This window comes from Humulus lupulus, chromosome 2 (assembly GCF_963169125.1).
Source record: "Humulus lupulus chromosome 2, drHumLupu1.1, whole genome shotgun sequence".
In the NCBI taxonomy this organism is placed as follows: domain Eukaryota; kingdom Viridiplantae; phylum Streptophyta; class Magnoliopsida; order Rosales; family Cannabaceae; genus Humulus; species Humulus lupulus.
The window spans coordinates 223266067-223338155 of NC_084794.1; the positions used below are offsets into that span (position 1 = coordinate 223266067).

Sequence of the window (72089 nt, forward strand, 5' to 3'; positions counted from 1 at the left end):
ATCCCAAAGATACAAGTTTAAAGATCATTTACAAAAGTTATGAGACTCAGATACAATAACCAACCATACTAAGGAAAAACAATCGGTTACTTAATCCCTGTCCTGGTCCACTCCTCGATCGTGGTGATCGAACAGCTAGGTATGTACATTTCACCTAGGAGCTCTCCACCTCAGGCTTGTTCCAGCTTGCCCTTGCCTTTACCTGCACCACGTAGCACCCGTGAGCCAAGGCCCAGCAAGAAAACACAACAACAACAGAGCATAAGCATTTAGCAGTCAAGTCAATATCTCACATTGCATTACATAGCCTCAGTCAAATAACCATTCAATATAGTCAAGTATTCCACATACTAAGCATATCAATTCATAGCATGCACAGTTTATAAACGATAACCAGGGCTAGCGCTCTCAGGCTGCTCCCTCCGTTATCCCAGTGTTCATGGCTCCCAGTGGCCAAATTGCGCTCTGTGCGCTAATAGTATGTACGACACTCTTAGGCCGCTTTTACATGTCCCATGGCGTGATACCAACATTGACACGATACAATTCTTGGGAGCACTTAGTCCCATCACAATCATATAACCGGGTGCATTTTTCTTACCTTTCAATTCACAAGCTTTGATCCCTTGACTCCTTGAGCACGATCCCCCTCGAGCCCTAGCGCTCACCTAAGCACAATCACGGCCAAAGTCATCATCAACCCTCAAGTTCAAAACCTAGACGCGGGGCCAATCCCGAGCCCCCGGGAAGTCCTAGTTCCACCAAACAAGGTGGTGGAACCAAACCCCAAACCTTAGGTCCAAAACCCTTGCAAATAACCCTAAAATCCCCTTCAGAAGGCAGGGTAGCGCTACAACGCTCTTGAGAGGGCGCTACAGTGCTATAGACAGAAGCCAAATTCCCCTCAACACTATGGCCTAGCGCTACAGCGCCCAAAGGCTAGCGCTGTAGCGCTAGTCACAGACAGCCCAGCACCAAAATTTCACTTCTGCGATTTTCTCGAACTAACCTCAACCAAACCTCTTCCAACTCTTACCCAAACTTAAAAACAACCTCATGAACACACTCCACTCATCCCAAGCACCCCAAACACCTAAAACCCAAGCACATGCATCCACAAACTCGGAATTCACCATAGCCACTCCTAAGCTCTGAAACCCAATAAAAAAACCAGCTGAACATCAGAGTTAGAGCTTAGAGTTCATACCTTTGATAGGATTTCGCCCACAAGCTATCCCTAGGCTTCCTTGGCTTGCTACTCCTCAGCCTTAAGCCTGAATTCCCCAAAGTTCCATTCAATTCAACTTAAATACCACAACTCAAAAACCAGAAACAGAAATGGATGAACTCTAGAATCTTACCTCAAGTGTTAATGAAACCCTGCCAAAACTCTGCCAATTCCTTAGTCTTAGGTCAAGATCCTTGATGTCTAGTTACCCCAGCTATCCTCTGAGCTTTACTCCAAAAAGTCCTCAAGAAACAGATGAAGAAAGCCTGAACCGACTCAGAGAAACTCTCTCTGTTTTTCCCTCTTTCTTTTCCCTTCCTTTTCCTTCTTTTTCAGACTTCTTTGATATTCTACAAATTCTACTAACATAAAGCCTTAGTATAATCTAACTTCTGTAAAGCAAATGACCACTATGCCCTCCCTACTAATTCTAACCCTTTAGTACACTTAAGGGCATTTTAGTCATTTCACCCAATTCCTGCTAATTCCTCGAGTGTCCTTATTATTTCCCGCTCAGTTCCCGATACCTAATTAATCTCCAATAATATTCCCCAACGTCAAAATAAACTCCAGTATATTCGCTAAATTCCCATTTATACCCCTGAGCTCACCCCGAGCCGAGTATAAATCCCCGCTATGACTTTTCCGCTACTTTGCTCACTAGGATCGTCTCGAGTCATAGATCACAGGTATATCCACATAATAATGTGGTCTTGACAATTATCACATATATCAAAGCAGTTATGCCCATAATGGCCAAAATTACGATTATGCCCTTCTAACCTACTCAAGGCCTACATGCATACTAACACACATAGTCATGCATCTCAAATACTCAAGTAGTCATATAACATGTTTTAAATCATAATCATGCATCTAAATCATTAAAACCACACATAATTCCCATTATGCCCTCCAGGCACACTAATCAAGGCCCTTAAGCCTTATTAGCGAATTTGGGTCATTACAACCGTGGCCCACGTTAGTGATGACGGTAAGTGCCTCTGTTTTTCGATCACTCTAGGCGGTCCCGCCGAGGAGTGGTGGAAGAGACTTAAGTCGGGATCCATCCAATCCTGGTCAGGGCGGCAGTTGGCGTTTCACAAGCAGTTCGTGGCCGCCATGAGGATGGATATGCAAATCAGCACCCTCACCAATATTAAACAGCTCCCCACGGAGACACTGAGGGCCTACATCCAACGTTTCACTGAAGAAGCCTCCAAGACTAAGGTGGACGATGGGCAGCGCCTGGTGGCATTACAGTCCGGGATCCGGGCTGGGTCCCCTCTCTGCGATGACATGCAGCGTTGCAAGGCGGCCACCTTGGAAGAATTCATAAGGAGGGCCCAAGGATTTATCAACTAGGTAGAGGCTCAGATCCAGGCTTTTGGATGGCCTCCTGCACCACAGCCCGGTGCCCAGGCGTTCCCGGGGTACGGGGTGCAGTTCCCGGCGCAGTCCTACGTCACGCCCCCAATCACCTCGGGATCGGCCGTTACGCTCGGGATTACGTACACCCCTACGGTGTATGGTCCTTCCTCTTCAGGGTATGCCCCGGTCCAGTCCACCCCCTTTTCCAGATATGGAGCCGCGCCAGCGGGTCACAGCGCTGCCCCCGTCGAGGCCCAGCAGTCGTAGGCAGGAGTAACGGAGGTGAGTGTAAACCCCTCCCGGGGGAAGAGGTCCGACAAAGGCCAAAATCGGTCTGAACCGACTAAGAAAGGAAAAACAGGCTACGAGCCCCAATATTAAGAATACACCAATCTAGTGGACACCAGGGAGAACATTGTCCTGGCCACAGAAAGGACAGTTCACTACAGGAAGCCTAGCCCCATGTTCAAAGGGGGGAGAAATCCGAGGGATACCAACAAACGGTGCGCTTACCATAAGGATGTGGGCCACACGACTGAAGAGTGCCGGCAGCTCAAGGATGAGATCGAGAATCTGATCAAGCTGGGGCATCTCCACCAGTGAGTCAAGATGCCCGTGGGAGTCCCGGGCCTGTCAGCAGGTCTCGGACAACTTACGGTCTAGGGTGCGCCCAGAGTGTATCCGCCTCAGGGAGGGTATGCACAGGGTTCGGCGGCGCAAACCCCTCAGGGGGCCCCCGTCGCACAAACACCCGACCCTGGAATGCCTTATCCATCCGGGGCAGCACCCCTTCGCGTGGACGGACATGTGGCCACCATCTCGGGCGGACCTCACCTGGGAGGGCCGTCCAGGAATGATCAAAAGAGCTACCTAAGCAAGCTCGACCACGGTCAGTAGGTGTGCGCTCTGGTCCAGCCCTCGGCTTAGCGCCCAAAATTGATGAACCTCCCTATCACCTTCACGGAGGACGATGCTCGTAACGTCCATTTCCCGCACCATGACCTGCTGGTCATAGACGCGCAGATCGCCAACAAGCTGGTGTCCCGGGTGCTGGTAGACGACGGGAGCTTCATCAACATCTTGTTCAAGCCCGCCTTCACCGCGATCGGCTTGACCGAAGCGGATCTGGTATCGTGCCCAACCTAGATCTACGGCTTTAACAGAGACGCATTACTCCCCATGGGAAAGATCCAGTTGCCCATAACATCGGGGAGTGAGTTGCAGCACTCGTTCAAGTTCTGCACCTTCGTAGTGGTGGATTTCCCCACTGCTTACAATGTCATTTTCTGCCGGCCCGCATTAGTCGAGTTCAGGGCTATCACCTCCATCAGTCATCTTTGCATGAAGTTCCCTTGCGACAACGGAGGGGTGGAGACAGTCCGGGGAGATCAGAAGAGCTACCGGATGTGCTACCACGTGTACTACCGACCAATATACATGGTCCGGGACGAACCCTTCGAGGACTTCATCGACCCGGTTCCTCCCCCCTGCTGAGAGAGTGATCCGGGAAGAAGATGAGCTAGACCCGAGGATAGGAGAAGACCGCGCCTTGGAGCCCATGGACGAGATTGAGGAGGTGTACATTAGTGAAAAATCTGCCGATCCAGCTAGGGCCATCCAAGTCGGGAAAAATCTGCAGGCAGAGGTCCGGGCCGCCATAATTTCCCAAGTTAAGGATAACCAAGATATTCTGTCCTGGTCTCACTCAGATATGACGGGGATCGACCGCAACATCATCTGCCACACATTGAATATTGACCCGAACGCGACCCTAGTCCGTCAGAAATGAAGGCCCTTGGGAACGGAGAGGGCCGAGGCCCTCAAGCTGGAGGTAGAGAAGCTTTCATCAATCAACTTCATACGCGAGGCCATATACCTCGTGTGGCTGGCCAACCCCGTTCTGGTGCCGAAACCGAACGGAACGTGGAGAACGTGCATCGATTTCACGGATCTCAACAAGGCTTGTTCGAAGGATTGTTTCCTGCTCCCCCGGATTGACCAAATGGTGGATGCAACATCCGAGTACGAGATCTTAAGCTTCATGGACGCTTACTCTGGCTACAATTAGATTTCCATGCATGTGGCTAATCAGGAACACACCAGTTTCCAAACCGACAAGGGAATATACTGCTACGTCGTCATGCCCTTCGGGCTGAAAAATGCCGGGGCAACCTATCGAAGGCTTGTCAATCGAATGTTCTGGGCCCAGCTGGGGCGAAACATGGAAGTCTATATCGATGATATGCTGGTCAAGTCCAAGACATCCAGGAAGCATTCTGAAGACCCGGTCGAAGCTTTCGCAGTCATTCGGAAGGACAGAATGAAGCTGAATCCCAAGAAATGCACTTTCGGCGTGGCCTCCGGGAAGTTCCTGGGCTTCATAGTGAGCTTCTGGGGAATAGAAGCCAATCCAGATAAGATCAAGGCACTGGTTGATATGCCCTCTCCCTAGAAGCATAAGGACGTGCAAAGTCTGACCGGGTGGATAACCGCCTTAAGCCGTTTCGTCTCCAAAGCCACAGACAAGTGCATCCCGTTCTTCAATGTCTTTCGAGGAAGCCAACGGTTCGAATGGTCAGTCGAATGCGAAGAAGCTTTTCGAAAGCTGAAAGAGCACCTAGCCCAAGCGCTGATCCTGGCAAAGCCGGTTGACGAGGAGCCTCTGTACCTCTATTTGGCAGTGACTGGGCACGCGATCAGCGCCGCATTGGTAAGGGAGGAAGAAAGGACCCAACTCCCGGTATACTACGTGAGTAAATGATTATTGGGCACTGAGTCTCGATATCCACTAATCGAAAAGCTGACTTTCTACCTGCTGATGGCGTCCTGAAAACTCCGGCCTTACTTCCAGGCCCACGCCATAAAAGTCCTGACCAACCACCCCCTGCGGCAAGTGTTGCAGAAGCCCAAGTCATCGGGAAGACTCCTAAAGTGGGCCATGGAACTAAGTCAGTTCGATATAGCCTACATTCCTAGGGTCTCCATCAAGGGGCAAGCCCTAGCCGACTTCATCGTGGAGTGTTCCGGGATATCCCAGGGGGATGATTCCGCGACCCTCGCAGCGCCCGTGTCGAAGGTGTTCGTGGATGGGGCCTCGAATGAGAATGGGGTCGGGGTCGGGATCATCTTGGTATCACCCCAGGGACACTAGTTGCAAAACGCCCTACGTTTCCAGTTCAAGGCATCAAACAACGAAGCTGAGCACGAAGCCGTGCTGGCCGGGCTGCGCCTGGCCCGGGAAGTAGGGGCCACGAACTTGGAGATCTACAGCGATTCCCAGCTGGTCGTCAGGAAAGTCTTGGGGGAATATCAAACCAAAGGAGAGAGAATGGCATCTTATGTGACTCAGATGAGAGAGATGCTGCAAGCGTTCAATAAGCACTCCATCCGCCAGATCCCCAGAGAGCAAAATGTGTTCGCGGACACACTAGCAAAGCTGGCCACTAACGCCGAAGCAGAGCTGGCCGGACTAGTCCCTGTTAACCATCTCCCCATCCCAAGCATCCGCGCCTCTGCGGTCAACGCCATTGACCACTTCACGTTCTGGATGGGACCTCTTATCCGCTATCTGACAACCGGTGAGGTGCCAGCAGACAGGGCCGCGTCCAGGAAGCTTCAGTACCGGGTCCACAGATATGTCGTGATGGACGAAAAAGCTCTATCGCCGGGGGTTGTCCATGCCTTACCTCAGGTGTGTGTCCGAGACAGAACTAAGCACCATCATGCACGAAGGCTTCTGCGGAGATCATACAGCCGGACCCAGTCGGTCCAAAAAGATCTTGCGCTAAGGATATTTCTGGTCGACCATGAAGAAAGACTGTATTGACTACGTCTGCAAGTGCGAACAGTGCCAAAGATACGCGAAGGTCCTGCGGGCCCCACTGACAGAGATAACCTTAATGACTAGCCCCTGGCCTTTCGCAGTGTGGGGGATCAATCTGGTAGGATCGTTCCCGACCGGGAAAGGAGGAGTGAAATATGCCATCGTGGCCGTCGACTACTACACCAAGTGGGTTGAGGCGGAGCCCATGAACACGATCACTTCGAAGAAGGCCCTGGATTTTGTAGTCAACAATATAGTGTGTCGATACGGCCTCCCCTACAAAATTGTATCCGATAACGGGAAGCAGTTCGACAACATCCACTTCACAGATTTTTGTGAGAGACATGGCATCGTCAAAAGCTTCTCCGTGGTCTCCATGCCCCAAGCAAACGGGCAGGCGGAATCCGTCAACAAAATCTTGAAAGGGACGCTAAAGAAAAAACTCCAAGCCTGTAAGAGAAAATGGCCCGATGAGCTGCCCCGCGTGCTGTGGGCTTACCGGACCACCGAGAGGACATCCACCGGGCACACTCCTTACTCCATGGTCTATGGATGCGAAGCCGTCATCCCCATCAAAACGACCATTCCGTCTCACTGAAGAGACACGTATGATCCCACCAAGAACTAAGCTTTACTCCAGGAATCACTAGATCTCATCGAGGAGATCCGGAAGGAGTCGCAAGTGCAGCTGAAGATGTACCAAGGCAAGATCATGCGACATTTCAACTCAAAAGTAAAAAGCCGAAGGTTCGAAACCGGCGACTTAGTCCTGCGAAGAGTCTTCCCTGCTACTCAAGATCCGGGAGTAGGGGTTCTGGGCCCGAATTGGGAAGGGTCGTACAAGATCCAACATGAAATGTGCCTCGGTACGTACCGCTTAAAGTGGCTCGATGGCTCGGAAGTCCCAAGAGCCTAGAACGCGGAACATCTTCGTAAATACTATCAGTAGTCAGGAGAACGTGTTCCAATTTTGTATTTTCATTTTAAATAATGTACGCCTCAGGGCTATCCCTTGAATAATAAAAATGGCGTGTGCAAAACGCCATAAAGAAATGTTATCAATCAATGAAAATTTTAGTCAAGTGACCCCAGACCAGTCTCCGCTCACTTGTGGGGGGTATCTCAAGTATGAGCAAATACCAGGCGGGGCACAAGCATCACGCTAGTCCTGCCCCGAACCGACAAGGTCCGGGGGATACAAATCCCATGGGACCAAGCCTCAGGCTGGTCCTGCCCCGGACGAACGATGTCCGGAGGTATAAATTAAGAGGACCAAGCCTTAGGCTGGTCCCGCCCTGAACGAATGACGTTCGGGGGTATAAATAAAGAGGGCCAAGCCTCAGGCTGGTCCCGCCCCGGACGAACGATGTCCGGGGGTATAAATTAAAAGAGGACCAAGCCTCAGGCTGGTCTCGCCCTGGACGAACGATGTCTGGGGGTATAAATAAAGAGGACCAAGCCTCAGGCTGGTCCCGCCCCTGACGAACGATGTCTAGGGGTATAATGCGTCCGGTATGTCCTAGGGCAAGGTCGTGGTCCGCAACTTGTAGAGTAAGGGAACCAAGTTTCGCGGTAAACTATCTGAACCCCATTGGCCCAGGCCATCAGGTTTTTGAAGTTAAAAATTATGCTGGTAGGACTGAGACAATTTGACAAGCTAAAGTCAGAATTAGTCTAGTCCAGGTCGTTGGAACCGAGACCAAACCCTCAGAATCAGTCATGCGCGGTGATAAAAAAAAGAGGACCAAGCCTCAGGCTGGTCCCGCCCCGGACAAACGATGTCCGGGGGTATAAATAAAGATGACCAAGCCTCAGGCTAGTCTCGCCCCGGACGAACGATGTCCATGGGTATAAATTAAAAGAGGACCAAGCCTCAGGCTGGTCCCGCCCCAGACGAACGATGTCCAGGGGTATAAATAAAGAGGACCAAGCCTCAGGCTGGTCCCGCCCCGGACGAACGATGTCCGAGGGTATAAATTAAAAGAGGACCAAGCCTCAAGTTGGTCCCGCCCCAGACGAACGATGTCCGGGGGTATAAACTAAAAGAGGACCAAGCCTCAGGCTGGCCCCGCCCCAGATGAACGATGTGTGGGGGTATAAATAAAGAGGACCAAGCCTCAGGCTGGTCCCGCCCTAGACGAACGATGTACGAGGGTATAAATTAAAAGAGGACTAAGCCTCAGGCTGGTCCCGCCCCGGACGAACGATGTCCGGGTGTATAAATTAAAAGAGGACAAAGCCCTAGGCTGGTCCCGCCCCAGACTAACGATGTCCGGGGGTATAAATTAAAAGAGGACCAAGCCTCAGGCTGGCCCCGCCCCGGACGAACGTTGTCCGGGGGTATAAATAAAGAGGACCAAGCCTCAGGTTGGTCCCGCCCCGGACGAACGATGTCCGGGGGTATAAATTAAAAGAGGACCAAGCCTCAGGCTGGTCCCACCCCGGACGAACGATGTCCGGGGGTATAAATTAAAAGAGGACCAAGCCTCAGGCTGGCCCCGCCCCGGACGAACGATGTCCGGGGGTATAAATTAAAAGAGGACCAAGCCTCAGGCTGGCCCCGGCCCGGACGAACGATGACCGGGGGTATAAATTAAAAGAGGACCAAGCCTCAGGCTGGCCCTGCCCTGGACGAACGATGTTCGGGGGTATAAATAAAGTGGACCAAGCCTTAGGCTGGTCCCACCCCAGACGAACGATGTCCGGGGGTATAAATAAAGAGGACCAAGCCTCAGGCTTGTCCCGCCCCTAACGAACGATCTCCGGGGGTATAATGTGTCCGGTATACCCCAGTGCAAGGCCGTGGTCCGTGACATGTAGAGTAAGGGAACCAGGTTTCGCGATAAACTATCTGAACCCCGTTGGCCCAGGCCATCAGGTTTTTGAAGTTAAAAATTAGGCGGGTAGGACTGAGACAATTTGAGAAGCTAAAGTAAGAATTAGTATAGTCCAGGACGTTGTAACCGGGACCAAACCCTCAGAATCTGTCATGCGCGGTGATAAAAAAAAATAATAAATTTTTTTCTAAGATATAAGAGATATAACATAAACCAGACTAGGCAATACAAATTGTCTTGGACGCGTACGCGTCCAAAAAAGTTATTACAAAATTATAAAAAAGAAAGAAAAAAGAGGCGAGGTGAAGATTCGGGCCTAGACTTCATCCTCCAGAAGTTCCGCGTCTTCCTTCTCCTTGGCCTCGAATTCAGCCCTCCTCGAGTCCGGGTCGGGAAAGATCAGGAGGTTCATGCTTTTATCCTTGCGCCAAGCCATGTAGATGGCCTCCTCAAAGGTGACGTGCAGCAAGTCTTCCTCCCGCTCCTTTTCGCGGCGGGCCTCCTCATGCGCCATCATCTCCTCACGAAGAGAGCCGTCTAGCTCGTGGACCCGGGTCTCCAAGCTTTGGATCTTCTCCCTGTCCCAGACAGACTGAGCCACCGCCGCCTCCAGAAGGGCTGCCTTCTCGTTAGCCTCAGTTTCTTTTCGGGACAAGACCTCTTCAAGCCCGGCCTTGACTCGGTCGAACTCTGCGCGGTCTGTGTTGGCCTGAGCAACCGCTTTGCTCAAGGTCTCCCAAGCCTGGGCCATCTCCCTGGCCAGGGCCTCCTTGGCGGTCTCCCTTTGATTCATGGCCGCCTCCAGCTCCAGCTGGAGCGTCTCCATCTTCATGGCCACCTTGGCTACCAGGTCAGCATTCCGGTTGGACAGCAGAGCGTCCTGGAACAAAGCAAAGTTAGAAGAATCCTTACAAAAAAATAAAAAGGGGGAAGAAAAAGCACCAATCAAACTTACAGCGATGGCTTGATGGCGGAGGGCCTGGGAGATGAACATGTCTGGGTTGGTGATGGTGGCATACCGTTTGAGTTAGAGGTTGGACATGGTGTTCCCCACCTGGTCCAACAAGTCCGCCGCAAAAGGGGTCGTGTCCTGCCCTAGCTTAGGGCGAAAGCCCGTCTCGGCGGCTGGCCGATCCATGATTGGCTGGGGGACGCTGAAAGCCACCGGGCGCTCAGCGAACTCAACCTGACGATGAATCTTCAGGGCCTTGTACGTCTTATCTCTCCTTTCCCGGCCACTCTCCCAGGTCTGGGAAATGAGCCGGGACTGCAGCCTCCACCTCCATGATGTGCTCTAGGGCCAGCTGCTCCCTTATGATGGCATTCTTCTCGCACTGAATTCCTTGAAGGCTCGGGACAACGATAGTCTGGTGGGTTGCGAGCATCCCGACTAGTCGGAGGTTGTCCGTATTGACGTAGCCCCCTACATCCAAGTCTTCTGCGCTCAACCCGGAGTAAAACCTCCTCCGGTCCAAGATGGATTGGGTGAGAGGAGTCTGGGCAAAAGATCCTGCCACCCGAAGTAACACGATGAGAAACAAAAAAAAAAAGAAGAGGAAAAGAAAAAGAAAAACCGACCAGCTAAGGGTCGGGGAAGCACTTACCCACTCGCTGGAAGTCCAGCAGCAGCATGGGGTTCTTCTCCACGAGGAACCCGGACATCATGAACCAGTAATGCCAGAAGTCCGGGGGATGCTTCCAGGAGCTTCTGGGAGAGGGGTAGCTACTTCGCGACTTCAGCCTATAGAAGCCGTCCAAGGTCTTATCCTTGGCATTGACTTGCGATTCCATGTTGTAGAAGTACAAGATTTCCGCGGGGGTCGGCTCCGCGATCTCCTTCGCGACACAGAAGACACGCCATCCCACAAGCATTCGGTAGGCTTGAGGCAGAAGCTAGAAGGGTGCGATTCCCATGTATGTTAGGAACCACACAAAGTAGTCATGAAGCGGGAGTGTGGCACCCGCACTGATGTGGCCAGCGCTCCAGGCCCCGAACCCTTCCACAGAAGTATGCGCCCGCTCCTCTATCCTGGCCAGGCAGTTGTGGAAGAGTCCGGGAGTGGACTCTATGCCCAGGTGTATCTCCAGGATGTACATCATCCGGTAGTTTCGGAACAGATTCGGCACCGTATCCATCTCCCATCTGTTGCCTTTGGGGGTTCGGGACCTGAGGAGGGCAAAGGGGGCCCTGTTGACTTCCTCCTCCGAATGAAGGGTGACACCCGACGTCATGGCTGATGATCTGGGAGCAAAGAAAAGAAACCAAGCAGTCAATATCGAAACCCAAGAAATTCGGTTAAGGTACAGGGGGCCTCCTACGGACTGCTTGGAGTCCCCTCCGGATCAGGTCCGGGTTCACTAGAGAACCACGAGACCCAGAGCAACCCGGACCAGGCGGCCTTCCTAGCACTATTCCTAAGCGTATGCTAGTTCTAGCAGCCTAAGCATATGAACAAAAAGACAGCCTACGTTCATGTATTTACCAAGAAGAAAGACAGAAATACTTACTTTGAATAGCTGCCCGTGAAAGATGGTGGTTGTCCGACGATAAGGACGACAGAATCTCGTTCTTGAACTGGTGAAGGCAGTTCAATGACTCGTCGATAGGACAGGCCCAGGACGTGCACTCAGGCGGAGGTGCAAACACTGGGACTGTTGGAAAAAGGCAACGGCGCAGAGTGAGCAGGCGGTGAAAGATGTCGTCAGCGAGATCGGACATAAACAGATCCTCAGTTCTTAAAATGGCTTGAGAGTGTAAAAGTTTCAAATGAATGTCTGAGGAGTATTTATAGAGACCCAAATCCTGGTCTCTGATCCAGCAGATAGAAAATCCCCCATCGGACGGTCCAAGATCGTGCAGGGGCATTAATGAGCACTCGAGAGCTGGATCCTCACCATTTCAATCCAACATCCCAGGAGAGGGGAATTTCAAAGGTTGCTCCATCCTACGGTCCACCTCAGCATAGAAGCATTAATGAAGGCCCCCCATGCAGATGGGATGCTTCGGAATCCATGCTGACGCACTAGCCTAGGCCTAGCGACCCTTGAGGTGGTTTGGTGACCTTTTGAGGTCAAGTGCCATCGTTGCAGCAGTCGCTTGGCGACACGTGTATCCCTCACCACGAAACGGGACTTCAGTAAATGGACTCGGACATTGGTAAATGGTCCGGACTCCGCGTGCGCCCAGCGTCACTGCCCCTTGGCACAGACCCACGATTCTAAGCAGGAACTAGGAAGGCAACCGTGGAGTATCCGAGAGCAAGGAAAGCCTCCACCTCGCAGACCCAGGAGAAGGCTTGGGGGGTAAATGTTGTCCCCATTTCCTGCCTTGGGCCCGGGACGGTGGTCTAGGCCCACTATCTGGGCAATTGGGTTTGGACCCAGCCCAGGCCCGCTTGGCAGGGAATGACCGGGAACGACGACCCAAGTGTGGGTCCAGACCTAGATGGTGTCCAGGAAAGATGATCCAGGACGATCATTCGGGAGACGTATAGCTATTTGAGGTTACGGTCGTAGTGTACGCAAACGGTCCCAGAGCCTGGTAAACGATCTGGGCCTACGGTAAACGAAGAGGGACAGAGGTAAATGAACCTAGGTCAAGTCCTCCAGGTTGGCAGAAAAAGGCATCTGTTACCCTTAAGCCACCCCATGACTCTTGGGGGTTGTCCCCACTTTTCACCTGCGGAAAAGGCCACCTCGGGATTGCACGCCGTTGGTTCAGACCTGCGCTGCTACTACACTGACTGATTTTGTCCCCTGAATCTGCCTCGTAACTCGGAATGCCCAGACCAAAAGCCCCATTTTGTCGGGTGAAATATAGGCCTTGGGCTGCCCCAGTGGGCTTTGATCATTCGTATTCTTTTGTATTTTTATCCTTTGTATTGGGCTTCCGACAGAAAAGCCAAGGGTATTTATATCCTTGTTGGGCCTAGGTCAGCCCGGACCAAGCCCAGTGCTCCTGTGAGCCTATAAATACAGGTGACAGAGCACTGGAGAAAGGACTTCTCTTTGGCTTGTATACAGTTACTCTGTTAAAACATAGAGAGAAACTCCACTGTAAAAGACTTTCCAAGTTCTAATACAACTATCTCGTGGACTAAGGCTCATTAACGCCCTAACCACATAAAAATCTTGTTTATATCTTCTAAATTCCATATCGTTAATCTCGCTTACTTTTTATTAATATAGTTTCCGAAAATCTTGGTAAACAGTTATAATATGTTATGTTATGTTTTTTTTGTATGTTATCTAGGGCTCATAGTTGCTTAGCTAGCAAGCCCTAGTGTTTATCATTTTCATGGTTTAGAGTTATGGTTTACCCTACCTCAGATATTAGACAGGGGACCTAGATGGGTTATCATATACTACCATGTGATCTAACCTACCTCAGATATTAGACAGGGGACCTAGATGGTTTATCGCATGCCATGTTAACGAGTTAATGGCCATTAATATTATAGTTCTATATGATATACGTTTTTATAGTCATATGTTTTGTAGTATATGTTTATGATATAGTCTCATGTTTATGATTTATGTTGTATGTTGTTAGTAGATTTTCCTTGCTGGGCATTATGCTCATTCCTTTATTTTTTAGTGTAATGCAGGAAACTAGATACGGAGGCGGAAGGATTCTTGGAAGCTTGGCATGTGTGTTGAGGATGAACAGATTGAGTGGACTACGTGTCAATCGAGGATGACGTTTATTTTAGTCTTTTAAATTATGTTCTTGATGTAATTCCGCAACCAGTATTTAAAGTTTATGTTTTATGTTTTATCAAACAATGTTTTATGTTTTAAACAATGGGTACCCATACCACATTTTACATTTATTTTTGAGTTTTAATAAAGATATGATTATTTCTTATGAATGTTTCTTCAAAGTAGTAGCTATGTCTAGTAGTTTTAATGGTCCAAGGTCTTAGAAATAGTTGGGTCATTACAGGCTAAGAGATATCATGATGGAGATACTAAGAAGTAACGTCCCAAAATTTATAATAAGGCTTAGTGCCTTGGTTAGCGTGCCGGGAGGGCGCGTGGAGTAATTATGTGATAGTTAAGCGAATAAATATGTGATTATGTGGATTATATGAGTTATATTATGACATGTTAGTTTATGCAAGTATATGTGTATTAAATATGATTAAAGGTCTGCTTTTGTTGAAATATGCATTTTCGTAATTTTGACTCGTTGAGGGTGTAATTGTGATTTTATATGTTATGTGTTTGAGACCACATTATTATGTGGATATATTTGAGATATTTGGCCTGAGTCGGTCATTTTGAGCAAATTAGCGGAAAAGTCACAACGGTGACTAATACCCAGCTTGGGGTGAGCCTAGGGGTATTGTAATGCCCCAAATTTCCTAATAAGGTTTAGGACCTTGATTAGGAGGCTGGGAGGGCCATAATTGATTTATTATAGTATTTAATGAATATATGCATGTTTACGTGAATTATATTATTATGTGATGGTGAATGCATGCATATGGGTTCATATGTTAATTATGAGGGTAATTTGGTAATTTGGCCACTGTGGGTGTAATTGTATATTTTGGGTGCATGGTTGTGATTAATTAGTATAGCCACATTATAAGGTGGATTGGTTCGAGCTGTCGACATGAGACGATCATGAGATGTAAGTGTTCGGTTTAGTCATAACGGGTTTAAGTTCGGGGCTCGGGGTGAGTCTCGGGGTGAATTTAATGATTAGAGCATTACCGAAAATTAAAGGGTAATGGGATATGATTTATTGGTATTTGGGAATATTGAGAATAGCGGGAATTGGAGAGCGTTAATTATGATTAACAGGTTAAGCGAGAAGTACCAATTTTACCCCTAGAATAGCTTGAGAAGCTTTAGATGGCTCAAGGGTAATTTGGTCATTTTAGGGAGGATATATGTGACTTAAGTGGCTGTAGAAGGTGGTAGACTTAAACAGAACAAAACAGAGAATTTGCTTCCTCTTCCTTCCCGTGCATCACCTTCCTCTTGTTCTTTCATTGGGGTTTTGAGTTCTAAGTGGGGATTCAACCAAGGGAAACTTAAAGGCTGGGTTGGTGGCTTGATTCAGCTTGTAAGGGAGGTCCAAAACCGGTTTCAAGGTGAGTTTTAGTCTTTGATTTCAGGTGTTGCTCTGTTTTCGTTTAAGTTTTTAGCTCATGAATCTTGATGTGAGAAGTGAGAATCAAAGGGATTTTTTGTGTTGGTATGATTGGAATTTGATGAGGGTGAGCTATGGGTGTTATTTGGGGGTTTAATTGTATGTTTGGAGGAGGATTAGAGATGGTTTGAGGGGCTGGTTTGAGAGGAAGGAGCACAGGGGAAAAACTGGTTCGTTTAAGGGCGTGTTGCTGGTCTGGGCTGGGCGCTGCGGCGCAGCTGTGGTGCGCCGCGGCCCTTGGCATCTGGCAAAGGGAGAGCCCTCTCTGTTTGAGGGCGCGCCGCGGCGCAGCAGGGGAGGGCTGCAACCCTTAAGGCCAATTTTGCCAAAATGTGGTTTTTAGCTTGGGGATTCAAACCTTAGGCCTCGGGGTTGGACCTAGTACCCGGCTGGGTAGTATTTGATGTCTCGGGGCTGGGATTTGGTTTGGGAACCCTCAGTTATCATTTTTATTGATGATACCTTATATTTGGTTATGACTAGGTGACCGCTAAAGGACTAAAAGTTGATCGTTCTCAAGGGTCGTTCTTTTAATCGTTCTAGCTCGACATTGAGGTAAGAAAACTGCACCCTGTGTATATGAGACATGCATGGTTATTGTGATGCATGCCGGTTGATTACTATGTATGACATGCATGGTTTTATGATGCATGTTGGTTGATTATTATGTATGACATGCATGGTTATTATGATGCATGTTGGTTGATTAATGAGTATGACATGCGTGGTTATTATTGATGCATGTCGGTTGATTATTATGTATGACATGCATGGCTATTCTTGATGCATGTTGGTCGACTATTAAACGTGACATGCATGGCTGTTATTGGTGCATGTTGGATTGCTGGATATATTGCATATGATGCATGAGAGACATGTTATTAGGACATGCTTTGTACACTGGGTATGATATTGTTCAGAGCTTGAGCCTCTGTGGTTGTGCATGGTCCTAATTGTACTGGTATCTGTTTAGTAAGCATGCTAAATGCCTCGTTTGTGGATATGGAACATGTGATATGTGATTGGTGGCATGTCTTACTAGTGAAAGACACTGACTAGTCAGGGACCGACTCTAAAGTCAAGAATCACGCATTGAATGGCTCTATGGCATTAATGCTAGACCGACCCTAGGGTCGAAGAACTTATAAACACTTTCCTGGTCTACGACCAGATGACTATAGCCAAGGTATATGACCCCGGTGACTGTTTGTCACATGGCTAAGGGACGTTGTCCATAGTTTCGACTCTAGAGTCATGAGGAAGGTTATGTTGGTGACTAATCACCTTGCACCTGTCCTAATCAAACTTAAGAAAGAATCACTTATCGGTTAAGCCCTGGTGACCCTATCGTCACATGGCTAGAGGGAGCGATGCTCATTATTGTGACTTTTGGCTATTGTCACCTATTTGCTTGGACTGATAGTCCCGAATGGTTATTATGATCGTTGTTGGTATTATATCATGCTCTATTGTGTTTTCTTGCTGGCTTTGGTTCACGGGTGCTACGTGGTGCAGGTAAAGGCAAGAGGAAGCTAGACCATCCTTGAGTTGGAGAGCTTAGGTGATGACGTGTACATATGCAGCTGCTCATCCGCCACGGCCGAGGTTTAAAGTGGAACTAGGGTTGAACCCTGTTTTGCCGCTTAGAACGGCCTGTTGTACATATTTTTCTGTAATAGACTTTGAAATTATATTTTCGGGATCCCAAAGTATATATATAAAACGTTCTAGTGAAACGTTACATCTTAACCAAAATGTTTAATCCCTAAACCGCTAATCATACTTAGTTCACGATTTTGGCCAAATGACTCGATTAGCGAGTTTAGCACTGTTTACAAGGCACACCGTAACGGTCCCAGGAGTTGGGGCGTTACAGGTATTTTGGTAATTTAGTTAATTAACAGGAATTATTGGGGGTATGAGATGTATTTTGGGGGAAAATAGGCGTTTTAGGAAGATTAGTCGAGTTAATTAGAGATTTTAAGTGTAATTTGAGGTTTAGCGGGGAAGTTGTGTCAAATGACATTTTTGCCCTTGTGAGCTTTGGTGAAGGACTTAATAGGCAGGGGCATAATAGTCTTTTGCCCGAGTATTAGCTAAGAATTAGCCAAGTCTGAAGACAAAAACAACAATTCATGTTTCTCTTACTCTATCTCCCTTGGAAGTTTTCTCTTAGGATTTGAAGGGGAACTCTTGGACTCTAAGTCTAGAAGTGATCTTTGGTGGATTTTGTGGCTTGTTGTTAAGGACTAGGAATAGCAAAGCTAGGGAAATCCAATTGGGGAGCTCAAAATCTAAGAGGTAAATTCAGTTCTTTAAGCTTTTGAGTTTTTCTTTTTGTGTTTTTGAGAAGTCATTGGATTTTTTAGTATTAGTTGTGTTTTAATGAGTTTCCAAGGTTGTTTATGGTGTTCATGTACTGCTGAGACCATTTCTGTGGTCGAACTGGGTCAAAACCATGTTTTTGGACAGTTTTGAGGGATTTTTGATTTATGAAATTGCTAGTAATTCTAGGTTCGCTAGGTAGTGCCGCAACCCACAAGAGCTCAGTCGAGGAAGGGGTGCCTCGAACCGCCTTAGAGATGCTTGGTAGGTTTCGCCGTAGTGCAAGTGCAGGGGATTTGGGGTCGACGTTCTTTGCCAAGTTAGGCACCGTGGCTCGTTTGTGGGGCGCCACTGCTCAAATGGGAAAAAAAATTCAAAAATAAGATTTTGGGTTATGGGAACCCAAACCTAAGGGCTCGGGAACGGTTCCACTACTTGGTTGGGTGGAATCTGGGATTCCAAGGGATACGACTTAGTTTTGAAGCTCTTTATTAGTTCTAGTTCTTGATGGTATTCATCGTTGATGTTGTGACTAGGGTTCCACAAGGCTTAGGAAAGAGAATCACACTCGAGGTCACTTTGTCGTCAACACAGGACTTGAGGTAAGAAAACTTGCACATGCAACGAGTGTAGGGCTCGAGCCATTGATTATTGAACACGGGTATGACATTTTGTGAATCTGTTTAAAGTAAATGTTTGCTCTTTATCAGCATTTTTTTTTATAAACGTTTGTAATGATTTGTTGGTGCTTGTGATTGATCGGTTGGAAGGCCATTATCGGCCTTGAGGTTGTTATCGGCACTACATGCGTAATGTAGGCCGTTGTGGCAGGGCCAGGCTGTAGTGGTGGGACCATTACATGGATGTGGTGTGTACCTATTCAACATGAGTCGTTATACTTATTAAATATGGCTATGATTTATAAAGCATGTATTTGATAAGAATGTTTATCTGAATATCTGTCTTACTTGATTAAGTTTTATTGCCGGGCCTTGGCTCACGGGTGCTTTGTGGTGCATGTAAAGGCAAAGGATATCTGACTAGCCATGAGTTGGAGAGCTCTAGGGGTGGCGCATACATACTTGGCCTGCTCGGCCACCACGGTCGAGATACTTGTGAGGAACATGGGATATTAACTCAATTTTGTCGTTTATGTCGGCTAATTCTATAATTATGATAAATTTGTATTTTTGATTTAAAACCCTTGGGATCCCTTGTATTTACTTAACCAATTTTAAATGAGAAGTTTAAGTTTATTGATAAAACTTTTTAGTACCTAAACCACCGTTTAGTTTACAGTTTTGAGTCCAAATGACCCGCTTACTGAGTTAAGCATTGTTTTAAACACACGGTGTAACGATCCTGGATTATTAGGGTGTTACAACTTGGTATTAGAGTTGCCAAGGTTTATGCTTCCTAAAGATTGGCCGAATATGTACGCTCGCTGCTAAGGACAATCTTGACTCACGGTTCGGTGGGTAATGGGTTGATTACTTGTTTAGATGCTTAATTAAACTATATGTCTTATCTGCATGCTAGAATAGAGAGCATGATATACATACTATTAAAGCAGGGCTTAGTGATTGATGTCTGAATAATATGTACATGTGTTTAAGCATTATTGTTACATGTGAATGTTGTGGTGGTTTGTTTTCTTTTATTGTGGGACGATTTCTAGGTATGATCATCATCCCTAATGGGCCGAGTCATTTATTGTAGACATACTGGGTAGTTATGTGTCCATGGAAATCAATTGGATCAGGCAGTATTGATATCGAGGCTGAAAATGAAAATCAGGGCCAGATGCCTCCACCTGCCCCTTGGAATTGGCAACATATGCTTTCAGATATGCAAGTGAGACTGCAGAGACAGGAGGAAGAGACCAAGGGGTTGAGACAGCAGATTCTGCCAGGGAACACTACTTCGTTCGTCCCACCGATTGTGGCACCAGTTTTGGCTCAACCTGGGGTTAAGGACAGATAGGAACCACTAGTTCAGAGGCTCCAGTGACATTACCCTCCAGCTTTCGAGGGAGGTATAGATCCATTCAGAGCTGAGCAGGGGATGGGCATGGTCAGCTCCATCCTCAATGTTATGAGGATGGTAGGTAATGACAGGGTGGTTTGTGCCACATATATGTTACTGGATGATGCTCGAACTTGGTGGGAAGTGGTATCCCAGACCGAGAACGTCATTATGATGGGCTGTGAGAAATTTAGACAGTTGATCAATGAGAGATTTTACAATAACGCAGTTCAAGCTGCAAAGATGAACAGATTTATGAATCTAGTTCAGGGAAACATGACAATGAGAGAGTATGCCATTAAATTTGATGGATTGGACAAGTTTTCATTGGACTTGGTGCCGACTGATGTGGCTCAGAAATAGCGATTTATTTAGGGTAGCCTAGGGCATTGAAATTGCCCCAGTGTCTGAGGTTGTTACCTATGCTCAAACAATAGAGAATGCCCTTATTGTTGAGGGCGCAGAGGATGAGATACAGAGGAAAAGCACCGTAGGGCGCAACGCTCAGAGAATGGTACCACCGTGTACTGGATTGGGTAGGGGTGGAGGCCCCAGTGGTCAGAAAATAAAGGCTATAGACATATTTAGCACCCCTGGACCAGAGAGAGAGTTCTGAGGCGCTCAGAGTAGCCAGTGGGGCAAGGGTGAGAAGTGGAAGACTTACCCAAAGTGCATTCGGTGGAGGAGACACTATTTGAGAAAATGTTGTGCTAAGACATGTTTCTTATGTGGCGTGGTGGATCATCTCAAGAAGAAGTGCCCGCGCTTAAAAAGGAAGGGACCGAGGAAAACCGGTAATTCAGTTCGGTTTGAGTAGTTTCTTTAACTCAAACAGAGGCTGAGGCTAGTTCCTCCGTGGCAACATGTCAGATTTATAGCATTGACCCTTATTTTACATTATGAATTTACTTTGGCCTTAGGCATGTTATGGCTTATTTAGTAAGGTCAGAGATGAACCGAGTTGATTTCAGGTATGTATGTTGCAGAGCATGGGACATTGACGCCTATTGAGAATCGGTAGCCTCTAGGGATGGAATTAGACCATTACCAGTAAGGGTGAATAGTAGAGAGTGGTCTATGGATGTGATAGAATAAGTTGTGAAAGAGTTTGACGTGTTATTGGATATGGACTCCTTAGCCGCAGGGTGGTGCCTCCACACTCTGGGTCTAGTAGGGGCGGAGGCCCCAGTGATTTGAAGAGGAAGACTCCTGATACTCCAATCGCTCCTAGGTCTGATAGGGGAGGTCGGGGTACTCAGGGTGGTCGTCAGGGAGGCGGAGATTCATGGAGGACTTATCCAGAGTGCACAAGGTGCAGGAGACGCCATCCGGGTGAGTTTCAGGCTAAGGCCTGCTATGTGTGTGGGGTGGTGGGACACCTCAGGAAGGATTGCCCGACAGTGAAGAAGGGAGAGACAGGAAAGGTGGACAGCTTGACTTCAGCTCGAGTGTTCACCCTGACGCAGGCGGAGGCCGAGGCTGTCCCTCGGTAGTGACAGGTCAGCTTTCTAGTGCTGGCACTCCCTTTACTGTTTTGATTGATTCTGGTGCTACGCATTCATTTGTATCTGATAGGGTGATTGATAGACTATGTAGGCCTAGTGAGTATAGTGCTTCAGGGTTTGGGACTATATTGCCTACATGAGAGTTGGTAGTATCTAGGAGGTGGATTAGAGCACTGCCAGTGTTAGTTGATGGTAGGGAGTTATCAGTAGACTTGATTGAGTTGAGTATGGGGGACTTTGATATGATTCTAGGTATGGATTGGCTGGTTAGATATGGAGCTACCATTGACTGTAGGAAGAAGATGGTAACCTTTGAGCCAGAGGGCGAGGATCCCTTTGTTTTTGTGGGAGCGGTGCATGGACTCCGCGTACCCAGGATATCTGCATTGAGAGCCAGAGATTTGTTACAGGGTGGATGTATAGGCTTCTTGGCTAGTGTGGTGGATACAACCAAAGTTTCACCAGTTGGTCCGAAGGACACCAGATTGATTTGTGAGTTCTTGGATGTGTTTCCTGAGGAATTGCCTGGGTTGCCACCGCGTAGAGAGATTGAGTTTGTTATAGAGCTGGCACCAGGGACAGAGCCAGTGTCGAGGGTACCATATAGGATGGCACCAGCAGAACTGAAAGAGTTAAAGATACAGCTGCAGGAGCTTCTAGATCTGGGGTTTATCAGAACTAGCTATTCGCCATGGGGTGCTCCAGTTCTGTTCGTTAAGAAGAAGGACGGGACACTGAGGATGTGTATTGACTATCGAGAGTTGAACAAGTTAACAATAAAGAATAAGTATCCCCTACCAAGGATTGATGACTTGTTTGATCAGCTGCAGGGTAAGACGGTTTTCTCAAAGCTTGATCTTCGATCTGGTTATCACCAGCTGAGGATCAAGGATGAGGACATACCTAAGACAACCTTCCGGACACGGCGTGGGCATTATGAGTTCTTGGTCATGTCTTTTGGTTTGACCAATGCCCCAGCAGCCTTTATGGACTTAATGAACAGGGTGTTCAAAGATTTTCTAGATCAGTTTGTTATAGTTTTCATCGATGACATCCTGGTGTATTCTAGTTCAGAGGCAGAGCACGAGTTTCGTCTCCGACAGGTTCTTCAGAGGTTGAGAGAACACTAGTTGTATGCTAAGTTTAAGAAGTGTGAGTTCTGGTTACCTGAAGTGACATTCCTTGGACACATTGTAGGTGCAGATGGGATTAAGGTGGATCTGTCTAAGATATAGGCAGTTAGGGATTGGCCGAGGCCAGGAATGCCTCGGAGGTGCGGAGTTTTCTGGGATTAGCAGGGTACTACAGGCGATTTGTAGAGGGCTTCTCGAAGATAGCAGCACCCATGACAGAATTGACAAGAAAGAATTTGAAGTTTATCTGGTCAGACAAGTGTGAAGACAGCTTTCAGGAATTGAAGCGACGACTTATTACAGCGCCAGTGTTGAGTCTACCTTCGGGGGAAGGAAAGTTTGTTGTTTATTGCGATGCATTGAGGTTGGGCTTAGGCTGTGTGTTGATGCAGAATGAGAGGGTTATAGCTTATGCATCACGACAGCTGAAGGAGTATGAGTAGCGGTATCCTACCCATGACTTGGAGCTGGCAGCAGTGGTTTTTTCCTTGAAGATTTGGCGGCATTATCTATATGGGGAGAAATGCGAGGTATATACTGACCATAAGAGCCTGAAATATTTCTTTACACAGAAGGACCTGAATATGAGACAGAGGCGTTGGCTGGAGTTGGTAAAGGATTATGACTGTGATATTCTTTATCATCCAGGGAAAGCCAATGTGGTGGCTGATGCATTGAGCCGCAAAGGTCTAGGTCAGTTATATAGTGCTGTTCAGATCTCGAGGGAGTTGGCTAATGAGATGATTAGAGCAGGGATAGAGTTGGTGGTGGGTCAGTTGGCTAATATTACTCTACAGTCGACCCTGCTAGAACGGATCAGAGAGGGGCAGTTGACAGATGCTAAGTTACAAAGGGTTAGAGAGGATGTCTTAGCGGGAATAGCTAAGGATTATTTAGTTTCTGAGGTCGGTTTACTTCGGTATCAGGGACGGATTTGTGTTCCAACTGATGAGGGGATCAGACGAGAGATACTAGATGAGTCTCATACGATGCCGTACTCACTTCATCCGGGTACCACGAAGATGTATCAGGATCTACGGACTTTGTATTGGTGGCCCGAGATGAAGAGGGATGTGGTTGAGTACGTTGCCAGATGTTTGACCTATCAGCAGGTGAAGGCTGAACATCAGCGACCAGCAGGGTTGCTTCAGCCATTGGGTATTCCTGAATGGAAATGGGAGGACATTACTATTGATTTTGTAGGAGGTTTACCCAGGACAGTAGGACTTCATAACTCGGTGTGGGTGATAGTGGATAGATACATCAAGTCAGCCCATTTCCTTCCAGTGAGGTCGACATATACTGTGGATCAGTATGCTGAGCTGTATGTGAGGGAGATCGTACATCTCCATGGGGTTCCTAAGTCTATAGTGTCAGACTGGGATCCTATCCTCACTTCCATGTTTTGGGGTAGTTTACAGAAAGCTTTGGGAACTCAGTTGAAGTTCAGTACAGCCTTTCATCCTCATATTGATGGACAGTCTGAGAGGACAATCCAGGTGTTGGAGGATATGCTCAGAGCTTGTGTGATTGATTTTGAGGGTTCATGGAGTAAGTACCTTCCGTTGATTGAATTCTCGTACAACAATAGTTATCAGTCAACAATTGGAGTGGCTCCCTATGAGATGTTATATGGGAGGAAGTGTAGATCACCCATTCATTGGGATGAGATGGGTGAGAGGAGGTATTTGGGGCCGGATATGGTACAGAAGACAAGTGAGGCCATAGAGAAGATCCGGGCTAGGATGCTCGCATCTCAGAGTAGGCAGAAGAGCTACGTTGATCCTAAGCGTAGGGACGTGGAGTTCCAGGTTGGGGGCCACGTCTTTCTCAGAGTTTCACCATTGCGAGGGGTGAGGAGGTTTGGGAAGAAGGGCAAGCTGAGCCCTAGATTCATTGGACCATTTGAGATCCTGTAAAGGATTGGTCAGGTGGCTTACAGGTTAGCTTTTCCGCCATCATTGTCTGGAGTTCATGACGTGTTCCATGTCTCCATGCTTCGGAAGTATGTCTCAGATGTGACTCATGTTTTGAGGCATGAAGATTTGGAGTTACAGGAAGATTTGGCTTATGAAGAGCAACCAGTTCAGATCTTGGACCAGAAAGATAAAGTGTTGCGGAATAAGATGATTCCTCTGATTAAAGTGCTGTGGAGGAATAGTAAGGTCGAGGAGGCGACCTGGGAGCTTGAGACAGCTATACGGGATCAGTATCCGAAATTGTTCAGGTAAATTTTGAGGATGAAATTCTCATTAGGAGGGTATAGTTGTAACGACCCAAATTCACTAATTAGGCTTAAGGGCCTTAATTAGTGTGCCTGGAGGGCATAATGAGAATTATGTGTGATTTTAATGATTAAGATGCATGACTATGATTTAAAGCATGTTATATGACTATGTGTATTATGTTATGTGATAATTATGCTATGTGATTTGTACCGCGTGGGTGTGGTGGTATCAATGTGATGCACGTGCCGAGATGGTCCTAGAAAGTTAGATAATGGTAACTGGTGATTTGGTAACCTGTGTAATTGTTAGTAACCGTAAAGAGTAACAGGTTTTGTTGGAAAAGTGGTAGAATTGTAATGTTAGTAAAAAGACAGGTGTGCCCTTGAGGTTTAGTTAGGAAGGGATATTAGTGGAGGGATAAAGTGGTCATTTGGCAGTGAATAGATGAGCTTCAGCTGAGAGGAAAAGTTAGTCATGTATAACACTTAGGAAGTTGATTTATGCTGAAATTGGGAGGAAAATCTAGAAGAAAGGAGAAGAAGAGGGAAGCTGAAGTTGGGAGACCTAAGAAGAGAATTTTGATGATTCAAGGCAATTAAGCTAAGCCTAGGCCAAGATTTCTCAGAGGTAAGGGTCTATCTATGATTTGTTTAAGTTTCAAGTCTAGTTTTTGGAGGATAAGCATGAATTGAAGCAAGTTGGTGGCTTGTTTTGCATGAAAATTCAGCTGGTTTGTCAAGGAGAAATTCAGTTCAAAGCTTGGATTGGAGGAAGCTCAAGTTGAATTTCTGATTGAGGTAAGGGTATTAAACATGTTTGCAATCTTGTAGCTGTTATGATTTAAGAATCTAGAGGTCTAGTTGAGACTTTTCTCAAGTTTTGGTTTAAGTGTTTGAGTCTGAAATTTAAGTGTGAATTTTGTGAATGGTTGTATAACTGAGCTAGATTATGATGTTTATAGGTTGTTGTATGGTCTATCTGGGGTTTTGAATTGGTTTTGGGGCTTAGGTAGGAGTTTGGGGTGACTTGGAATGATTTGGGTTCGGGAAAAACGCAGGGGAAAAACCCAGATTTCTGGGCTCGCGAAGGAGCGTCGCGGCGCTGTTCTTGCGCGCCGCGGCGCAAGGCTGATTCTGGGCAGAGCAAGTTCTCTGACTTGCTCGGCGCCGTGGCCCTATAGGGTTGCGCCGCAGCGCTAGGCCAATTTCAGAACATAGGATTTTGCAATTTTGAGCCTTTGCTTCAGGGGTTCGGGGAATATCTTCGGTACATTGTTTTAAGGTTTTGGGGGTCCCGAGAGTGTGGGATTGGTTCCGGGAAGTATTTTTGGATTGATTAGTGACAAGGATGTTTCATTTGTGTTGTGACTAGGTCTTTGGAGAGGCTCGGGGTAGAGGACCGTGCTCGCGGCTTCGTGGCATCGGAAACTAGTAAATTGAAAGGTAAGAAAAGTGCACCCGGTTGTATAATTGAGATGGGACTAAGTGCTCCCGGGAATTGTATCGTGTCAATGTTGGTATTACACCATGGGACATGTAAAAGCAGTCTAAAAGTACCGTACATGATATTAGCGCACAGGGCGCGGATTGGCCACTGGTAGCCAAGGACAATGGGATAACGGAGGGAGCAGCCTGAGGGCGCTAGCCCTAGTTATCATTTGTGCACTGTAAATGATATGAATTGACATTCCTAGTATGTGGAATACTTGATTATATTGATTGATGATATGGTTGAGATTATGTAATGCAATGTGGGATTTTGACTTGTTTGCTAATTGCTTATGCTTTGTTGCTGTTGTGTTTTCTTGCTGGGCCTTGGCTCACGGGTGCTACGTGGTGCAGGTAAAGGCAAGGGCAAGCTGGACCAAGCCTGAGGCGGAGAGCTCCGAGGTGGAATGTACATAGCCAGCGGTTCGACCGCCACGTTCGAGGAGTGGACCAGGACAGGGATCACCTAACTGCTTATTTTGCCTTAGTATGGCCGGTTGTTGTACATAAACCTTGTGTCTTTTATAAACGGTCTTTGAACTTAATATTTTTGGGATCCCATGTAACAGATGATACTTTTTAATGAAAATGTGGCTTTTGAGACCAAAACGCTTTTAACCCTAGTTCCTTTATAGTTTCAATGGCACGATTTTATTTAAATGACTTGATTAGCAAGTCTGGCACTTTATAAACACATAGTGTAACGGTCTTGGCTATCCAGGGCGTTACATTTCTATGGTTGTCTGAATAAGGTGATGGTCAGGAATAAGCATTTATTGCCAAGGATTGACGATTTGTTTGACCGGTTGCAAAATAAGACAGTACTTCTAAGAACCGACCCTAGATTTGGTTATTACAAGTGGAGGATCAAGGAATGAAACCTTTCAAGAATTACCTTTCGTACCAAGTAGAATGTTGTGAATTTTCAGTGAAGGCTTTTGAACTGACCAACACTCTAGTGGCCCACGTGGCCCACGTGGATCCGAAATATAGAGAGTTCGAGGATGATTTGGACAATTTGTATTTGAATTTATTGAGAAAGTTTTGGCCTACTATCAATCAAAGATGGAACACGAGTGACATCTCCATTGATATTATAGAGGCTAAAGAAGCGTGGATCACAAGTAAGGTTCCGGAAGGGATGAGTTCTGATTTCTCCGAGTGATGCTCAAAGTTACATTATGGGAAAACAGTGGGATCATGCATGATTTAGCTAAGATAGAAGCAGTAAGGAGTTGGCCAAAGGAACACTCTAGAGGTCAGAAATACTGCTGGACTAGCGAAACACATCGACATTTACATGAAGCATCTTCAAGGACTAACATACCCTTGATTGAAGTAACATGAGGACCTGAGGTTTGTCTGAACAGACAGTTGCGAACAGGTTTCCAAAAGTTGAAATATAAGTTAATTATCATGCCATGGTATCAATATAAGCATGTGGGGGACTAATATACAAGGAAAACATAGTGAATACTGTCCTTGTTGTTTAAAAACGAGGAGTTCCTAGTGCGGCGCGTTAGGGACTAAGATGCTCCCGTGTGTAGACTGGAAAAGTGATTGCTTATGTTTCATGATGGTCAAAAGAATAAGAACATGGATAGGCTACACGGGACTTTGAGTGGGCAGTAGTGATAGTTGTGTTTAAGGTGAGGCAACAATAATTATGAGGAAAGAGGGTGAGCCATACACCAACATAAAAGTTTAAAGCGTTTTGTCACTCATAGGGATTTCAATATGAGATAAAGACGTTGTTGAGAGCTGGTGAAGGATTGACAGTGAAATCCTTTATTAAAAATATGTGAAATATTGGCAAAGAATTAGTGATTACTTTCACAATACAATAGTTTTGAATTTGAACGATGCCAATTCATTGATGCAGTGATAGTCAAGAATTTAACTCTCGGTGAATAAGTTTTTTGGGTACTATGCTAAACTTAATGGAAGACAATAAAATAGTATCAACGAGTAAGACATGGTATTATTATGTCATTAAAAATTTTGCATCTTTATATTTGTATTAATATCTTTTGTATGATTATATATTTTTTTTGTTAATTTGTTTACATTATTCATATTGTTCAAGAAAAAAATTTATACTAAAAATGTTAAGGTCCAACATATTACATTGTTGGCATGAATTAAAGAACATTCAAAATTGATGGCTAGTTGCTTGAAGAAGTCAAAATTTACAAATATCCATCTACTTCTTCTCCTTCCATCTCATCTTCTATACATTTAGAAGAAGATGATTTTGTAAATGATTCAAATGTCAACTTTGATTGACCAATAGGTAGAAATGCATCGAAGGGTTAGATAAAAAAAGACTGAAAAAAATCAAATGACTCCTGCTAATTTACTATGTAAGGAATTGTTTGAAGAAAAAAGAGAAATAGATTGCCAAAAAAAAAATGGAGCTCTATGAAAGAACATTTGCTCAAAAGTAAGAAATTATTGATTGATAAAAAGAAATGCATGAGCGAGAACAAGAAAGATTTATTCTTGATCAACAAAAATTTCAATTGAAAGAACAAAATGAAGAAGAGAGAATAGTGGCAGATGTACTACTATCATACTTGCATTTAAAGCACAATATTATGAAAGCCTCCAAATGAAGATCATTGACAAAAGATAAAAAATAGATCTAAATAGTTTATTCCATTCCTCTGAAATCATGTAGTATAATCATGTAATGCACTTATCTAGTTTATTCTATTTCTCTAAAATCACGTAGTACAATCAAGTAATGCACTTAGACCATCTCCAATGAGAAATGTAAATATTGTGCTATATTTGGCACAAAAAATCAATAAGTGACATATTTGACATAACTTTTACAACTATACTCAAATGCACAATTATAAAAGTTGCTGCAAAAATGAATCACCTATTAATGCTCATTTAATATTTATTTAAAATATGAAGAAAAAAAATATTTTTCATATTTTATTATTATCACACTAAAGAAATAAAAAAAGAAATAAAAAGTCTACATTTACATTTACATTTAATGGTGACATTAATAATAATAAAAATAAAATAACAAAAATGGCATAAAAGTGTAACGACCCAAAAATAATAACACTAATATTGTAGAAATTAAATCATTTATACCATTAAAAAGGTCTAAAAAATCCACATAAAAAAACTTTTAAATGTAATGTGTGCACACACTAAAAATATTTACATTAAAACTTAAGAGCATTGTGACAACCAAAATAGTTTAAACATAATAAAATAATCATTTCAAAAGATACAGACCCCCCAAAGGTCGAGCCACATGTACACTTTCGCAAGCAGACCCCGACGCTTACTATTCTACTTTTTCTTTGTTCTTACCTACAACATGAACAACTAGGTAAGTGATAACGCTTAGTAAATCAACCTGACAAACAAAACGATATAAAAAATAACAAGAATCAATGACCAAGTCATTGTCTGCACAACATATAACTTACACACTTAGGGTTCAGGATCAATCCGAGCCTTAATCAAACAATTCAAGAATGCATAAGCGTCCTAGTTGTATCTCAATACCTTGAGCAGAATCAGCGAAACATAAACCTTGCAGGAAATCCATAATAAAGCATAATAGAGTAGCACCAATAATAAAATTGACCCTAGAAGCCAATTCGTAAGTTGCCAAAAGTATCCCCTAGTATCTCAGCTTAAATAGTAGTGGAGACTCAAGTCTCTGCACTAATATCTAAATCATGAGTCCCTCTCGAGGGTAACCATCAGTTACCTAGGGCATTTATGCTAAATTTAAACAAAATGGGGTTGGTGGATCCACACCGGCTCATCGAGATTCCTAGGCTACTTGGCCTACTTACCTTTTGGCGAATTGTCACGGTAGCTAACTAAACCAATAAAATAACATTTCACAATGGAGCATAAGCACCCATAGGATCGTTTAGACTCCTAAGTTACCCAATATACTTATCTCCTGTCCAATTCTCACTAAGGCTGTGCAAAAAATCCAGAAAATCGAATAAACCGATCAAACCGACTAACCAAACACTGAAAAACCTCAACGCGAACCCATAATTCTAGATTCCATTTTCTGTAATTTCTCCAACCTAAGCTTGACAACATCCGACCCAAGACCCCAAAGGGTCACCAAACCCAGCTCCTGACTCAATTATAACAACACCTTGACCCCCAAGATGGTTATCCAAGTGCCCATGAGCTCACAAACAACCTCAAAGCTCTCAAAAGAAATGCCAAAAATCACACTTTGAGTTCTAAAAGTCATTCTCTAACCAAAACCATAAATCAAAAGCTCCAATTCATGATTCAAACCATAATAAGCCTTTAAATTAGTTTATAAACCAATTCCTAACCTCAAATCAATCTTTAAAGAATACTAAAAGCACAAAAAACGAAAATGAAAATTCAAAACCAATTTATTCTTAAGAACACCAAGAATACATCAAGAACTCAAGAGGAGGTTGAGAAATTTTTACCTCAACTGCCCAAATTTGAAAATCCAAGGAAGAAAATGGCAAAACCAACCGCAATCTCCACTTCCCCAGCCTTTTACTCTCCCTACCAAGTCTCCAAATCCAAGTACAAGAGCTTGCTTCTATAGTTCAAGGAAATTCCAAAACAGAGAGAGAGGAGAAAACGTGTAATGTCCTAGAGTGTTCAGCTGCTGCCTCTCTTGACTCAATCTAATAACCCAAAATACCATTTTGCCCTTACCCAAGCCAATGCCCCTTTAACCAAACCAATGCCATTTTGGTCTTTTGCCACCATTTCCCACTAATCCTCAATTAACATCATATTCTTCCCAATTAATTACGATATCCCAAAATAATCACCAAATGGATTCCCATTACCCGATAAATCCCAGTAAGGTACTAAATTACTAAAATACCCCTAGGCTTACCTCGAGCCGGGAATTTTGCTCCGTTGTGACTAAACTGCTACTTTGCTCGCTAGGATCGCCTCGTGCCGAACAACCCAAATATATCTACACAATAATATGTCTCAATCAATATGCGTATATATATACACACACACACATACACAAATATGCCCTCAATGGGCCAAAATTACGAAAATATCATTCTAATAAGAAACGGGCCCACATGCATGCTTAATATACCTAAACATGCAAACATAGTCATATTATAATATAACTCATATAATAATTCAATTATTGCCTTCCTGATCCCCTAATCAATGCACTAAGTCTTATTACCGAAACTGGGACATTACATTAGGGTTATAACACCCAATTTTTCCCCGAAATCCGATAATCTACAAAAGTCAACTTAAATTTATGGAATTAGGTCTGATATCAAGTTTCAAGTTAGTTTATAGTTGAATTCTAATGCCAAAATACCCATCAAACAATCCCAAAGCCTTCTAATGTCAAAAATTCATCAAAATCCCAAATTGCACCAAGAACATGTGTAGAATTGAAGAACACTAGGCAAAGAAGATCATACCCCTCTAAATCTGAATTCCTAGCTGGTTATGGTGACTTCAATAGCTCTCAATCCCTCTTGAAGGGTTGAATCTCCTCAAAAATCCTCAAAAAGACAAGGCTTGATTTGGTTTGTATTTTGGACCCCATTTGGGACCGATTTTTAATAAACTTAAAGCACTTATTTTAATAAGCTATGGACCAAAAAGTGTTTGGTAAATTTAATATATTGGCTTATTAAAAAATTTAAACAAAAGCTCTAGCCAAAAACAAAATCTGGCCCGCACCAGCTTATTAAAATAAGGGTTATTTGCAGCAATAATGCCTATGTAGTTCATTTTGTAGCACTTAAATGCTTATGTAAAATTTTTGGCGACAATAATGCCTACCGTTAATGTTTTGTTGTAGCCGTTGGTCCCTGAGCCGTTAGGAGTATATATGATACACGTGGCACGACCCGATTGGGTTAAATTATTAAAATTTAAAACAAAACTCTATTTATTATTCTGGTTTCTAATTTAAAACAAAAAACAACTAACCTTAATTAATTAATATAACCAAAAAAACTGATTGTCTAAAACCAACTTGTAAAACTAATCTAAAACCAAAAAATCTCATAATTCCATACCCAGAAAAATCATCTAAGCTTTCCCCCCATGATCGAAGAGACGACCGACCCAGCACGGAAGAGACGACGGCACAATGCCGACCATTCGACAACCGGAGGAACAACCACCCGACTACGGTGAGTTCTTTTCTGTTGTACAAAGTTCTTTTACCCAAAGTTCTTTTCTGTTGATCGGGTTTCAAAAAGTCTCAAAATCCCATACCCAGAAAAACGGTGAAGCTTTCCCCCCGACCACACCCAGACGATCCACCCCCGACAGTAAAGCACATGAACCCACTAGAAGAAAAATTGTAATTACTTCGAATTGGGGCTTAGGGCATCTTTTGCATTGTGTTAATGGAGATTGGAAAAAATTTCCATTGTCGACCACCAAGGCCAGTGGTAGAAAGAATGGCTTGGACAAACAAAAATCCTGGGCAAAGATTCAGAACATGCAACAAGTATCGGGTAAGATTGGTCTCCATTTGTTTTTGTAATCTGATTCATTGAATAAATGGTTATAGGCATTCACTATAAATTTTGTATGTTTTGGTCAACTCAGATTCATGGTGGGTGTAATTTCTTTGAATGGATAGACCCTCCAATGTGCCATCGAGCAAAGGTGGTCATCCCTGGACTACTAAGAAAAATTGGTGACCTTGAAACTGAAATCACATCCCTAAGTACGACAACTGACATTGGAAGTCATCGACAATGCAGTGGTTCTTCAAATGGATTTGAGACACAATCTCACAACCTTCAAAATGTTGGAAGAGAAAGCTGTGAAAGTTGTGCTGAAAGCAGGGGTAGAGTAAATGATGGAGGTTGAATGCAGTGTTACTACTTTTTGAATACTATGTATTTTGCTGTAATTCTATTGGTTGTGGTTATTTGGGCTACTAAATCAAAGTAGAAGTTGTTGGTATTGTTAGTTTACTTTTGGGTAATCTTCATGTGCAGTATTGACAATCACAAATCTATTGCACCCTAGGCATTGATTTGTAATGAATTTTGTTGTAAAATGAAACCCCGAATCAATGTAATCTATCTTGGTCTATTTTGAATTCAATATTCTAGTTTATGTATTTTGTGAAATAAATATGATCAACATCTAGTTACATTCATTACCATAAGAGATAGGTACAAAAATATAGGCCTAAAAAGCCAAATGTATATGATCTGTACATGACCAATATCATGGAAAGCATGACCCTGTCATGACTCAAAAAACAGATATGATCAAAAGGTGATTTGTACATGACTCTAAAATGGTCAACATAACAGACACCAAAATACAAGATTCGACCACTAGTTCAAAATAAAATCAAAAGATGACACTCCTTCCAGTCAGACAGTATCGGGTTGAGCATTCTTTGCACAACTAGTTCCTCCTTTAGCATGTTGTTTCAGTCTTCTTTCCTTCCTTAAAAGTGTGGATTCAGTTGGTTTCTGCAGTGGTGGAAGACCTCGCTTTTTGACCACACGATTCTAAAATAGGTTGAACAAACAAATATTTAGCTCCAAATTCACAAAGCAATGATAAAGCAACTAATCAATGATAAAAATTATCTAGGAAGAGAAGAAAGCATAAAGTTTATACCTCAACCACCTTAGCAGATTTGCATGTTTCTCTCCTGTGGCCTGTTTTCAGACAATTGCTGCATGTTTTAACTTGTCCAGTTCTTCGAGCTTTCTTTAAAGAAGGTGGAGGTTCATCTGTCTCCCTTCTCCTAGCTTTCTTAGGTCTTCCAGGCAGCTTTGTCTCAGGTGGTTGATCAATTGGGTTGAGTCCTGTCTGAGGCCACATATCTGGACTAGGCATAGGATGCACACTCTGTTCATATGCTTTTTGCAATGATTCTTTTTTATAGAATCCGTGGACATAATCAAAGACATTACCTCCCATGAACCAGTTAGTAGCTAGTGCATGGCCACAAGGAAGCCCAGATAGTTGAAACCTCCTACATGTACAAGTTCTGAATTCCAAATCGACAACCAAGGCACTACCATTGCTGCATTGAACCTGAAACTGAAACTTGTCAGACCTAGTAACCAGACAATGCTTTGCAGCCTCTTTTTGCTTCTCAATTATCTTCAAAATTCTCTTCCCCACAGGTTGAGTCATCTTCTCCAACTCAGCTTTTTTGTTATAAAACCGAAACATCAACCAAAATCTAATTTTCTCTAGTAAAGTTATAATTGGCTTGTCGCAAGCATCAAGTATGGCTGCATTGAAACTCTAGCACAAATTATTCACCAAAATGTCACATTTTGGGTACTCTGAAATATGTGACTTACTCCATTATGTGGGGTTCTTCCCTGCCAGCCAATTGTAAGCACCATCCGAGACATCCTTGACTTCTTGCATTGCTCGAGCAAACTCAGCTTGTGTTGTAGTATTAGCTACTGCCCACTAAATTTTCTTAAGTAAAAGTCCAGGATATTCCTTTTTAAAGTTAGCATGAAGATGTCTAATACAATACCTCACCTCACACCCAATAAAGATGGCTCCCACTGCATTTTATAATCCTTTCTGATGATCACTCATCATTGTCATCTTGGTAGGACTCAAACTCCCAATATCAACCTTCAATAGCTCCAAGAACCAAGTCCAAACCTCAGTGTTTTCCTTTTCAGCAACACAGTATGCAATGGGAAACATGGAGTTATTACCGTCAATGCCTACTGCAGCCAATAAAGTGCCCCTAGAATAACCTTTTAAAAAGCAGCCATCAAGACCAATTAGAGGTCTACAACCCCCCAACCAGCCATCTCTACATGCCTTAAGACAAATATAAATACGCTGAAAGTGCCTTCTTCCATTAACCAAATAAGTTTTCAACTTCACAGTAGAGCCAGGATTGGTATCCAACAACCTTTTACCGTAGTAATCAAGAATGGTGTATTGTTCCTTGACAGACCCATCCAACATCTTCCTTGCTTTTGTCTTGGCCCTGTAAAATGTCCAGCTAGACACACGTGAGTACTTGGTCTTTGCAGTTATCTCCCTAAATGCATTGTATTCCATACTCGGATTTAGTCTAAATTGCTCCAAAAATTGCTTTGCAAGCCAAGTTGAGGTCAGCTGTTTATTGTCCAAAACAATGACACAACTATGCTTGTCAACAAGTGTTTTGACCCTCATTGTTTTGCCATCTATCTTGTTAACTATTGAAGCAAGCAACATCCACTCACAGTTTGCACCCTTGCACTTAACTCTAACTCTATTTGAATCATTGGCAATAAATACATATTCTCGATCACCTTCAATAAAGTACTCCCTTATTGCATTCCTTAAAATTGTAACAGTGGCAAATTCCATGCCAAGAACAAATTGGAAGTTTTGCATTTTGGTTTTCGGGTTGAATTCTATGGAATTTTTACCAGCATCAAACTCATCATCTGACTTCAATTAGTGTAAATCCTCCTCAGAACATATACCATCTGAGTCTCCATCAACAAGATTTTGAGTACAAAAATCTGAAACTGATCGCCACCACTTCCTAGGGTCAGACTGTGTACCCATCTCTATCTCAGCTTCAACATCTTGCTCAAACTCTTCCTCCTCCAATATGAAATCTTCATCACTTTGCTTTCCTTTCCCTTTTCTATCACGCTGAACTTTGTCTTGGCTCTCCTCAGCTGTATTTTCCCTCACATCAGCTTGCTTTCCTTTCCCTTTTCTGTCACGCTGAACTTTGTCTTGGCTCTCCTCAGCTGTATTTTCCCTCACATCAGCTTGCTTTCCTTTCCCTTTTTCTGTCACGCTGAACTTTGTCTTGGCTCTCCTCAGCTGTATTTTCCCTCACATCAGCTTGCTTTCCTTCCCTATTTCTGTCACTTTGAACCGGGTCTTGGTTCTCCTCAACTGTATCCTCCCTCACATCACCAATATCATCCTCTGAATCTGAAAGCACAACCACCTCTGGTATTTGGTTCTCCATATCACTTTCATAATCCATGTAGTCAAACTCTTCTTCATATTCCTCTTTATCAGGTTCATCAAAGGCAGCATCATGAAATTCCTCAGAATATTGATCAGCATCAAACTCTTCTTGTTCCCCATCAATGGTTGCATCAACAGGGATACCAACAAAATCTGTAGAGACATCACAATCATCTGGTAGTTCCTCTATAATACATCTTTTATGAATCTTATGAATGGTAAAATGGTAGCAGGGACATGTTTAACAGCTTATGAATCTTCCTTCCAATCTAAAGGTAGAACTGTTTCAGGAAAAACAAGATATATGTCAATCTTCGTAGCCCGATTCCTCTCAATATCCTCTATAATTCTTAGGATCTCCTTATCCCCTACCACCATGAAGCCCATATTAAGCACCTTTCTTATTGTTTTGTACATAAAACCCACTGGAAGTTTATGTCTTAAGTCCAAGGCCATTCCATCCAATTCCATCCTAGTGAAGTAATCAGTATCCACCTAATCAACATAATCAACTTTACCTCCTTCATATCTTCTATTGCTGAATGGAGTAAACCAGCTTCCCCCACGGTGTATTGCAATAGTGAAGATGTTAGTATGACCACCTGTCAATAGAAATAAAAAATGCAAAGTCAACACTTCACACACACACAAACCGAAACACAATATAGTTCACACACTTGAAGAGCAACATAGTCTACCACACGATTGAACCATGGACCACAACAACAAAGATTCCTTTCAATAAACAAAGTATATATTTCAATGGACCCCACTCTATCAATTGTATGCACATGCTTCCCAACAAAATTTTTACTGAAATTTAATAATACCACCTACCATAAATCAACAATATTCTCACCCCCAAAAAATTTGAAAATTGACACCCTTCCCCGCCCAAACTGCTCTATATATAGTATCATTATCATTCTCCCCAAAAAATAACTGCATGAACACTTTGAGAAATGAAACCCAATCAACAGAAAAGAACTTTGGGTAAAAGAACTTTGTACAACAGAAAAGAACTCACCGTAGTCGGGTGGTTGTTCCTCCGGTTTTCGAATGGTCGGCATTGTGTCGTCGTCTCTTCCGTGCTGGGTCGGTCGTCTCTTCGATCGTGGGGGGAAAGCTTAGATGATTTTTTTGGGTATGAAATTATGAAATTATGAGATTTTTTGGTTTTAGATTAGTTTTACAAGTTGGTTTTAGACAATCAGTTTTTTTTTGTTATATTAATTAATCAAGGTTAGTTTTTTTTTTTGTTTTAAATTAGAAACCAGAATAATAAATAGAGTTTTGTTTTAAATTTTAATAATTTAACCCAATCGGGTCATGCCACGTGTATCATATACACTCCTAACGGCTTAGGGACCAACGGCTGCAACAAAACATTAACGGTAGGCATTATTGTCGCCAATTTTTTTACATAAGCATTTAAGTGCTACAAAATTAACTACATAGGCATTATTTCCGCAAATAACCCTTAAAAAAATTAAACAAAAGCTCCAGTCAAAAACAAAATCTGGCCCGCACCAGCATTGGAATTTCAGCTTATACCAGAATCCGATTTTTTACTTTTAATGAAAGTTTTATAGGACAAATATACCCTTGTTACAATTACAAAATTACAATTTGATTAATTTTAAAACTCTTATATACTGAACGTCCTTCATTGGAGTTGTTCACTAGCCATCGCATCTATTCCACCACCCACCGTCGGCCGACTACTGTTTTTGACTTTCGCCTACAGTTCTGTCCGTCGCCACATTCGTCTGGAATTTACCATTTGTGTTTTATTTGAGGTATTGAAATGTTTATGTTCAGATCTAAGATAATATCGGTAATACCTTTGTACTGTATTGCCTTTTTCTTTCCTTTGTTCTCAGTTTCTTGTCTGAGATGTTTGTTCTTGAATGATGATTGTTAATATTTTGTTTGTAGCAAGTATATATTTGTTTGAGATTCATCTACTACACCAAATAACCCCTAGCATAACACAAGAATATAAAACTACTGAAAAAGTATTATTATATACATATATGTGGTAAAATAAAAAAATGGCGCTAATTTATTTTGGTGCCCGCCTATTCTTTTTTCCTAGCTAATTCTTTTTTCCCTTCTTCTTTTTTCCTTGCCCACCGTTCTCTTCTTCGCACCCATTCTTTTTTCCTAGCCCACCCATTCTTCTGCGCCTCTCCCTGCTTGAAATCTTCCTTTAAGCATCTCTACCATCCCGACTGCATTCTGCCCTGGCTCGCTCACCATAACTCCTGCCCCGTTTGTCGGTTCCGGTGACCAGCAGAGCAAGCCAAGCTGAACTCTTTTGGGTCCCCGGAAGGGGTTTTGAGGTTAGGTGACTTGATGATGGGGGATGAGGACTGGTTTGAGGACTGGTAGCGGTGGCGTTCAGGGCTCATTCTCTCCCAACCAGATTGCAGAGGTGGAGACAGAGACGGAGACGGAGAGAGACTCTTCGTCCAGTGTTTCTTTCGTTCAGGGCTCGAGGCCATGGAGATGAAATGGAAGAAGATGGAAGAAGAAGAAGAATATGAGGAACAACGAAAGAAGGCACGAAGAGTCTCAGAAACAACAGGTACTTTCTTCTTTTCTTTACTTTCTTGGAGTATTTTGGTTGAACTATGAGTTGACCCAAAAACTTTAAGCTCAGACTCAGAGATTAGAGTTTTTGACTGCTCGAAGTATGGCTAATGAGAATATCTCTGCAAGACAACCTGATTCTCAGGATGTCCGTGAGAACATTCAATATGCCGATGAAGGTGATGAGGTAGGTATCTTTTTCATCTTTCTTAATAACTATGGTAAACAAATAGAAGGAAAACTTAAATGGGCATTGTGGAAAATTTGTTTTGATTTTGATATTTTCACTTTAATTGTAAACATGTTTAATTTATTAAGTATGTTTGACAGTGGTTATTGTAAAATAAGTTGCATCAAATTGGTGGATTGTGTAAATGTGCATCTTTCGGTTCAAAAAATGGTTTGATGGTGCCCTTCAAACCATAATTTTGTTGGTTTGTTATGTTAATATTTATCTTACCCTTTTGTTGATTCTTTCCATTTATACACTTTTTATCTATTAAAAGTAAGAAAATAAACAATCTTGAAAAAAAATGCTTTTTTGCCTATATATATAAATGCTATATTGTTCAATGCTTTTGGGATTGATAAGGGTAATAATATTGTTATATTAAATATCATCATCTGGGGATGGAGGGAGCCAAAGCTAGTAGCAAGTTTACTAGGATTTGTGTCTTTTGTGGAAGCAACTCTGGTCACAGGAAAGTCTTTAGTGATGCTGCTCTTGAATTGGGAAACGAAATGGTTGGTTTTTGTTTCTTTTTCTTCACTTTCTTCAGTCATTATATGAATTTGTTTGTATACATCTCAAACAAGCACTGGTTTGTGATTTTGAATTTGATTGTTTCAATGGGTTCTTTTCCCTTTTCTTTTTTGGATAATGAACTGTTTTGTTGGCCTTTTTTCTTTCCTTTTGGGTAGTTCACACGCAGCTTTTTCATTAACCATGTTCTTACCCTTTTTGGTAATGACACTAATTCCTAGGGTCTGCTCTTTTCTGGTCAAGAACACTTTTTTCTTTCTACTCATCAATTGATTACTTTTACTTGTTTGTTTAAAGGGTTACCCTTTGGTTGTGGTGGATTGCAGGTGGAGAGGAAGATAAATTTGGTGTATGGTGGAGGAAGTGTTGGGTTGATAGGTTTGATATCCAGGACAGTGTATGCTGGAGATTGTCATGTTCTTGGGTAGAAACTTAAAAAAAAAAAGCCTCGACTAGTACATTATTGATTGTTCTTTTCATTTGATAATCTCTTATTGTGCTTAAACAAGCATGGTGTTTTTCAGTTTTCTATCAAATTTTGTCACTTTACAAAATTGGTTATATGTTTTTTTTCTTCCATGCAGGGCCATTCCTAAAGCTCTCATGCCTCATGAGGTACCTTTTGTTCTCTTTGTTCTTATACTTTTCTCCTCCTTGTTCACTTGGCTCTAAATCACCACAATTTCTCCTAGAAAGTCCTTGTGTCAAACATTTTTCACATTGAGAGGTTGGTTCTTTCTATATCATGATATACTTTTACACCTGTACTTCATTCTTGAATTAGACAGATCTGAAAGTTGGGTTTTGGCACATACAATAAATTACATTAAGAACTGTATATTGAAGTTGTTTTCAAACACAAAATTGCATTCAATGAGTTCTATCAATTGGTTTTTACTAACTGTTGTGGCTAAATTGGTAGATATCTGGTGAAACTATTGGAGAAGTAAAAACTGTTTTGGACATGCATGAGCGAAAAGCTACAATGGCTCGAGAAGCTGATGCGTTTATTGCTCTACCTGGTAATTACCTGGAAATAAATTTACTAATTTGGAAGCATGAGAAGACATCTTTAGAAATGCAGAAACTTTGAGCAATTTGAATATTTATGTTAAGACACATTTGAAACAAATAATTGTCCTTGTAGGAGGATATGGAACAATGGAGGAGTTGTTGGAGATGATAACATGGGCCCAGCTTGGGATTCACTAGAAACCGGTAACCTTTTCGCCACTGATCATTGAAATACCACAATCATCTAATGGCTAAAAAAACTTTTAATTAGGTACTACTCTATGCAGGTTGGTTTGCTAAATGTAGATGGGTATTACAATTCTTTGCTAGCACTATTTGACAATGGTGTTGAAGAGGGATTCATCAAGCCAGGTGCTCGGGATATCGTTGTCTCTGCTCCAACAGCCAAAGAACTCATGATAAAGATGGAGGTAGTTTTAGCTGTATAAAACTTTATTTTTGTTTGTTTTGATGACAAAAATGTTCCTTCTGTAAACAGAACAGAATGTCAAGGTTGTCTTCTGATGTTAAAATTTCTCTCTCATAATGTATGTGCTTTGCTGGCCTACTAACCATAAAAGACCACTCCTTTGCACTTCCCAAGAATAGTTTATCCAAATTTGATCAGAAAATTACTTTCCTTTTGCAATCAATTTAAGAATCATGTAAAATATGTGGTTAAAAACTTGACACAAGTAAAAATGAGCATGTGAGATGTGAATATTTTATCCTTTAGTTGTTGTTGTTATTGCAAAGCATGGAACATAGACAAGGTCACATGGCCTTATCTCTCACCCCTTTGGGCAATGTTCTTTTTATTTTTAGAGGAGTTATCGCTAAAATCTGACCGACATGCTCGATAAAGTTAAGCACAGTCTGGTGGTTGGAGTTTTTTGTGACAAATTTTGTGATAGTGAGATGATGCTCAACATGTTATCCTAGGATTCAATACATAAAAATACCCAAAATCTAATTCTTCACTGCAATTTTTTGCAGCAATATGCTCCTTCCCACGAACACATTGCATCTCACGAAAGCTGGCAGATGGAAGAACTTGGTGAGTATCAGAGCCAAGACAATTCAAGGTGATCGAAACTGTTATTTCCGGTAGATCATTCTCCTTTGTTTCTGATGTGATTCATCAACTCTTGAAATGTGTAAAAGAATCCATTTTTATGGGACTAGAAACTGTTCATTGCCATGATCTTGTTTGTTCTCTTTCTACAATTTAAGTCCTAGTAATAAAATTATCTCTGCTCTTTGAACACATATAATTTTTTTGATGTCAATTGTTCACACTATTACCACAGTCATATTTCATTGATGCCACTTCGTAAAGTACTAACCTACTGTGAAATAAAAAGGAGAAGATAATATTCTAGAACAAAATCCTCCAAGTGCTTGATAAGATGGTCCCACGATGTAGTGGCTTTATTGAAGTAGATATAGATGAGTTGAGAACAACTTAGACTTTTGGTTGACATCATTAAGGCACAATAAGCTCCAATTATTGATTAAAAAATTATATGATGAAATATGTCACACTAAAGTTTTTCCTATAAAGCTTTCAAATCTTTTCTTTTATGGTTTGGCAGGATTGCAGAATCTGGGAAATACTTGCTTTATGAACAGTGCCCTGCAATGTTTAGTTCACACGCCTCCTCTTGTTGAGTATTTCTTGCAAGATTACAAAGATGAGATCAATACTGAAAATCCTTTGGGAATGCATGTAGGCTTTAGTTCTTTTTTTTATCTTCTTTCTATTTTTTTTTATGGGGATAACTTGAATTTTAAGTAGGTCTGGTGCTTATACAATTTCTAAAGTATATTTTAGCTGTGCAGGGTGAGCTTGCAATCGCCTTTGGTGAGCTGTTGAGGAAATTATGTTCCTCAGGGCGAACTACAATTGCACCACGTGTTTTCAAGGGAAAATTAGCTCGATTTGCTCCCCAGTTCAGTGGCTATAACTAGCATGATTCTCAAGTTAGTATTGTATATTGAATAATAATCGCAAAGCTTTCAATACTGAATACTTCAATGTTTAATGTATTTTTATGTCCTGATTTTCTGTTTCCCTCTACCTCCGGCCTCCCCCGACCTCTGCTCTCACACTCTCTCTCCATATTTCTCGGCAACGGACAGTCCAGTAAATCCTGCCAGTACATGGGGTCCACTTATTTTCATTTTTGCTGTCTCTACAACAAAAGAGCCTTGGGATGATTACCACAGATTTCTTTCAGACAAGAAAGCGAATGAGAAAGAAGTTTGGGTTGTGAGGCAGGGCATAAAGAAACATGTATATGTTGGATAAACTTATACATGATCTTTATTTATTTTCATGTATATCTAATATTAAACAAATTAATACAAGATAGCCTAAAACATGTTTCTAAAATTGAATTCAAAGAGAAACAAATAATATAATACTTACAGCATACGCAGCAGAATTAAGAGTCCTTCCTTCAGTTTCTCTAACTCTTGTATCCTTTCTGTCGCAGAGTATTATCAAGAAACTGAACCGATCTTCTATTTTCTTCACGATCTTCCAATGTATCCTTAGAACCACCTAGACTAGTGTGGGCAATTCTCAACACATGAGATAGATATAGAGAGAAGAAGAAGAGAAAATAACAAAGTGGCTTAGAAAAGGACTTGTGTTTAGAGAGAATATAAAACTATCAAAAAATCTGACTTGTGACTTATTTGTGGTCTCTGAAATCTTCTCTCTAAGCACTCCTTTTATAGACTCAATTAGGCCATTTAATTTAATTAAAAAATCAATAAAATAACAGCCATTTAGAAGCCCTAGGTCGAAATTATCATGGGCTATAGGCCCGTGAAATTTCCCATTTGATTATAAGCCCATTGGACTTAAAATCAAGGCATGTATTATTTTCTATTGATTTAATTAATTAAATAATTATTTGAATCCTTCATCAAATTAATTATTTATAATTTGAACCTTGATTTAAATTTATTTATTAATTTAGATACCAATTTATCTTAATTAATAAATCTGCCATAATTTCTCTTTTCTTCTCAAAATTGCACAACTCTGTGAAACTATCCAAAATTGACCTGGTCAACTTTGATAATTCTAATTGATAATTAAATCAATTAATTGAGACTATCTAGATGATTTTATCCAAGGTACAATGGGGACCATGGGCCTATGAAATCAAGCTTCAATAAGTTATCATAAATCTAACAAATAAATTTACTAACTTATTAATTCCTCGTGACTCCACTATAGACTTGGAACTGCACTCTTGAATTCATAGAATGCTCTATAACAAATATAGATACGCTATTAATTATCCATTGTTACAACCATAATTGTCACTCAATCCTCTATAGACGGTCTACAATGAGATAGGACTAAAATACTGTTTTACCCCTCATTGTATTTTATCCTTAAAACACTTAGTTCCTTGTAAATGATATTTCAGTAAACTAATTTAATTACTGAAATGAGATCTCTATCATTTAACACCTTGAACCAAACTAAAAGGAAACCATCATTTCACTTCTTCATCAGAAGTTATAGATGTTCATATCTATGATTAACACTCCCACTCAATTATACTACCGAGTTCCCAAGATGTAAGTATGGGCTAGTCCGTAGGGTAAGCTGGTAACGAACAAGTCAAAGAACTCAAATAATACAATCAGTTAGAATACTAACCACTCAGAGTTGAGATTGAATTGACCTATGGTCAACTATATCATATGACTAGAATAGATAATAACGGTATGCTTAATTATCTTATCAACTGTCAATATCGGTCCTGTCCGATGTAACAAATACATCCGATCTTATCTACTTTACTAATGTTCTGGAAAGAACATAGCACTGTAATGTGTAAGTAGATCATATCGTAGATTGGCAAGTCAGTGTAAATCCGGTGCACTGACTAATCTTAGGACTAACTTATTTTTGAACATTTAATCATATTTATATTCCACTGTGATTACATCACTATAAATAAGATTAGCTATATGCTCAGGATTTAATAGAAGTTTATATTAAACAAATAATCATGAAAATAAAACATGTGAGCAAAGTGACTGACCAAGTTAAAAAATGATTTCTATTCTTTTATTGATAATAAAATGAGATTACAAAGAATTTGGGTTTTAATTAGGGCATAAAACCCCAACAGTATAGACATTTCTTTTCTTTACTCCTCTTTGGTTGCATTTCTTTTATTGTGACAAACTGACTGGTCGTATTCACTTGTAGGTTCAAGCACAGGATATTCATGTGGGTAATATAGTATGGCTCCGAGAGAATGATGAAGTACCATGTGATCTGGTTTTGATTGGGACATCTGATCCGCAAGGAATGTGCTATGTTGAGGTAAATATAAAATCCTTGACAAGTAACTGACCAAGTTTGGTGCAATAAGCAACACCCAGCCTTTATTTGTCATAGATAGTGAGGCTGCTTAAGTGTACCGATAAAATTTGGAATCCAACCAAAGTCTCTAGTAAGCCTGAGAAAGTTATTTCTGCAAAAAGGACCTTAGCTAGGTTATTGGTACCTAAACCTCTGCACTTTCGAGGTTTCTTTTCTCTGACATTGTTTGATGTTGCTTGCATGCTTAGAAGATTATTCATTTCTAAAGAAGCAAAAACTTTATAGTACATTAAATTTCCATTCATAATCATGCTTATATCATAGAATTATTGCAATGGCAGTGTTTCTTTTTCTGTAATCCTGTAACTATTTTCCTTTTGACCTTTACAATTGCTTGAACATGTCAAGAACTTGATAATGTAACTTCTTCCAGACATCTGCTCTAGATGGTGAAACTGATCTAAAGACCGGGTTTATTCTCTCAGCTTGCATGGGGATTGATCTAGAACTCTTGCACAAAATCAAGGTAAGCTTTCCATGAAAATTTCTATCGGGTTTTATTTCACTTTAATAAGTGATGATGCATTTCTCTCTCTCTTCAGGGTGTGATTGAGTGCCCTGTTCCTGACAAGGACATTAGAAGATTTGATGCAAATTTACGGTTGTTTCCTCCTTTTATTGATAACGATCTGTGCCCATTAACCATTATAAACACAATTCTTCAGTCATGTTACTTGAGAAATACCGAATGGGCATGTGGAGTAGCTATTTATATAGGCAAGTTTGTTTATTCTAGTTGTCAAGGACATATTTTAATGCATACCTCTCTGTTCATGCATGCACATATTTGTTTTGTTTTGAAGCAATAAGAAAAGGGAAGTTCTCATAAATGGTAAATGACCTTATGCAGTATATGAAAAAAATTATGAATAAAGTATGAAAATTTGTACTTTAATCATGACATCTACTGGTGAAGTCGACAACTTTCATATTAATTATCAACATCAATATGCCAAGGGAAATATCTTAGTACCTCCCAAACTTGCTACTGTATCTTAAGAAATAATAATTGATAAAACTTGTATTTCTGATTGATGGGAATAGCACAAATTTAAGTGAGTCATGCTTCTTCTTCTTCTTCTTCTTCTCTCTCTCTTTCTCTATCTATCTATCTATCTATCTATATATATATATGTCTCTCTTTAAAGGCTGTCATGTGGTTGATGGCTTCAGTGCCTACAAATTTTGTACCTTCTCTGCAATCTAACCAATTTTAGTTATGGAAGTTTCCAGAGGATTGATGCTGTAACGTTAGAATATCATAATATATGTGTATCTTAATGTTATTTCAACGAGTTTACATAGTGAATTATTCTTATTTTTATTAGGCAATGAAACCAAGTTGGGTAAGAGTAGGGGCATACCTGAACCAAAGCTTACAGCTATGGATGCTATGATTGACAAGTTGACTAGATATTTGTTTTTCAAATTGTCGTTGTTATGGTTCATTTAATCTCTTCCTTGATGCAACATCTGATCGTTGGTGACCTGAAAATTCTATTATAGAGAAGTCAAAGTCAAGGCCATTGTTGGCATTGCAGTTTTATATACTAATAGAAACTATTTTTACTTTTTTTTTATTACAGCTCATAGTTGCAGCAGGGATGGATCCGATTCTTGCTATAAAGTTCTTCCGGTACACGTACAGACCAAGTAAAATCAATACGCTTCAGCAGGCAGAACGTTTGGGTGGACCTATTCTGTCACTGGGCATCATTGAGCCCCAAGCAAGATCAATAGAGAAAGATGTTACTCCTTTGTCCATAAGCAGCTTGGGGATTTAAATTTGCGATTTTGTGAGGCCTTAACAGATGCAGGTTTAGTTGAATTAGCTCTTGGTTATGGGAATTCATTGAAAGCTCTTGGTATTGCTGCTTGTGCTAAGATAACTGATGTCTCACTGGAAGCAGTGGGCGTACATTGCAAGTCTCTTGAGACCCTTTCTTTATATCACTTGATCTGTAATGTTCTTGCTAGTAGAGAAATAACAGCTTTTAATCTTAGAAAATCTTAACTATATCACTTGATATGCAATGTTTCTGCTTTTAGAGGGTAAAAAATCAAATACTGTCTTTAGAAAACTCTTACCCATAATTCAATTTAATTTATCATTTTTTATTGATTAAGGACTGATTAGAACATCAATGATCAGCCATTCGATTATATAGTGGAACATATATTTCATAAAGTGTTTGTAGATTCCCCTAGTCTATCTTCATTGTTTTCATTCACACTTGTTTTGCATATAATTTGGTAGGCAAATGAGCTTCATAGCCATGGAAAGTACAATGATGCCTTGCAGAAGTACTGTCTTGTGAGTATATTTACTGTTACTTTGGCCTACTTGAAGAGAACTTTCTCTACTTTCAGTGTGAACTTTTGGTTTTTGAGTATGATTAGTACTTTTCATCTTTCAAATCATAGGCAAAAAAGAACCTAAAAGGCATTCCATCATCGAAAGGTCAATCACTATAGTTGGCATGCTCACTAAACTTGATGTCATGTTACTTGAAAACAAAGCAGTTTGATGAATGCATAAAAGAAGGTTCTGAGGTATTGAGTTGTTTTCCTTTGGCTTTCTATTATACTATATATAAGTCAACTGTGATTAATAATCAAGACATTTATAATAATAACACCAAAGCTAGAGGATTATTTGTCTCTAATATTGCTTTTGTATTTTCTCATTTTCAATCTATCAGTTCTGATCTTATAATAAAAAAATTGTTTCAGAAAATAATGCTTTTATGTTCAGAAGGTATATGCAGATATTAACAATTCATTAATGCTCTTTTTCTTTTTTAAGGTACTGTATCAGCTTGCATATATTATGATTCTTGAACCATTTTTTCCCTACATTAAGTCAATGTTGTAGATTGATGGTCATTGAGATTAATTGTCATTGGAAGCCTACTTTTTTATGTTAAATTTCTAAAACATTTACTATGAAATGTATTGTTATGAACTTATGGCGTATACTATGGTGGAAGTTCAGTACATTTCGAAGAGCTGTAACTAGTAGCCCATAATCTGGCTAAATGGGCAGGAAGAACAGGTGCCATGGAGAGCTGAACAATGAACATATCCCTACATGCATATTCCAAGACCACAAGGAGTTTGAGCAAGGTCAGTCTATGCCATTATCCATTTACATCTGGTGTGCTAGGGTCTTAAGTCTTTGTATTGTTGTTTATTTCTCTATTCTGTTAGCCTTTATATTATGTTAGTTTACTTTGTTTTTAGTGTAATTCCGAGGTTTAGGTCTTGGTGTAGTTTGTCTGTTCTAGTTCTTGTTGGCTGGTTCAGCTGTCTCTGTTGTGTTATTAATCTATTTGGTTGCTATGTTTGACACAAGTTACAACAAAAAAAAAGGATATCTAAACTCTACTATTGATCATGTGATTCTATTTTTTTTTCCTGTATCTCAGATACGAGAATTGTTAATTGAGTTATGATGAGTAGACTTTGTTTAATTGGGGTTTCTCATTGGCATTGGCTGTTGAAATTTTCCATGATGAAATTATATAAATGATACATGAAAAGGGTTTTGAGTGTTACATTTTTATTATTATGTTTTGCTTAAACTTGCTAGTTGAGTCTATGTATATGGAGTGATACCAAGGTAAGGACTGAGGTTTATATATGGTATACATGTTCTATTTTGCTTGAAAATTTAATAAAGCCAAATATGTCATGTGACTTATGGTTTTTATTTTTTCAAGCCATTTTTTTAGAATGATAAAACTAGTGCAGTACTATTATAGAGTGAGAAACAACATATATGACTGGGCCGTAGTGGTCATGAATTATCCTCTTTCATTTTTTAGATTTTTGTTTGTATGTTGACTGGGCTAAACCTTATATTAAAGATGCTAAAGAAGTTTCCAGGTGCATTTTTATTTTATTGTTTTTCTTTATGATTTTTTTGTATAAGAAGTCAAAGTATGATTCTGTTTTTATTCTTTAATTTTTTTGGGGATATATTGACAGAATTTAGAGTTCTAGAATCAATTCTTCCTCACATACTTTTTGATCATTAAGAATGATATATTTGTTATCTTGATACATTTCACAAGCCTTGTTTTAAGTTGCATGTTTTGTTGCTTTAGTCGTTGTTTTGTATGGTAGTACATCTTGCTATACCCTGCTATTTCGTCAAGTTTTGGAGTTATTACAAATTTAATTTAAACTTTATATGCTTACTGGTGGAAACTAGCTTAAGTCTTATGTTCTTAATAATAAAAGGACTTTTTTTTTACAATGTGCAGGTATATTGAGATGATTTATTTGGAGCAATTCTTGACAATATTTGTAGTTGAGGCCTTTAGAATGGAAGAATGTATTTCACTAATTTTTGTATACATTGTTTTGTATTTAGTGATAAAGGAATCTGAATTTGGCATAAATTACGTTGTAATATGATTTCTTAAGCCTAGTGTAGAGTCCAAGAACTTTACTTAGCTAAGTTAGATAGTAGTATAATAGTAATAATAGTGTTATCTTTATGACTGTGGATTTTTGGTTCAAACCGGGATTTATTTGGACACTCATAGTAGTACTTGTAGATTTTCTAAATTTAACCTATAGTTTAGGAATATTAATTTTAACCTAAGGTTTGATTAATATGACTGATATTGAGGATAATATTTATTATACTATAAGGTTTAGATAAGAACCAATAAGATAATATCACATGTTATGTATAAGTTTATTAATGATTAAGTATTTTGAGGATTAAATTTATTAAGTGTAAAATTTGAATACTCTAAGGTCAGTCAGCAGCTTTGAAAACGTTAAAGGGATTAGTCAAGGCTGCTTACTCAATTCAAATTAAGCTAAAATTGTGTAATTTCGTGTTTAAATATTCAGCGTATGCCGATATATCGCAGCTATAGGGGGCAATATATCGTAGTACGAAGATACGAAAAACACGAAACGATGCACGATTGCCTCAGGCATAATGGTCCAGGCGATATATCGCCTCCCTCAGCATATTTTGAAAGTTTTCAAAAACGTTTTCCATTCAAACCTTCAACCTCTTGATAAGTCCAGCACCTTTCTGAACGAGTCTTCAGCCTCTGCTGAACGATAATTCAAATTATTTTCACTTAAAAAGCCATTATTTTTATTCAAGTTAAATGAGATCTTTTCATTCCTAAACTCTATAAATAGGACCTAGTACCCAGCCATTTATTCATCTATTACTCTAAGTTCAGAGGCTGCAAGTTGCTAGGTGAGTGTGAGAGTGTAAACACTTGGGTTGGGAATTATAAGCTTGATCACTATAAGCTTATCAAACACTTGGGGAAGTAAGGTTTATTCACATTTCGGTTCAAGGTTTAGATTGATCATAGAAGTACTCAAGGTATCCCAAACTCTAGTCCATTTCTGTATTATATTCTTTAAAATTCTCATAGTCTTCTACTCATTCTAACCTTATTCTTATTCTTGGTTAGGAAATCCAAGTTCTTAAGCACAAGGTTTTTGGTAAGTATATTTTGATAGCATAGTTCCTTCTTCACTTTCATCACTTTTCTTCAATATACTCACCATATTATAAATGGTTTTATGGAGTGTTCCAAGGTCCCAAATCAGTTCTCATATCCCGGTTATTTTGGTAAGGAAAATAGGATAGGATTTGTGTTATATGCTTTTATATGTTATCTTATGATTTTATGTTATGTAATATGTTATGTTAAGTATGCTTGTAGACTTGGGCATATGACCTATACAACTAACAAGCCCCAAATAGATTATGGGCATATGACTTGCTTAGCTAGCAAGACCCCACTAATCTAATGGGCATATGACTTGCTTAGTTTATGGGACCCCAAGTAATAATGGCCATTATAGTATGTATGTGACATAAGTGTTATGGTATGTTTTTATGTTGCATTATGAATTTTTATGTATATGGCTATATGTTAGATTTTCTTTGCTGGGCATTAGGCTCACTCCTTTTTGTTTATATGTGCAGGAAAATAGTTCTAGTGGTGGGAAAGGTTCTTGGAAGCTTGGGGAATGTGTATTGAGGCGGAATGGATTCAAAGAGCCGAGAGTTTCGATTCGAGGATGTAGTTTTTGTTCTTATGGTTTTTATATGTATTTTTCCGCATTTTATTATGTAATCTCTTTTTAAATTATCATTATGTCATGTTTTGGTTTTAAAACAATGGGATCCCATATCCTAACTCAAACTTTATGTAAGTTTGACCTTTGTTTTTTCAAACTTTTAATAAAGGTATGATCTTATCACTTGTAAGTGTTATTAAGAATTAGTGTTTATGTATAGTTTTCGTTAATGGTCCAAAATTCTAGAGTAGTTAGGTCATTACACCTAGACTAGTAGACTAAATATTGTAATTACATTTGAGTAATTAATAAAAATCTATTTATGTTACCTTATTTGGCTTCAACTTTCATATTTGTTTTCCTAGTTTTGTGTAAGTAAAAAAAGATTATGCTTCTCTAAGCTAATATAACACATGTGTTATACTAAAGTGTAGTATAACACAAAAAATGTGTTATACTAAAGTGTAGTATAACACAAAAAAAGTGTTATACTAAAGTGTAGTATAACACAAAAAAAAATGTTATACTAAAGTGTAGTATAACACAAAAAAAAGTGTTATATAATCGACTATAAATAACATAATTCAACTCTTATCTATATATTAAAATAACACAGAAATTGTGTTATTGTTGACAGTACAATAACACATCTGTATAACACTGATAAAGTGTTATGTAAAGTACCCTGACCTACGATAACATAGTCGGTCTTAACATATCAGAAAGTGTTATCGTATGTTTTGATAACACATTTTTTGTGTTATTAAAAGCATTTTTTCTTGTAGTCTGAACGTGTTTCAGTAATGATTTTTTTAAAATCTTCTTCAAGAATAATATAATTGGATGGATGAGTGCTCTTTTTTTTTCTTTTTCTTTAATGTCCTAATCAAGAGTCAAATACCAATAACTCTTTGAGCGTTCAAGTAGAAAAGTACAGAGATTATGATTTCGCTATGTGTATATATCTAAGTGACTGTCACAAGGTTGTTTTAGCTTGAATTAAATGGTTAGTTGTTCACTCTAATACTTCGTTTGTTTGGCTGTAATATTTCTTTAATCATTTTAACTTGCTTTGTAATCATATTATATTCTTAGGCTTTAATTAGAAAGAGAACTGAACCATAAATTACATTATGAGAATACAACTTCATATTTGGAGTTTATGTCAAATGTGTGGGACCTTACTTGATTTTGATCCTTCACACACTTATATATATATATGTGTATTTATATATATGACTTGCAGCAATTTTGTAATCATACGTATATTTCTTTCAACATTCTTTATTATTAACATAGATATATATATAAAAAAAAAAAAGTAGTGGAATTCAAATAGTATTAACACAGATGTCAAAAATATTACTATCTTTGACATTTTGTTTTATGTCATCTTTTAATAATAATTGATGTTAACAATACACTCGTTTGTTTAGTATTGAACAACTATGTGTGTCAAGTTTCACTTTTGTTCAGCATATATACAACTTGAATTAAATCTTCAGATAAAAGAAAAAACTTAAATTAAATCGTTAGGAGTGAACTAGTGTATTACACAATTGTGGGTGAAATCATATTTATATGCAATATGCTCGGTTTAGATTAGAGAATCTTTGAGTTTCAATTTTGTTCAACATATATGCAACTTGATATTTGCATTTGTCTCTGATTTAGTTTGATGTTGTGTATGCCTTAGTTTTAGCTATACCTGGTTTTGCAATTTTTCTTGTTTAATTATTTTCTATGTTTTGGTTAGTCATAGTACTTAGGTTCATTTGGCATGCAAACTTGTTTATTTTATACGCAATTGATTTCAACAATAACATGAATATGATAGTTTGTCAAAATCTTATGCTCAATTATAATACAATGACTTGTTATTTACTTATTATTTAGATGGAGAATCCAAAAAATACTATGAATTGTGTCCAAAATGAGGGTGATGTACCACGAAGTAAGGCAGAATGGGATCTTGAGACTTTGAATGCATTATGTGATTATTGCATCAAAGAGGTTGAAGATGGACATCGCACCGCCACATATTTAGATAAATTAGGCTATACAAACTCAATAACGAATATGAAGAAAGAAACTGGTAGAGTTTATACAAGAGGACAACTAAAAAATAAGTGGGATGCATTAAAAAATGATTGGAAGCTTTGGAAACAACTCATTGGCAAAGAAATCGGTTTAGGGTGGAATATAAAAAAAAACTATCGATGCTTCTGATGATTGGTGGAATACTCAATTACAGGTACATATAGTTATTCTTAGCTATTATTATGAAGTCAAAATACTATTATATGAAATGTATATTCAACAAAATTCTTTATGTGGACTCATCCCAATGCTGCAAAGTTTTGCAGACGGGGAGTTGAACCAGAATTAGAGCAGAAGTTAGATATGATTTTTATGAACACTGTTTCCACGGGAGAGTATGCTTTGACACCTTCATCAGAAATAATTCCATATGAGTCTTAACAAACTTTTAATGATAATAAAACCTTATTCGAACAACTTGAGAGTAGTGATGAGCCAGAGAAGCCTAATCTTGAAAAATGTCCTGAAGAGAGAAATAACATGAGATCAACCAAACCACTTGAGAAAATAAATAAAAAAGGAAAAAACGTAAAGGGTAAACGAATAAGATAATTGAACAAATTGGTTGCCTTGTTGATGTAGTGCATACTAGAAGTAGAAGTATTGAAACAACTAGTGTGAATAGTGAAACTCCAAATTCCCGTATTCCAGCAATTATGAAAGTGTTAGATTCATTGTCTGGAATTGAGGCTATGAAAGGCTTGTATTTCATTGCAACTCGCTTGTGTGCCGTGAAAGAGAAGAGAGAGAGTTTTATTTCATTGAAAAATCCTGAGCTCAAGCTTAATTGGCTCAAATATGAGCATGATTTAATTGGCTCAAATATGAGCATGATGCTTAAATAGCTTAGACATGTAGTATTTACTTTCAAAATTTTTTGTTATGGCTATTTAATATATGTTTGTTGTATTATTTCTTTTCTCTCTCAAAACTTTGTGTTATGACTCTTTCATATATGATTTGTTATAGTGAAAATTATACCTAGTACCCAATTTAAGTTAACCTCTTTAATTTTTACCCATTTTTTAAAACTCTTTGATTAATACCCAAACTATTAATGACTCTACCCATTATACAGTGGTCTAGTAAAACTGACAGTGGAATATTATTTAAAGTGGGAAGTAAATGACACGACAGAGGCAAATATTGAGATTTTTACATTGGACTTCTAGTAGTGTTTTAAGGGTAATATGGGAAATGTGCTTAAAAAAGTGGGTAATATTCAACTAAATATTATTAGTAGCTATTTTTAGTTAACTAATCCTAAAACTGGGTATTTTTCAAGTTATCCCTTTGTTATATCATTATGGGTACTTGTAATATTTTCTTTAAAAATTCATATGGTTTGTTGTATTATGAGCTTTTGATTGAATGAATATATTTACAATGATACTTTAATCTATTTTGTAAATTATTAATTATATAAATATTGACACATTTGTTTTAATAAATTAGAGATAATAGTAGATACTTGATGAGGAGATCGAGTTACTACTAGTATGTGTAACCATGTGTCTTATTCAAATTTATTACACAACATACATTGAAAAGACTCATTGTATGAGTTCTTCACAAATTAGTTATATGTGTTTGATGGAAATATTACAAGGAAATGAAACTAGATGTCATGGGATGTTTAGGATGGAGAGAGATGTTTTCATCATATATGCAATGAATTGGAAGCAAATTATGGATTTAAGGGCTCGAAGGGAGTGTGTGCTCTTGAAATATTAGGCATGTTTTTATTCACGTTAGGTCATGGTGCTGGAAATCGGTTAACACAAGAGCGATTTTAGCACTCAGGCGAGACAGTTGGTCGATATTTCAACAAGGTTTTAGATTTTTATGTCATATGAGTGTGGATGTATTAAAAGCACCAGACCCAGAATTTAAAGAAGTTCCTGAAGAGATATTGAAGGATTCTAGATATATGCCTCATTTTAAGGTAACTCATACTTTAAAGTAAGCCATTTTTTTCTTTCTAAAGTATAAATTTTTTAATATGATATTTTTTTTATTTTTTCTAGAATTGTATTTGTGCAATAGACAATGTGCATGTGAATGTCGTTATTCCTCCTGATGATCAAGTACCATTTATTGGTAGAAAAGGGGTAGCAACTCAGAATATTATGGCAATATGTAATTTTGATATGCAGTTTATATATGCTTATGCTTGGTGGGTAAGTTATGCACATGATACAAGAATATTCTTATCAGCTTTACGTGATCCAACTTCAAATTTTCCAAAACCCCCTCAAAGTTACAATTTACACACATTTATCAAATTTTAATATCTTAAGAAGTTTCATAATTTTTTTTATCTCTTATTTGACTGGAAGATATTTTTTAGTGGATGCGAGATACCCACAAATGAAATGATTTTTAGGACCATAAAAAGGTCAAAGATACCATCTTCCACAATTTTAATGAGGTAACAAACCTACTGAATATAAGAGGTATTCAACCAAGCAAACTCTTCTCTTCGAAGTGTTATGGAATGAACTTTTGGAGTATGGAAGAAAAGATGGAAATATTAAGAGATATGCCTAGTTATCCATACATGAAGCAAGTGCAAATAGTAATTGCGTCAATGATGTTGCATAATTACATTTGAAGGCATGCTAAACATGATCGTCATTTGAGAAAATTAGAAATAATCTAGATTACTGACAAGTAATCAAACAATTAATGTTGAAAATGAAGATGAGACTACTATAGTTTCATATTCAAATGAAATGGACAACATCTGAGATCTTGTTGCAACAAGTTTAATGGGGAATAATTAATAAAGATCATCACATTTTTCTCCTTTTTATTTTATCTAAATTATTTTACTCTCTCACTATTTGATTAAACTTTGGATTATTTGGTATGGTTGCAACTTATTTTCATTTTATCATGTTTAAACAAAACAAAATATTTATATTGAATTCTATCTATTTTTATATTGTTTATTTGAGAAAAAACTTACTAATCTTTTTATTGTTTATGTTTTGTAAGACATAATTATTGTCAAAAGAAAAAAAAATTGTGATCAATATTTCCAATAAACTAAAAAAATATATATAATTATGGTTTTTTTGTAAATAAAAAGTGTTATAAATATGTAGTGTATGTAAAATTATTATAATAAAATAAAATAAATAAACATGATGTCTATTTTAGTCATTTTATATTTAAAAGTAATATAAACATCTAGTTTACCAAACACTTAGATTCAACTTTTCCAATTCACATCAATTTAAAGTATATAATTTACCAAACACTCAACAAATTTTCCTCACAACACACCTGCTGCTGTTTTTCCCTATAACACAACTACACCTGCTTTTCCCCACAACAAAGCTATACCGAATTGGCCATTGGTGAGCTTAAAGAGAAACAAAGAAAAAGAAAAGATAGAGAGATAAGGGAAGGGAAGGAAGTAACGTGAAATTGGCTAACTCCAAAGGTTGCTGGTCATTTTTCTCTAATTGTATGGACAAATGACCATTTTACCCCTCCTTTTACTTAGCCCCTTAATTAACCTCAATGGTATTTTGGTCATTTGCCTAATAATCTAATTACACTAATAATATCCAATTATCCACTAAAATACATCAAACATAGTTATTCCACAAATTAATTTTATTTTACCAATACTCTCAAAATTTGAAAATTCTCAAAATACTTTTAGACTCGATCCGAGCCGGACATTTTTCCCCGTTGTGACTTTTCCACTAAAACTGCTCGAAAGGATCCACTTATTTTGATATCACATATATCCACATAATAATGTGGTCTCAATGCACACAACACATAATATTTACAATTATACCCTCAACAGGTCAAAATTATGAAAATGCCTATTTTGAACAAAAGTGGGTCTTTAAACACATTTAACACACATAATCATACATACTCAATTATATAATACTATAATTCACATAAATGCCATTCGTGCCCTCCCAACACACTAATTAAAGTACTAAATCTTATTAGGAGTTTTGGGACGCTAAAGAGTGGCTAGTCTAAAGTGTCTAAACCGATACCATAGTAGAGCGGGGTCTCTTAGGTGCAAGTTAGCTAATCTTACCCTAAACTCAGGGTGTACTAATGTCCTCAAAGATGGTGTTTATAGTGTAGGTCAACAACCAAATATCTTCAAAAATAGTTATTTTTTCCGTGGTATAGGCGAGTTTTAGTACTAGGCTCAACTCGAGATGGGTGATTCAACTATAATGGGGTTATCTTTCTCATGTTAGTTTTGTCATTCTAACCTACAATTTATAAAAATTAGGTAAGTACAAAGAAATAAACTAACTAAAATAAATTTAAAGGTAATACTTATAGTGAGTGCTAGTCTACCTTGCGGAATGTACATGTGAGTTTGTCTACAAATCGGCTCAACTCGAGCTCTGATACAACTTGTAATGACTAAAAAATACTAACACTAATTTTGTGGAAAGAAAACTGATAGACCCAAAACGGGTATGTTTTAAATATTTATAACTCGCAAGCGCACGAATCGTATTTATAGAATAGTGTTCGTGTAAGCACGAGGTCGAACCCAAAGGAGTTGACTTAAATCAAAAAAAAAAACTATTTTTACCAAAGTGAAATAAATTTCTAACCTAGTTCCAAAGATTAATGTGTTTTGTTTTAAAATAAAGAAAGAAAATACTAAAAAAAAATTAAAATAAATAAACTAAAAAGATTTGTTTTTAATAGTTATTTATAAAATTATTAAGATTTTAGAATCCACAAAATATAAATAATAATATTTATTAATATGTTGACTTCCCAATTTTTAGTGATAATTGAAATCAATCTAATTACATTTTCCAAAACATTATACTTCCTTTAAGCTCTCTTTAATTCAGAAATATAGATTTTCCTTCACTTCAATAGTATAACTTCAAAGCATTAGTTGTGAATCAATTTAATGAAACTACAAAAAAATCAAATAATGTTATTTCGAAAGAAAAATATAGTATTTTTGTTCTAAGCATTGGATGTGAACAATTTAATGACACATCTTAATCAAAGAATACTATATTTTTGCATAATTAAGAACCAAGTAAAATATGTTCTAACAATCTAAAATACATGATATTATAGATGAAAGAAATATTTAGAAGAAGAAAAATCATAAACTTTATTGCTCATTTTGGGAGGTCAACATAAAATAAACACTATATAGTTATATCTTGGTTCATCCTCCACCTTAATAATTTTAAGTGGATTAGAATCCCATAACTATCAAAAACAAAAATAAAAATTACAACATAAATAGGAAAATTTGGAGGAGGAACCTCCAAATTATTCCTCTAAAAATACATAAAAACTAATCTAAGAAAAGAAAAAGATGGAGAGAATAGAGAGATGGAAGAAGTGGTGTAAGAGAAGGTGTGCTTGAAATGGTGAAATGAGACTCCTATTTATAGATAAATTCTTTGGTAAAGGATAACACTCCTATTGGTCTAAAAAAAAAGCACATGGATTCATGTTCAAAATTGTCATCTTTTCCTATAGTTACAAATCCAATGGTGGAGAAAGAAGCACATGGATTGATGACATGGCATTGTCAAGAATTGGATTGGGCCTTTCATTTTGGGCTTGATTTCTTCATTTCTTTATACCAACATTTTATCAACATTTCATTTGCCCCAACAAATACACCTACATAAAGAAATTAAACACACATAAATTAGTAACAATATAATTAAACAAAATAAATACAAAAAATAGATAAAAATACATAAAATCAAAATAAAACTAATAAATTCAAAATTACTTAAAAAATTGATAAATTAATTAAAAACTCAAGAACTAAGCAACAATTGGCTTATAAAATGTGGTAAAATAACTCTATTTTGTAGAGTTATCATAAACCATTTATACCATTAAAAAAGTCTCAAAAATCCATATAAAAAAACTTTTAAATATAATGTGTTCACACACTAAAAACATTTACATTAAAACTTATGAGAATCAAAACAACCCAAATAGTTTAAACATAATTAAAATAGTCATTTAGAAAGATGCAAACTCCCCAAAGGTCGGGCCACATGTACACTTTCATAAGCAGACCCCGACGCTCACTGTTCCAACTTTTCTTTGTCCTTACCTATAACAAGAATAACTTGGTAAGTGATAATGCTTAGTAAATCAATCTGACAAAAAATATGATATATAAAACAATAGGAACCAATGACCAAGTCATTGACTGCACAATAGATAATGTAATGCCCTACTAATCTAGGACCATTACACTGTGTGTTTAAAATAGTGCTTAATTCGTTAAGCGAGTCATTTAGATTTAAACGTGTAATTAAAGTTAAACAGTGGTTTAGATACTAAAGATTTTGGTCAAAGAAGTTAATCTTTTCATTAAAAATTTTGAGTATACCCAAGGTATCCCAAAACATTTATAAACAAAATACAAATATATTCAAAGTTAAAAAAATGGCCAACCTAAGCGATAAAACCGGACTTATACCCTAGTCCCTCAAAAGAATTTCGGTCGTGGCATTACAGATAGTCCTTGAACACCCTGTCCTTCAATGAAGACAATCATGGATCTGTCCAAATAGTCTTTGAAAACCCTATTCATCAGATCCATAAATGTTGTCGAGACATTGGTCAATCCAAAAGACATAACCAAAAACTCATAATGTTCGTACCTCGCGCGAAAGGCTGTCTTCAAAATATCCTCCTCTTTGATCCTCAACTGGTGATAACCAGATCAAAGATCAATCTTCGAAAACACTACCTTACCGTGCAACTGGTCAAACAAGTCATCAATCCTTGGCAGTTGATACTTGTTCTTGAGGGTCAGTTTATTCAATTCCCGGTAGTCAATACACATCCTCAAGGACCCATCCTTCTTCTTCACAAACAACATTGGTGCACCCCAGGGAGAGAAACTAGGTTTCATGAATCCCAAATCAAGCATTTCCTGCAAGTGAACCTTCAAAAAAATTTAATTCCGCTGGTGCCATTTTGTATGGTTCCCTAGATACTGGTTCTGTTCCTAGTGCCAACTCAATAACGAACTCAATCTCCCAGTGCAACGGCAATCCTGGTAGATCATTCAGAAACACATCACTCACAGACCAATCTAGTCTCTTCTGGTCTGACTTGTACAACCTTAGTGGTATCCACCACACTAGCTAGGAATCCTATGCAACCTCCTTGTAATAGGTATCTAGACTTCATTGCCAAGATCATAGGAACACGGGGCTAGTTCACAGCACCTACAAATACAAATGGGTCCTCTCCCTCCGACTCCAAAGTCACCATCCTCCTTTTGCATTCTATGGTTGTGTTGTACCTAGCCAACCAATCCATACTTGAAATCATATCAAAATCCTCCATTGCCAACTTAATCAAATCCATAGAAAACTCCCTTTATCTACCTCTACCGATAAAGATCTGACTCATCTCCTTGAGACTACCAATTCCCCAGTAGGCAGTAAAGTCCCAAACCCCAAAGCATGGAAATCACAAGGTCTACAAAGTCTGTCTTTCACTCTACTAGAAACAAAAAAAATTGTAGCACCAGAATCAATCAACATAGTATAAGAAGAGCCAGCGCAAGAAATATGACTTGTGACTACTGAGGGACTAGCCTCAGCCTTTGACAGCATTAAGGTGAACACTCGAGTTGGAACCAAGCTGTCACTCCTCTTTGGTTCCTATTTCTTTGACTATAGACAATCTTTCTTGAGATGTCCAACCACACCACACAACAAGCATGCCTTTGCCCGGCATTCTCCAAAGTGGCGTCTCCTGCATTGTGTGCACTCTAGATAACTCTTCCATCCCTTTCCTCCGACCTAGTGACCACCTTGTGGGCCCATGAACCTCCTGTCTAAACTGGGGGTACTAATTGTATTTGTGGTCTTTCTTTTCTAATCACTGGGGCCTCCACCCCTACCAGACCCAGTAGACGGAGGTATCACCCTCCAAGCCTCGCGCCTCGCGACGCTCTCTCTAGATATTGTCCTCAGCGCCCTCAATAGTAAGGGTCTTCTCTACTACTTGAGTGTAAGTGGTCACTCCAGGCACAAAGGCAATCTTGACGTCCTGGGCTATCATAGATTTTAGTCCCCGAACAAACCTTTTCTTCCTAGTCACATTAGTTGGCACCAAGTCACAGGTGAACTCGACTAACCTATCAAACTTCAGAGCGTACTCTATGATAGACATATTACCCTGAACCAAATTCACAAACTCATCCATCTTTTCCGTTTGAACTATGTCATTGTAGTACTTCTCATCAAACAACTCCTTAAACTCTTTCTAATTCATCACAGCTACATTCTGGGTCCAGGAGACTACCTCCCACAAAATTCGGGCATCATCCCACAACATATACGTGGCACAAGCCTCGTAGTCGTTACCTGCCACCCTCATGAAGTCTAGGATGAAGGTGATCATGCTCATCCACTACAATGCTCTGAGTGGATCTGGGCCTCCCTTAATGGTTGGAGGGTGCTATTTTCAGAACCTTTCATAAAGTGGTTCCCACCTGTATTCAATTTCTGGCTGTCCCAGAACTGGTCCACAACAGATAGTGTAGACAGGGCAGCGTTCCCTGGTGGAACCTGCTGTCTCAGCTGCCTGATCTCTTCTTCCTGCCTCAGGAGCCTTGCTTGCATTTCTGCAAACATCTGCTGCTAGTTTTAAGGGGCAAGCAGAGGGTTTTGACTCGTATTCTCATCTCTAGCCTCAAACTCAATACTGACTAGTCACTTTGATCGCCTTGGAGGCATAACTCCCTAAGTATATCTGCAATCAACGACTCGACATATAAGACAATGACAATGGTGTCCAGAAACCACCCCATGGTCCAAAACCGAACAAATAAGCATACACACACAACAACAATGCTAATAATCATCTCAATAGCTTCCACATGCAGCAAAAATGCTAATAAGCATGAATTTTCATATTCACACAATAGTCAAGGGCCATGCCCCATCAATATATTTCATGCTTCCAATTCTAGCTTGCAGATAGGGCATATATATTTAAGTTAAGCAGTTAAGCACATATTCAACTCATTATTTATCACACCGTGAGTCGAGCTTGTCTTTAGCAGTGAGCGTACATATTCAGCCAATATCCAGGAACCATTAAACCTTGGCGGCTCTAATACCAAGTAGTAACTCCCTATTAATCCAGGACCATTACACTGTGTTTAAAATAGTGCTTGATTTGTTAAGAGATTCATTTGGACTTAACCGTGTAATTGAAGTAAAATAGTGGTTTAGATACTAAATTTTTTTGTCAAAGAAGTTAATCTTTTCATTAAAATGTTTTAGTATACACAAGGGATCCCAAAAAATTTATAAACAAAATACACATATATTCAAAGTTACAAAAATGGCCGACCTAAGCGGAAAAGCTGGACATATATCCTAGCCCCTCAAAAGAATCTCGGCCGTGGCAGTTGAGCAGGCTGAGTATGTACACACCTCCCCCAGAGCTCTCCAACTCATGCTAGGTCTAGTTTCCCCTTGCCCTTACCTGCACCGCAAAGCACCCGTGAGCCGAGACCCAGGAAAAGAACCCAACTAGGCAAAACAGATATTCAATGAAACATAAATCACAACTAATATATTTCACAAATTGTAGACAAACTCATGCCATCATCTAAAATGTAATATTTGTCTTTTTGTTTCATGGGTATTTTGGTAATTTTGGCCTATGGGGGCAATTTGGTAATTTAATACTCTTGAAGGGTATTTTTGTAATTTTGTGAAATTATGTATTATGTGATTATATGAATATTTTTATGTGATATTAATATAAGTGTAAGATAATTTACGTTGGAAAATACTGAAAGTGCTCGGAATATGCGTAAAAGTGACGAATCACAGTTTCCTTCAGGTGCTAGGGGCTTTATTTTTAAGAATTTTTTAAAGAGGGGTCATAATGGAATAAAGATAACTTATGGGGAATAAGTTAATTATGAATTTTTAAAACTAATAGTTTAGTGGAGAATTACTAAAAAGGGTTTAGTGAAATTGTTGGTATAGCTTAGATCAAGGGTCGGATGGCAATTTGGCAATAGTGAGTCATTATAAATAGAAAGAGAGAGACTAGGGTTAGGGTTAGGGTTCGACTCACAATTTGAATTTGGTGGCTGCTCTACACATGATCAAAGGAGAAAACAATCTCTCACTCTCTCTCTAAACTAGGGTTCAAGATCTAAGGAAGAAGAAGGATGGTGTTCTCTTCATATAAATATGGATCACTAGACACTCCTGCGGGGACTCATTTAGGATGCTTTGGGATGAGATTTTTGTGGCTTAGGTTGCTCTACATGATCTTGGTAAGAACTTTTCACACCTTTTAAGTTTCTTTGATTGTTCTTGAAGGTTTGGGTTATGTTAATGGTGGTTTTGATTAGAAAGCATGATAGGTTGGGATCATTGATTATAGATGCATGTTAGAGACTAGGTTGTTAATCTATAATGGTTAGAAACATTCTAGGGTTGAATTTATTAAGTTATGATTGCTAGTTTTGAAGATTGGAAAGATAGCTTGGGGAAGAAGAAGTTTTGTTGTAAGAGATTGTTTGAGTTATGGAGTTAGGGGATTCTCATAAAATTTGGTATTATATTAATTTCTAATAATTTTATTATGATACAGAGGGATTCAAGATGAGAAAAACAAAAAAAGAATCATTCAAATCAGATTTAAATTGATATAGTTATGACTGTTCGAAGAAAAGTCGTGATATGGGATTTCTCCGTCGTGCACAACCGCGCTACATTCCCAGAAAACATGTATTTCCTCAGTTTGATGGTTTTGGTTGGGGCTTTTATGGTAGAGTTTAAGGTTTTTTTTTTGGAGATTTTAGGAGTTTCTTAAGGACACTTTAAGGGTTATTGGGTCTTAGGAAGTATAAGAATTGGTTCATGACCTTTGATTAATTTATGAGTCTCTAAATGATATATGTTGTATGTTTTGGATTTAGGACTCAGCAAGGAACTTGAAGGGAGGTGATTGCGTTGCTATTGAACCTGAGGTAAGAAGAGTGTTCACTGTAACACAGGGTGTGCATTTGAGTGCGCAAATCTTCTGTATGTGTGATCTAATGGTTATGATTGTTCATGTTATGTGTATGACAATGCTTTGTAATATATGTTATGAGGGTTACGATTATTGCATTCTTTTGTTTATTGATCCATGTTCACATTGACTTTATGAGATTTTGTTATATCATGCTTTGAGTATGTTATGATGGATATAACATATGTAGAAAGAGTAAGGGAATACATATTCTTTTAACTTTGTATGTGGTAAGAACCAAAGGACTGCCGCAAGGATAGTGTGTTGTTGCAAGGACAGTGGATCATTGCAAGGGCAGTATGTTTATGGCTATAATGGTCAGAATGATATTGATAAATGGTTGGAATTACACTGGTAACACGCATTATGATTTTATTATGTTACGCTATGATATGCTATAATATGTTATACTATGCTATGACTATGATATTATATGTTATGACTTAAGATGTGATAGCTGAGCTAGTATATGTTTATGATTGGACTTGGGGTTGTGACCTTCATAGTTCTTCTTGCTAGGCGTTACCTCACGAGTACTCTGTGTTGCAGGTGCCATATGTTAGTTTTGTTTCATGGCGACGGGTGAAGTCCAATCCAAAAAGGAAATGTATATCATGAGAGCCACTCAACCTTGTTACGTTCAAAGGGACGTGAAAGCCAAAGTTTTATTTAATATTTTTATTCATGTGGTTTTAAATGTGTTTTATTATGAATGGAGACCAAAAATAGTTTTATTTGATTACTTGCATTTAAAATAAATGTTTTATTTTAAATTACTGATATTTGAATGCTGCATATTTTTAATAAGAATGTTTTTGATAAAGTTTTATGCACTATTTAGTTTATCATTTGGTTTTCAAGCTTTAAAATGATTTGAAATGACTAGCACCCTAATGAGGTATCGGGGTGAGGATTTTGGGACGTTACATAAAATATTTACACGACCCGTGCCGAGTGAGTGCATATTGCACCCCCATAGTGGTCCTGCCATCACGACCTACATTCTACATGATTATCGCCGAATCCGGCCCATGCTGATCATTCATGAACACATGAATGACAACAGACGTTATAGATACAATTATAGAACAAGAATATAACATTTCAAACAGATTCAGTGCACAGTTATAACCGCGTTCACAAGTCGGGGTCGATGCCCTAAACACGGTGCATGTGCATGTGAAGAAAATGGAACGACCCCGAGTGCGATCCCTTTCCTGAGCCTTGAAGAAATCCTACTGTCAACATAAATGGTATTCTCATTAAGAACTAAGTCTAAAAATAGGTTCGTCCCTCGAGCCCCCAAGCCTAATTCCCAAAATTTAGAAAGAAAAAAAAGTGTCCTAAAAGTGTACCGATGCCGTGGCGGGAAAAGGAGACTAAAATGCCCCAAATTCTAGTTCAGCATTGTGGCGTCGCAGTGAAAACCCATATTTTTGTGGGTTTTCCCAGTGATTTCTCAATTCCAAACCGACCCCAAATCGCCTTAAATCAAAACCAAACCTAGAATGCGTACATTCAGGAAAACATACACTTCATAAATCATCCAATCACAACAACTAAACACCAAATTCAGTTCCCAATTCAAAAATCAAAGTTTTAGGTCAATTTTCTCCAATTCTTCCCATATTCCAAAATTCAACACAACTTAATAAAATTCTAATTTCTCAATCATAATCCAACACTTATCTCAACCCATGAACACATTTACCCTACAACTACACCCAGCCAAACAACTTAGCATCCCAAATTTCAAAAATTAAACCCAAATCCCAAGTTCCTCTCAAGAACACAATGAAGAGCAAGTAGACGAATTCTTACCTTTTGCTATGATTTGAATTTTCTAGGAAGAAGATGAAGTTTGGCAACTTTGAATCTCTGAATGAAGCTTGAATTTCTCTCCAATAATCTATATTGATTTTCTAAGAACCTTGACAAAACTTAGCTTAGTGTAACTTGGTTGTGAGGAAGGAATGAGAAGAAGCTAGAGAGAGAGAGAGAGAGAGAGAGAGAGAGAGAGAGAGAGAGAGAGAGAGAGAGAGAGAGAGAAGGGGAAAACGTGAATCAAGGGTAGCTTCAACACTTTGTCTTTTCTTTCACTAACTACAAAGTCAAATGACCATTTTTCCCTAGTCTTAACTTATCCCCAAAACTAAGCATAACAACATTTTGGTCATTTCATCTAAATTCCCACTAAACCTCAAAATTTACCACAAATTCCCAATTCAATCTAGTAAACCCAAATATTTCTCCCAATTAATTCTGTTTACCAATAAATCCCAAAAATATCCAAAAATTCCCAAAATACCCATCGGCTCAACCTAAGCCGAGCATTTATTCCCATTGTGAATTTTTCGCTAAAATTGCTCGAAAGGACCCACTTAAGCCGAATATCACAAATATATCCACATAATAATAATAATAATAACAATAATAATAATAATAATGTGGTCTCAAGAACATAGCATATACAATTACAAATATACCCTCAACTGGTCAAAATTATAAAAATGTCCATTTTTAACTAAAGTGGGTCTTTAAACACATTTAATACACATAATCATGCATACTCAATCATATAATCATATAAATCACACAAATTAATTAATCCACAGATAATTTGTTGGGTTCTTATAAAACCATAACGAACATGTAATGAAATTTTATATTGTCAATAAAGGAATTAGAAATTATTTAGTTTGACAACCGTATTGCTTGATTGTTTTATTACATGATTATTGGAATAATACAAACATTTATAAATTCACGAACATATAAATAGTTACAATTATAGTGACTAAGTCACAGTGGATTATAATTGTAATTATATATTCAAAAGAACGAGGCCTAAGATTAAGTCAGTGCATTGGATTTTCACTGATCTGATAATCTACGATATTATCTACTTACACATTCGGAGTGTGATGTCTTATCCAAGGCATTGACCAAGTAGATAAGATCGGATGTATATGGGTACATTGGACTAGGACCGATATTGATTATTGATAGATAAATAAGTATCATTATTATCGAATCTAATCAATGTCACAATGTTTACCATAGATCAAGTTGATCTTAATTCTGAGTGATAATATTCTACTAATTATATTATTTAAATCTTTGACTTGTTCGTTACTAGCTAATGATAATTTCATTTTAATGTCGTTTTAGAATGTGATTTTGTGGTAATCTTGAGTCTTTATGTCTGTTTTGTGCAAGATTACGCTTTTGTTTGTCTTTGTTGTAGGTTGGTGCGGTGAATCATGAGAAAAATGGAAAACGAAGAGAAAATGGTGGAAAAATGAAGCTCTTGGCAGTTGTTTAACTCAAAATGATGCTAAGGACGATTAAAAGTCAGTTTGTGGTGAAGAGACAAGGTTGAAAGACCTAATTTGAGAAATAATGGAATTAGAGCAGCAACTTGAGCTTATAAGTCGTGACTCTAGGCAAGTCAGAAACACATGGCTGCTGGAGGCAATTAGCGCCGCGACTTGACCTTATAAGTTGCGGTGCAAGGCAAAGTAAGAGGCTAAGCAAAGGGGACATTCTGGATACGGGCCGCGACTTGAGATGTCTGAGTAGCAGTGCCTGAAGACTTGTGCAGATTCGGGAGGCTTTAAAATTAAGACGGGTCGCAACCTAGTGAAGGCCAAGTCGCGACCCGCATATGAAAAACAAAGCTTTTGAAATTTTTTGTACTATAAATTCATACTTAAAGTTTAATTAGGTCACAAGGTCAGATTTTAATTACGTTTTTAGAGACTAATTTTGATTCTTAGACTAGTTGTTTTGCATTTTTATATTTTTCTTTCTTCTTTAAGTTTTTGAATCTTATGTTTTTGAATTATTCTTTTGTTGCTTTAGTCATGTCTGATATGAACTAAACAATTTTTATCTAGGGTTTAATGTAGTCACTTGAATTTCTATCTAATTTAATTATGATGTTCTATTGGTTTTTCTTCTCTATTCTAATCTATATAATATGTGCCTAATGCTAGTAAATACCTGATCAATATTTGCTTGATTTATGATTTTGATTCATAATTCGAAAGATAAGAATTGAATATGCTATCATTATATAGACATAGGTTGCATATTGGACGAAAGGACCTGTATGGCTTGTGTAGTAATTAGGTTTCCATGCTTAATGCCTGCTATATGTTTAATTTTATCACAAAGACGTAGAAAACCTGCATATAGGATGAGATCTTATATCTTGAAAAAGAATAGGAATCGATTTATGTTAACATGCTATTAGAATAAGAAGAAAGAAATTTAGAACTGATAAATAAAATTAGTAGAATGAAAAGTTGATGAAATTAACACCCTAGGTCTTTTTAATATTGATTTTGATCTTTAATTAGTTATTCGTTCATAGTTATTTGCAATTTTAAAATTAAATTCATTCATCTAAACTTTGTTTTCCAAATAGAAATTTAAGAACAATTATTGGTACTTGGGAAATAGTCTTCGTGGGAACGATACTCTATTTATCATCTGTATTACTTGAATCGATTGCGTGCACTTGCGCATATATATATTTTTGAGATCAAGTTCTTGGCGTCGTTGCCGGTGACTTAATTTCCAATATCAAAGTTAGTTGCTGTTTGTTCTAATTTGTTTTTTTTCTTTTATTATTGTTTTACACTTATTTGGATCGAGGCCGTTGTTTGTTTCAGGAATTGTTGGTCTATGCGTGGAAGTAGACAAAAGGCACTCATACCAATAGATCTTGAAATTGAGAGAACGTGCAGAGAAAATTGCAAGATAAAGAAAAGGTTAGATTTCACCATGGCTGAGAACACAAATAATGTTGTCAACAACAATGCAAATATGGGTAATGCAGCTAAAGCCAATCCACCATTAAGAAGCTATGTACTCTCTACTATTACAGGGATACATTCAAGCATTTGTCCTCCTACTGTTGAGGCAAATAATTTTGAAATAAAACCCTTAATTATTCAGATGGTACAAAATTGTGTACAATTTGGGGGGTTACCAAATGAGGATCCAAATCTCCATATCGCAAACTTCTTAGAGTTGTGTGCAACATTCAAAATGAATGGGGTGAGTAATGACACTGTAAGATTAATATTATTCCCATTTTCATTAAGAGACATAGCTAAGAGTTGGTTGAATTCATTACAAGCCAACTCTATAGTTACTTGGGAAGATTTGGCTAAGAAATTCCTTGGTAAATATTTTCGTCCTGCCAAGTCAGCTAGAATAAGAGGAGAGATTAACAACTTCCATCAGTTGGATGGGGAGTCTTTATATGATGCATGAGAATGATTTAAATTGTTGCAAAGGAAATGCCTACATCATGGAATAGAAAAGTGGCTGCTGGTTCATACATTTTACAATGGTTTAGGGGGAAATACAAGGACAATTATGGATTCAACATTGAGAGGAGCGTTTATGAGAAAAAGTGCTAATGAAGCATATGAATTATTGGAAGAAATGGCCATGAATAACTATAATTGGCCTACTGAGCATGAGAATAAGAAAGTAGCAAGAGTCTTAGAAGTTAATCCAGTTGCTCTATTGACTGCTCAAATGGCATCTTTAACCAAGAAATTGTAGCAAACTAATCTCACCGCACAAGTAATGCAAGTACAGAATGTCGTGAGTTGTGAGATTTGTGGGGGACCACATTCTTATGAACAATGCCCGAGCACAGCTAGTTTCTCAACAGATGTAAATAATATGCCTTTGGAATAGGCATAGGTTATTGGTAACTTTTCAAGACCTGCACCCAACACTTACTCCAATTCCTATACTCCTGCTTGGAAGAATCACCTTAACCTGCCTTGGAAAAATAATCAAGGGTTACAACTGCAGTATCCACAGTACTCACCTTAACAACCCCTCATCAACCAACTTATGGATTACATTCTAGACCATATTATGATCCAAACCCACACCCATCTCATCCACCACCAAATTCTCAAATGAATCCACCAACAATTCAGCCAGACCAATTAAATCAATTCATGATAGAGACAAGGTCTTTAATCAAGAGTTTGGAGACACAAATAGGTCAATTGGCTAAAATGTTTTCTAGTAGACAGCAAGGGAATTTTCCTAGTTCCACAGAGGCAAATCCTAAAGATCAATGTAAAGTTGTCACTCTGAGGAGTGGGACTAAGTTTGATGGACCTACAGTGGATGACAAGGGGAAGAAGACAGAGGAGCAGCATGTTACTAGTCCAATACAAGAGGAGGTTACTGAAGACCTTCCAAAGACAGAAAAACCAAAATACATCGAGCCTACACCAAGGATTCTATATCCTCAACGGTTTCAAAAGGATAATCTTGACAAACAATTCTCAAAATTGAGGTATTTAAGAAACTTAGCATTAACATTCCTTTTGTAGAGGCTCTAGAACAAATGCCTAGTTATGTGAAGTTTATGAAAGAGGTATTGTCTAATAAGAGAAAAATGGAGGAATATGAAACCGTTGCATTAACTGAGGAGTGTAGTGCAAATATTCAAAAGAATCTTCCTTAAAAGTTAAGAGATTTAGGCAGTTTCACTATTCCTTGCACCATTGGGAACTTTCATTGTGAGAGAGCTTTATGTGATTTGGGTGCAAGCATAAATTTAATATCGATGTCTGTATTTAAAAGGATTGGTTTGGGGGAAGTTAGACCCACTACTGTTACTCTTCAACTGGCTGACTGTTCATTAACACACCCCAGAGGTATTATAGAGGACGTTCTAGTAAAGGTAGATAAGTTCATTTTCCCAGCATATTTCATTGTATTAGATATGGAGGAAGATGAGGACGTGCCTATTATATTGGGACGACCATTTTTAGCCACGGGGCAGTCATTGATAGACGTTCAGAAGGGAGAGTTAAGGCTCAAAGTACAAGGTGATGAGGTTGTTTTTAATGTTTTCAAAGCTTTGAAATATCCTTCAACTAGTGATAGTTGTTTTAGTGTTAGTGTATTGGAGGAACCAAGAAAAAGGGTTAAGTCGATTGAGGATCCACTTGAGTTGAGTTTGATTGCAATTCCTGAAGAGTGAGCTGGTACTGAAGTCAGTGAGTATGTTAAGTGGTTGAATTCATCAGGGCAAATTTATAAAAAGAAATATGAGGAATTGGGGCAAGTGCCTGAGAGACCTCTCCCATCTATAGAGAAGCCACCAGTTCTTGAGTTAAAAGCTTTACCTGATCATCTTAAGTACACTTATTTGGGTAAGAATGACACTCTCCCAGTTATTATTTCAGCTTCATTGTCTGTGACTGAAGAAGAAAAGCTTCTTAGGGTATTAAGGGCTCACAAACTAGCAATTGGGTGGACTCTGGTAGATATAAAGGGTATTAGTCCTTCAATAGTGATGCACCATATTTTAATGGAGGAGGATAGTAAGCCTAGTATTGATGCTCAGAGGAGGCTAAATCCTTCAATCAAAGAAGTGGTGAGGAAATAAATCCTTAAATGGTTTGATGTAGGGGTAATTTACCCAATATCTGACAGTGCTTGGGTTAGTCCTGTCCAGGTAGTTCCAAAAAAGGTGGTATGCCGGTGGTTAAAAATGATAATAATGAACTTATTACAACTCATACGGTGACGGGGTGGAGAAGTTGTATTGACTTCCATAAGTTGAATAAGGCCACTAGGAAAGAGCATTTCCCTTTGCCTTTTGTAGATTAGATGCTTGACAGATTAGCAGGCCATCCTTATTACTGTTTCTTGGATGGGTATTCAGGATACCATCAAATTCCTATAGCACCAGAGGATCAAGAAAAGACTACCTTCACATGCACGTATGGACATTTTCCTTTCGGAGGATGCCATTTGGGTTATGTAATGCTCCCACCACCTTTCAAAGATGCATGATGTCTATCTTTTTAGACATGGTGGAAAAAGGTATTGAGATTTTTATGGATGACTTTTCAGTCTTTGGACCTTCTTTTGATGGATGTTTGGTTAAT

The 72089-nt window shown here is 39.2% G+C and overlaps 1 protein-coding gene, 1 non-coding gene and 1 pseudogene across 2 annotated transcripts; 1 reads left to right on the forward strand and 2 right to left on the reverse strand.

Moving 5' to 3' along the window:
- Positions 1–33513: 33513 nt before the first annotated feature.
- LOC133815198 (uncharacterized) lies at positions 33514–35515 on the reverse strand. The gene is made up of 3 exons (XM_062248063.1): positions 34754–35515; positions 33767–34405; positions 33514–33654 (listed from the first exon to the last, which is right to left on the reverse strand). Exons 1-3 carry the CDS (start codon positions 35513–35515, stop codon positions 33514–33516), a joined length of 1542 nt encoding a protein of 513 aa, XP_062104047.1.
- Positions 35516–40215: 4700 nt separating this feature from the next.
- On the forward strand, positions 40216–41745 carry LOC133815199 (cytokinin riboside 5'-monophosphate phosphoribohydrolase LOG8-like; annotated as a pseudogene).
- A 27621-nt stretch (positions 41746–69366) lies between these two features.
- Positions 69367–69473, reverse strand: LOC133820174 (small nucleolar RNA R71). The gene has a single exon (XR_009886603.1). It is a non-coding gene; the product is annotated as a small nucleolar RNA R71 (small nucleolar RNA).
- Positions 69474–72089: the final 2616 nt, after the last annotated feature.

What these genes read in the sequence shown, in the direction of transcription:
- LOC133815198 (XM_062248063.1), bottom strand. Translation starts at nt 35,515, where the DNA reads ATGCAAAACTTCCAATTTGTTCTTGGCATGGAATTTGCCACTGTTACA. An exon ending in GGTTCTTGGAGCTATTGAAG is followed by an intron (nt 34,406 to 34,753) that starts GTTGATATTGGG and finishes AATTTGTGCTAG; the next exon opens with AGTTTCAATGCAGCCATACT. An exon ending in AATCTGCTAAGGTGGTTGAG is followed by an intron (nt 33,655 to 33,766) that starts GTATAAACTTTA and finishes AACCTATTTTAG; the next exon opens with AATCGTGTGGTCAAAAAGCG.